Source organism: Ctenopharyngodon idella, chromosome 24 (genome assembly GCF_019924925.1).
Source record: "Ctenopharyngodon idella isolate HZGC_01 chromosome 24, HZGC01, whole genome shotgun sequence".
Lineage (NCBI taxonomy): Eukaryota > Metazoa > Chordata > Actinopteri > Cypriniformes > Xenocyprididae > Ctenopharyngodon > Ctenopharyngodon idella.
Genome location: NC_067243.1, coordinates 27,165,164 through 27,237,252, shown reverse-complemented (window position 1 = coordinate 27,237,252; position 72,089 = coordinate 27,165,164). Strand labels below are relative to the sequence as shown.

Genomic DNA, 72,089 nt, shown 5'->3' with positions numbered 1-72,089 from the left:
GTATATTTGTAGACAAAGGTCTCAGCTAATGAACCATGTAAGGGAAAAGTTTTTTATGAAAATGTTTTTTTTTTCTAAAAATGTACAATTATTCACTTCCGAACTTAATTTGTGTCAACTCCGTCAGACGCATTAAAAAGCATGCTATTTTAATTTGATCCATCCAACAACAGTGTAAAGTCTTCAGTTATGTAATAATTGTGTTCAGTAAAGGAGCTAAGTGAAAGAAGAAAAAGTTTTTTTTCTTGGGTTAGGGTTATGATGAACAATCCAGTTCCTAAATTCCTTAATTCTCTACCCTCCTTTTTAATATTAAACACATATAACCAATGTTCTTAGGTAAATCAGACATGATATCATGTAGTTCAGTTGATATTTTAATATTTTAACACATTGAATTGAAAAAATTAACAGAAACTTTCACCTGACGGTGAAATACTGATGGAGCTTCTGCACCATTCATTTCAGAGACATACAGACATGCAGGATTCATATTTAAATAGTCTTTTGTGGTTTAATATTCACAGACACTAGTCTATATCACGATCTAATTTAAGTATACTGATCTACTTTTTATTCATTCATCAAAAAATTGACAGTAAATTCCGTTTTTATGACTGGATTCCGCAATTCCGTCTACGTTTTCTGTATTATGGAAATCATTAGACCCTATACAAATAATCAGAACACACTTATCCCTACTCATCCCAAATTATCCCACAAAACTAGGGTAAAGGGGAAAAAAAAATTTTTTTACAGGTGTAGAAAGGACATTAAGTCCTTCAACCAAGAAAAGTTAGGAGGGGGACATGAGGATTTCCAATGTAACAATATTTGTCTTCTGGCTACCTATGAAGCAAAAGCAATAATATCAGCATGACGCTTGTTGACGAATACTGACAGAGTTGACAAAAACTGACGGAGTTGACAAATACTGACGGAGTTGACAGTAATGACGGAGTTGACAAATACTGACGGAGTTGACAAATAACTGACATGTTGACAAATACTGACGGAATTGACAATAATGATGGAGTTAACAAATACTGACGGAGTTGACAAAAACTGACGGAGTTGACAAATAACTGACAGTGTTGACAAATACTGATGGAGTTGACAACAATGATGGAGTTGATAAATACTGACGGAGTTGACAAAGGTCCAGCTGGGGCCAAATATACAGTGTATGTAAATAGAGTCATGAAACAACATTAGAAGAATTCTCCATATGCAAAAAATAACATTATATAGACTTTTTGAGAGCACTTGTCAACCATCAGACATAAAACCTAACGGAGTTGACATCTGATGGAGTTGACAAAATTGAATTTTTTTCCACCGTAACCACATGTTGTACTGTGGATACATTTTGTTTTCTTCCTCAGTTGTAGCTGCCTTAATAAACACATCAAAAATGGCAAGATTTATCCCACAAGTTTTTACAGAAACTATTTCACCGGGATGACGGAGTTGACATGTTAAAGGGTTAGTTCACCCAAAAATGAAAATTCTGTCATTAATTACTCACCCTCGTGCTGTTTTACACCCATAAGACCTTCATTGATCTTCGGAACACAAATTAAGATATTTTTGTTTAGATCCGATGGCTCCGTGAGGCCTACATAGGGAGCAATGACATTTCCTCACGGCATTTTAAATCCGATGGCCTCATGGAGCCATCGGATTTAAACAAAAATATCTCAATTTGCGTTCTGAAGATTAACAAAGGTCTTACGGGTGTGGAACGGCATGAGCGTGAGTAATAAATGACAGAATTTTCATTTTTGGGTGAACTAACCCTTTAAAGCTGTGCCCGCAAAAACTTCAACATTGTTTGTATAAAATATAAAAAAATATAAAACTTCCAGGACTATGTGTCCTACTGTGAGAACCACAATGAGCAGGGCAAAGGAATGGGGTCCTCAGAGTTAAAGATGACCATGACACAGCCTGATTTATTCAGAATTATAAAAAATCCTGACGGAGTTGACGCAAAGTGAGGAAACAAGGCATTTTTTATGGAAAATATAATTCAAGATACTTACTTTTTGTATTGTCTGATATATTACAGATCTCTGCTTTTAATTTAAATGTATATTTTTGAATTTGTTGCATTTTTAAACACTTTGTTTGGCAATTTTGACATTGTGACCTCATGCTGAGGACTGGCTAAATTACATGTATTTTACATGTAAGTATAGAGCATGTATTTAAATAATGCTAACAAAATGATTTAAAAATAAAAGCAATGAATGTCCTGAATATCCAGATTTCCTTTAGATGTAACTTTTATACTTTTACTATTTAAGTATTTTTATTTTGATGAATTTATTTATTTTTAACATAAAGAAGGCTTTTGTGTATAGGACATGTTTTGTCCCTTTTCTCAAGAATCAGTGTACTGTCAAAATTTATAAAATAAGTTAAATTAAACATTCTGAAGATTGTGAAGTTTCTTACAATTACTGAAGGAGATTTTGTATTCATTTGTTATGATTTAACAGTAGTTGATTCTTACAAAACCTGTCAGGAACATGTCGATTTAACCCTAAAATCAAAAGAAAAAACTATTTATAAAGATAAAAAAGCATATTTTAGGAGCATTAAGAATTATAAAATTAATTTTAATTATTATTATTATTATTTATTACATTGTGACATTTTCACGATGGATATGTATGTACTTTTATTTTCTTATTCTCATTACTGTAACTGTAAGAGTTTTTTTATTTAAATCAGCATAAATTAAAGGTAGTACAAAAACAGTCTTGAGACTAGGTGAGTCTTAAGAAACCTGTCAAGAACATTTCATTTAAAAATCATAAGAATAATATACCGTAATGCAAATAAAGCCTTGTTCTCATTAAAATAATGTGTGTGGGGGGGGGTTAAGTGTTTTTGATTTATTTATTTATTTATTTATTTTTAATCAGTTTAACCTGTATCCATGCGTGTGTTTGCTAGGTCAGTGACAATGAACCAGATTTGTTCTACATGTAAACACAGATTTCAGGTAAGCTTGTTTTAAATTTGTTTTAAATAAACTGTTTGAAACTGATGTTTTTTCTAAGTGTTCTGTTGCTCTTTCTCACAGACTCCAAATTCAGATGCCAAGATCTTCGGGAAAAGCCACAGGATGGTGTAAAGAAAAGGACCATGAAATACAAGGAGAGATGCTCAGATCATTTCCACCGATCCACCAATACGGTCATCTTGTAATCTCAATGATATCAGCTCGTTTCATTATGAGTTCAGTAGCTCAGTTACGACTGATGCTGTAACTCAATTCACGATCATTGATTTCTGCTTGAAGTCTTTGAATCTGGTTTGAATCCAGTTCAGGAGCAGCTGTCTAAACTAATATATTTGTTATCAAATGCTGCAGATGATTTTATGACTTATTTGACCATATGATGTTTTTTTCAATCAGTAAAGTACTGATATGATGGTCCTGAAGGTGATGGAAACACAGACACACACCATGTTATTGCAAATATCCTACATACATAATTTTATGGTTGAACGCAATAGTTATGGGTTACTGATATGGGTTATTAAATGGCTGATGCCAATAACGATATCTAAATATATCTATATCAACTGATAACCCCATACATGACCCCGATATATTAAAAGTAATTAAATTATCTATATTTATTAGACATATGTGAGATTTAAGATTTAAAACGAGATGTACATTAAAGACTTATTTTACCCAAATGTCATGTATTATCTGCTCATTAATCAGTCTGGCTAATTTAGTTTTATGACCTTATGATCAGCATATGACATTTTTTGTGCGTAAAAGTCTAGCAACATCCATGCTCTTACCAAAACCTTTCTTTAAAATAAGGCATAATATGGTAAAGCGGTTTCCCGCTGCATGCGTGTGTATCTTTCGAAATATGTATCTGTGATTACGTAAAATATTATGGAATGCCACATTTGTTTGTATCACACAATTCTGAATGTATTCACCAACAGAAATAAAAATACATTCATGTACAGTATGCTGTCTAAAAGGCTCAAACTGTTTTTGCCTGAATATAATTTTAATGAGTAAAATGTTTTAATTATTTTTGAAGTTTTAAAAGCCATTATCTGTACAATTATAAGGGTTTTGAACCTGAAGGCACTCTAAGAGATGATATAACTCCAATCTTCATGACATTTTAACTACTTGTTAACTTTTTAGCTAATGATCTGTTGAGCACTCTGTAGTGTAATAATGTTAGTTAATGTTCTTACTGGAATAAAATGTAACTCTGGGTCTGTAAAGACTGAAACCATTGATTCAAGCTGTTTTGTCATTGTGACTAGCGTTAACCTTCTTGTTTTTCCACTCATATAAAGAACCAAATCAAACAAGTTACTAAAGGTCAAAGTCCATCTGCCCTCTAACAGGATTTCAGCTCGGTTCTTCCACCTTTTCTTGTACATGTAAAAGACTTCAAGGTAGGATTGTAGATTCTGATATATAGTCTTTGTTTTGTGGTACTTTATAATACAAAGGTTTGTGATACTGAAACTTTTTTCAAGACCCTTTCGCTTAAATATTAACCCTGCATGTGTGCTTACGCTCGTTTGTTTTGTTGATTAACTCATTGAAACTAATCAAACAGTGGTGAGTTCAGATCATCCTCATATAAACGGAGACACACAGCCAGATGACACTGACTTCATAACAGGTAAGATCTTACTATCTTCTGTGATTCTGTTAGAAAAGACTGATGTAGAAAGCAGTGAGTTGTGTCATTTTAACTGTGCTTTATGTTTAACATCTCCAAAGTAAAGATGTGGAAGTTGCCAGTACATGGTCTCATTTTTTAAATAACTTTATAGTAAATGTATAATTTTTTATTTAAATGAATCAAATGGGCCATTGTCCTGTGTGTTGTAGGGTTCACAGCGATGGGTTCAGTGAAAGGCAGCGGTCCCCTCACTACACATGTGTTGAACACCGGGGACGGGGTCCCAGCAGCACGAATGGCCCTCAGTCTACACCGCCTGGACTCCCGCATGACCATCTGGAGCCTCGTAACCGTCGGGTGAGTCGACGCGTGTCAGTTTTGGATGTTTTTGAATGTCTGAACATCTCGACCAGCCTGACGTAGTTACACTGGCTCAACCAATGATGTGAGTCTGGGGCGGGACTAGCTGGTTGGTCAAACAATTGCAGAAGGGGAGGATTTTCATGTTTGGAAAACCTGTTCGAAAACAGTCGTTATTTTTGGTGATTCTGTTTGGTGGTATTATGGCGTCAAAATTACACGTCACCTTTAAAACAGCCACTGAACATTCATACAATTAATACAACTTTGTTGTGGCTCCCAATGTCAAAACTGCTACAAATCTCTAATACTTTTGGCCAAATAAAATAAATAAAAAATAAACCAATAATAAAAAAGCATTGCCTGTATCCTACACAGAGAAAGTGTTGGGGGTAACAAATTACAAGTAACGCGAGTTACATAATCAGATTACTTTTTTCAAGTAACTAGTAAAATAACGCATTACTCTTACAACAAAATACCTGAGTTACTTTTTCATATAAGTAACGCAAGTTACTTTGTTTTCCCATGTACTGACTGACAGCTCTCTTGTTCTCATGTTGAGAGAATCGAGAGTAAGTGCAGAGGTGTTGTGTGTGAACGTGATGGTTATTGTAGTTCTATCTAGACTAAATGTGAACAGGCATTTACTCATCTCACTTACACAAAAACACAGTATTCCTCAAAATGAATAAAAACAGTGAAATGCAAACTCAGAATATTACGCAAACCTGCAATAGTTATACATGTTAAATGCAGAAATATACTTTATGTATTTAACCTCACTTTATTAACCAATGTCTTTACTGCTGACATTTGATGGTCCAATTCAACCATATGGATTAGCAAAAATGACTTCAGATAAAAATCACATATGTGTTACTTTTTTTGTTTTTATTGCTGAAGTAAGAGTGTTGAACTTTCTTCACCTGCATCCTATTCTTCTGTGGTCCAGGTTTGTTTGAGCTGCACCCTCTAATGTACAGCCATGAATTTATATCTCCTTCAGCCTGAAGGCCAAAGTATACTTCATTTTTTACGCGTATGCGAGAGTCAGTGCGCATGACACGAATTTCGTCATCAGAAGAGTATGCGCATACTGAACACACCGCCGGATTTTTGTATCTTTGGATGTGCAGTTATTGGTAATGCACATGTGCATTTGATTTTTTTGTGTGTGTGTGTGTGAAGTAATTAGTTTATCCACAAGGTGGCAACCGTGCCCTGGGGGTATCAATTCACAAGGTAGTTGAAGAACCGTAAGTCTTAGACCGTAACGCATGCAAGCTACAGCGACAATGGAGGCCTATATAGACGAGAGATTGTGCGAAGAGGTTAGAAAGTACCCTCATTTGTACAACATTTCTAGCATGAAGGAATACAAAGATGTTTACATGGATTGTAACTCGTGGCGAGAGATTGAAACTGCGCATGCGTCGAACGCCTGTGTATATACAAGTCAAGTATATTTTGCAAGGCTGTGCGTTCGTACATGTAAAAAAATGAAGTGTACTTTCTGTTTGAGGCTTATTTATTTCACTTTTAGTGTGAAAGGGATGTTATATTTGCCAAAAATAGAATGTATTTATTTATTTATTTATTTATTTAAAAAAAAAAACAGATCAAGCAAGCCCAGCCCAAAAGTAACATAACACATTACTGTCCATAAAAAAGTAACGCAATTAGTTACTTTTTCAGGGAGTAACGCAATATTGTAATGCATTACAATAACTTTCCCCAACACTGCAGAGAAAGCAATATCAGAATGTGTTGCAACAAAAAATTATCCAAAAAGAATAACAGAGTCAATAAATATACTCGAAGTATCAGTATTATTGTCTCCTTAAAAATGGACTGTTGTACCCAATATTTAGTAAATTTTTATGTTTATTAGAGTCGTGTACAGGCTAACGTTCTAGCATGCTGAGGCGACCAGATTTCACCAAAATTACTCTATAAAAAAATAGCAAATAATAACCACTGCTAAAAGCAAACAGCAAACTGCAAACAGATCAAAACAGTATATTCAGTATATTCAAAAACATGCTGCAGAAATAAACCATAATAACATGATAAATAATAACGCATTTAACAAATTTTCTTATTGTATTTAACATTTTAATTTTCACAAAATTTGAAAATATTGTATACAGTAATTACAATTTTTATTCATTTTTCAAAAGTTTTTGCGGGGTATTTTGAACGTGCTATAAAACAAGGATGTTTCCAGGGACAGGTACGTGCTCAGTTGGGACAGGACACCAAAAACCAGAACTGTCCGTAGAAAACAGGGGCATCTGGTCACCCTAGCTAGCATGCTAATGCTAACACTCTGTTGAAATAAATTGTGAGTCAAGTCTTCTCTCTATCGAAAAAAAATGTTTACATTTGTTTACAAATGTTTACATGTAACACAGTGATTTAAAATCTGTTACCATCGAAACAGTTGTTTGGGTCAAATATTGAGAGGTTTAAAATCAAAACCCTGCAAGTATGTCATTATGTTAAATACTGAGTCATTGGTTATTTCAGAAACACAAATGAGGACGGCCGCTGTCCAGGACTAATAACCAGCGATGCCTTCACTCCAGGAATGTACAAGATTCGCTTCGAGACGGGCCAGTACTGGGAGAGTTTGGGACAGTCCAGCTTTTACCCATATGTTGAGGTTTGTAGGAAAGACTAATAGTGAACTGATTGTATTTACACAGTCTAAATGTAAGACATGGCGAAGAAATGTCTTTATTTCTTCTTCATTTAGATTGTCTTCACTGTGAGCGATGCTGATCAGAGCTTTCATGTGCCGCTGCTGGTGAGCAGATACTCATACAGCACCTACAGAGGGAGCTAGAGAGCAGCTGACGATAAACACTTACACTGCACTCACCAAACTGTGCTGGAGTTTCAAGCATGTGAATGGATTCAAGAAATCACCTCAAGCAGCAGCCCTCAACTTAAACACCCCAGCGCAATTATTTGAAATTCAACCTGTTGTTGTTTGTTCAACATTCTTTTGAATGACCAAAAATAAATATTTTTATTATTGTCACATAGTGCTTTAAAAAAAAAAAAAAGAAAGAAAACTGAAATAAAAACAAAATAAAATTCCATTCATATAATTGTGTGTGTCTCAAGGTTTAAATATATATTCAAAGTAATCTTTTAATGACTAGGTCACAACAAGTCTTAAAGCAGGGATGTAATTTTTCCATGTTTATGGATTTTTGTATTTTCCGACCTGAGAAGACAAACTGCTGCCTTTTCAAATTCAGATGATAATATAATATATACAACTAAATATGATAAAAGCTAACAAGGACACATAACACAAGACTAGTACTAAAATATATGACAAAATTATCAAAACATTGTGTTAAAGGTCACATTATTTGTTGTTTGTCACATAGTAGTATACCATTTTTATCACGTCTGTCAAGTTTTTGTTCTTGGTTCATGTTTTTAGTTCTTATTTTCATGACTTTTATTTTGAAATTCGTCCCAAATCAAGTTAGTCTTCATGTCGATGTTTAGTTAGCCGGAAAATTCTGTCAATGGCAGGGAAGCGTCATCTCATAAATGACGGAAAATTCTGTCATTGGTGGGGGAAGAGTTAAAAAAAAAGCCACCCCATTCTCACTTCAAGGCATCCGATAATAATAATAAAAATCATGACCCAAAATACACTATATTGCCACAAGTTTTGGGACGCCTGCCTTTACGTGCACATGAACTTTAATGACATCCCATTCTTAATCCGTAGGGTTTAATATGGAGTTGGCCCACCCTTTGCAGCTATAACAGCTTCAACTCTTCTGGGAAGGCTTTCCACAAGGTTTAGGAGTGTGTTTATGGGAATTTTTGACCATTCTTCTAGAAGTGCATTTGTGAGGTCAGACAGTGATGTTGGCAAGAAGGCCTCCGCTCTAATTCATCCCAAAGGTGTTCTATCGGGTTGAGGTCAGGACTCTGTGCAGGCCAGTCAAGTTCCTCCACACCAAACTCGCTCATCCATGGGCCTCATTTATAAAATGTTGCACAGAAACCGTCCTAAATTTGATTATGATAATTTCTCCGATGTGCGTACGTGTGATTCATAGAATGAACGTACACACAGAAAACGAGTGTACGCCTCTCTTTCAGATGTGAAATCTATAAATCGCAAATGATCTTGAACTTGCGGACAGCTGAATGGTTTCAGTTCTCCTCGTTGTAAACGACACCTAATTTAATGTCATTTACAAACAAAAGATCAACAGTCATCATCCAAATCCTTGGCGAGCTGCAAGAATAGCTTAGATTTCCAAAATCCTGTAGTAATCTGACAATGAAAAGTGCGTACGTCCGCTCAGACCCTGAACGTGGCTCTAAGCACTTTTCCATGTCAAAGACCGTTTTTATAAATATGAGCGCTGGCGTGGATTTAAGTGTACGCACACACTAAGATCAAATCTGTCCGTTTGCACTCTTAAATGAGGCCCCATGTCTTTATGGACCTTGATTTGTGCACTGGTGTGCAGTCATGTTGGAACAGGAAGGGGCCATCCCCAAACTGTTCCCACAAAGTTGGGAGCATGAAATTGTCCAAAATGTCTTGGTATGCAGAAGCATTAAGAGTTCCTTTCACTGGAACTAAGGGGCCAAGACCAACCCCTGAAAAACAACCCCACACCATAATCCCCCCTCCACCAAACTTTACACTTGACACAATGCAGTCAGGCAAGTACCGTTCTCCTGACAACCGCCAAACCCAGACTCGTCCATTGGATTGCCAGACAGAGCAGCGTGATTCCCAAAACTAAAGGTTTATTTCCCCCAAATTTACAATTCATGAATACTAAATTTAGCTAAAAGAAGCAGCAGATTAATTAAATAGTATTCCTTATGATAATATTTGTCATAGGAGAAAAAACAGTTGAAAGCTGGGCATGATGTGAGCCTTAATAAAAGAACAGAAATCGGATCAAAAATAAACTGAATGAGGAAAGCTCCAAAATAAATTATAAAAAATAAATGATGTTTCAACATGTAAACCACAAAATGTACAAAATATCTAGGGTAAGGGTAATATTTATAAATGAGTTTAAAAGAAATTTCTTTGAATTTCTTTATGTAGTGGGTTTTATTTTTCCATTAAAAATTAAAAAGCATATTATTTTACAAGTATTATTTTTAACTGCTAAGGAGAGTGCTACATATGTAAGTCTGGAGATGCCTTCTGCCTTTGTGATCAATACCCTCCCCCTCAAAATAGGTCTCTCAGTAACCACTGATTTAATTTGTTCTTTGTTCTATCAATGATTGGGGAAAAATTAAGCTCACACCGTTCCTCTTCATTCTTTGAAATCTTAATACCTAAGTATTCACACATTAATATTCAGGTACAGCTCTGAAGCTTTGGAGAATGTATGGATAATCTTAAGGGCTAAAGGAATTTCTTCTGCATCTTTTAAAAAAAGAGTCTGATAATTAACTAATGATAAATTTCACTACCTGCAACAGTAATACCTCTTAAAGGGCTCTGTTTAATATGATCTGCAAGAAGTTGTGAACAGAGTAAGAATAAATATGCGGAAATAGGGCATCCCTGTCTGATTGAATCTGGGTGAGGTGCCATTACGCAGCTTGATTTAACAAATTGAACATGTTTTAATAGAATTAAGTAAGTTGAATATGGAAGGCGTAGGACATAGTGTAAGAGGTTTAACTGCGAGAGGCATTACACTTTCTTCGTAAGTTGAATACAGAAGGCGTTCTGGCGGAAGCTATATTTTAGCTATAACTTGTTGGATATTTTGGATGGATATTTTTCTTACACAAATGCATCACTTCACTTCAGAAGGCCTTTATTAACCCCCGGAGCCATGTGGAGTACACGTTTATGATGAATGGATGCACTTCATGAGCTTCATACTAGTTGGTCCCGTTCACTGCCATTATAAAGCTTGGATGTATCAGGATATTTATTAATATAACTCTGATTGTGTCCATCAGAAAGAAGAAAGTCATATACACCTGGCTTGAGGGTGAGCAAAGCTTGAGGTTATTTTCATTTTAAAGTGAACTAATCCTTTAAAGTGTTTTTTTTTTTTTTTTTTGGTTTGGGAATTGAGATAATTAGGCCTTGTTTCAGGGTACACAACAAAACATCCCGTGTTAAATTAACACTTCCAGTGTCACCCGCTGTTTATATAATCCGGTGTGGATTATATAAACACTGGGAATGTTAATTTAACATTAACAGTGTTGATTTAACACTGGAGGTTCTACTGTGTAGGTGGGAGTTTACCATATTCAATACATTGTAAGAATTCAGAAGTTAAACCATCTACACCAGGGGATTTATTTAACTTAAGCTCTGGGATAGCTTGAAGGACTTCCTCTATACATATAGGACTATCATACTGTTCTTTTAGGTCTTCATTTATAGATTTCAAATTAGTACTATCTATAAAAACAGAGGAATCATTTTCATTAAATCTTGATTCATAAAAAGTGCTATAAAAGGTTGAACAGTAATCTGCAATGTCCTTTGAATTTTGTGTTATCGTACCATTGATATTCAAATGCAAAATTGTATTTGTTTTTGCATGGAATTTTGAAAATATGCCAAATCATCTCTGTCTAGATCTAATGAAGGCCCGTTCTGCCTTCCTTTTATAAATATCATCTAATTGGCTTTGAAGTGTAAATAACAAGATATTCACTATCTGAAAAAAAATAGGAGGAGATTTCTGAGTGAATGCTGTAATTTTAGAAATTATCATTTCCTCTTCAAGTCTTTTAGCTTTAGATAATAAACTTCCAAATTTTCTAAGAAATTTACTAACTTCAAATTTAAATAATTCCCAATTATTGCAATAGTTATTACTAATTTGGGCTATATTCCAATATTGTGCAATCAAACTGTGAATGGTCATCTTCCAATAAGATTTATGGTAGTTGGAGGAAAGAGAGGAATGTAAAGAAATATTGATAGACACCGCCTTATGATCTGTTAATGTCGTGGGAAGAATATTAACAGAAATATCTTCTTTTTGTAAACTGCATGGAGTTAAAGGTTTAGTTCACCCAAAAATGAAAATAATGTCTTTAATTACTCACCCTCATGTTGTTCTACACCTGTAAGACCTTCGTTCATCTTCAGAACACAAATTAAGATATTTTTGATTAAATCTGATGGCTCAGTGAGGCCTGCATTGTTAGCAATGTCACTAAACCTCTCAAGATCCAGAAAGGTACTAAAGATATATTTAAAACAGTTCATGTGACTACAGTGGTTCCACCTAAATGTTATAAAGCGACGAGAATACTTTTTGTGTGCCAAAAAACAAAAAAAACAATGACTTTTCAACAATATCTAGTGATGGGCAATTTCAAAACATTGCTTCGAAGCTTTACGAATCTTTTGTTTTGAATCAGTGGTTCGGAGCGCCAAAGTCACGTGATTTCAGAAAACGAGGCTCGAGACTAGATATTGTTGAAAAGTCGTTTTTGTTTTTTGGCGCACAAAAAGTATTCTTGTCACTTTATAATATTAAGGTAGAACCACTGTACTCACATGAACTGTTTTAAATATGTCTTTAGTACCTTTCTGGATCTTGAGAGGTTCAGTGACATTGTATTTCCTCAGAATGTTCAGGAATTCTGTACAGACGGAGGTTCCATCTCCGCTGGTAGCATTCAGCATCGTTAAGTCTTTGCGCAAGGTCATGGATTTTGGTGCTGTTTAGGTTCACAGTAGTTTTACAGCTTTTTATGTCTGTTTTCAATGTGTTTACTTCTGCAAACACAAAGTCAGTTGATTTCTTAAGGCCCTCAAAGCTCACAGTGTTTCTGGTAATCATTTTTCAAAGGTCGTCTGCACTTTCCTTAATTTTGGATATCAATGCTGCAATGACATTATCTTGCAATTCCATCTGGAAATTTCACCTCAAGATTTCTTTTGTTGAGGTTTGACAGGCGTATCTAGATCAGAGTTATGTACGATCTTGAGACTGGGGCTGTCAGACAGGGTGACATCGGGATATTTTTGGCAATATTGATGGTCTACCTTGATATGTGAAGCAGAACCATTATCAGCAGTGATAGGAACATCAAATTCCATCACTTCTGTAATCAACTTGGAGGTAGAGTTCTTATTTTTCCATTTGCGCTTCATCATGTTATTCTTAGTTTTCATGTATGCCAGAGGGTTCAGTTAACAATCGCCAACTTAAGAAGAGATTAAACTAACTTAAATAAGTTACTTCGCAGAAACAAGACATAAAGATGGCCTAATGCATATTTGAACGTTATTATGCGTCTGGTTTTATAGTTAAAATGTAGGGAATGGAATGTAAATTTTGTTTAACTGCATGAAACTGTGACGGTACCAGCTGCCACCTTGGTAAATATGAACAAAGAAGCCTGTAAAAATTAATCTGCATTGTTACTCCTTTTGATCTTTTATTAAAAAAAAATTCACAAAAATCTAACTTTTTATTGAAGTAAAAGAAGTGAAAATGCCATGGCGGCACAGGCTGAAGACCGCCTTAGTGATGCTGGAGACCACCACGGCAGCAAAGAAGGGCCTAAAGACCCCCACGGCGCAGCAGACAACCACCACAGCAGTGCAGATGGGCTTGAAGACCCCCACGGTGGAGCAGACGACCACCAAGGTGGAGCAGGTGGAGCTGATGTCAACCACGGTGTAGCCGAAGACCCCCAGGGTAGAACTGGAGACCACCACAGCTGATCAGGCAAGACTGAAACACAAAGCATAGAGGTGCAAGCTTGGCCACAGGGGCCGTGTCAAAGCAGGCAGGTTGCTTGGCAGTGTCCTCCATGAAAATAATGGGTCCAGCATGGTGTCCCAGGTTGACCAGAAGTTCATGTTCAACCTCTGCAGTCACATCAAGGCAGACAGGAAGTTCATGTACGACCTCTGCAGTCCCATCAGGGCAACAGGAAGATCATATACGACCTCTGCGGTCACGTTGAGGCAGACAGGAAGTTTACAGGTCATGAGGCTGGGCTCTGGGACAGGAGCAATCTCTGGAGTGGACTCATGGACTGAAGCTGGTTCTGGAGTGGACTTATGGGCTGGAGCAGCTCTGGAGCAGACTCAAGGGCTGGAGCGGACTCTTGAACTGCAATGCAGTGCACAGCCCAAACCGTTATGTGGAGTGCAATTGCTAGTGGGACCACCTCTGCGACTACCAGATTTGATGCCACTGCAGAGATACCAGCTCCTCGCACCGACATCAGCGGTATGTCCTGCAAACTCTAAGCCAGTCTCAAAAGCCTAGGAGCTGCCTTAAAAGCTTCATGTGCAACGTTCATGATGACCGGGAGAACTGACGTGGAGTCCATGATGGCTAAAGACTCTGTCGGGGCACCCGTGAAGGCTGGAGACTAGTGTGGTGGCCATGGTGGCTGGAGGCTTTGACATGGCGGCCATGACAGCTGGAAGTTCTGGCATGGCAGCCATAATAGTTGGAGGCCCTGGTGTGGCGGTCATCTTGGCTGATGACTCTGGCATGGTGGCCATCTTAGCTAATGATTCTGGCATGGCGGCTATCTTGGTTGATGACTTTGGCATGGCGGCCATCTTGGCTGATGACTCAGGTGGGGCGGCCATGTTGTGAATAGGTTCTGGTGCAGCGGCCATGTTGTGAGCAAGCTTTGGTAGGGAAACCACAGAATGGGAAATACAGGGCGTGTGACCATCAGAACAGGACATGGCAATCATGCTGAGCCAAGCTCCGTGGCCACTGGAGCTTGGTGTTTGTGTGTGTGTGTGTTGTGGTGCTGGTGGTGGTGTTGTGGTGGTGATGGTGGTGTTGTGGTGGTGGTGGGAGTGGTAGTGGTAGTGGTGGTGCACGTACAAGACTTCACAGAGAATGACTGAGTGAACAGGGTTTACATAGGCTGGGCTAAACAAGGTATAAAAATCAAAATGGGCCTATATACAGCAATTTGCGACTTTCTCTTCTTTAACTCAACTTCAGAAGCCAGATGCAAACTGCACGTGAGAGCACCGAAATGTCAAAGCCTAAGGCACTTTGCCCACACTCAGAGGTTAAAGTCTGCTGCCTGAGGATATTTAGGGAAATTAAGAACCCAGGAGGCAAGACACCATTTTATCCAGTTTGTAAATGGTGTCAAAAAAACATTATGCACCAAGTCCGTAAGAACCAAAAAAATTTGTGGAATGAAAGTAGCCTAATTAAAAATACAGTCAATCGCCAGCTAATAAATTATAGACCTCAAATAAAATGGCATTAACAGATGTAATAGGCTACGTTTTTACAAGAAATTTAATGACTTATTATATAATGAGTTATATTTTTGCCTCATTTGTTTAAGTCAGTATTCTGAAGAAATTAATAAACTTTTATATAACTAATATATGTCTCTGTGTTTATCAGATGTAATAAATTAATTCAATTAGGCAAAGATAAACTTAACAACAATGCATCTTTGGTAAACCTGTCTTTTCATTTGTAATGTAATTTTTAATTACTGAAAATGTTTGCTATATTAGACTAATATAAAATCAAATACAAACCCGATTCCAAAAAAGTTGGGACACTGTACAAATTGTGAATAAAAAAGGAATGCAATGATGTGGAAGTTTCAAATTTCAATATTTTATTCAGAATACAACATAGATGACATATCAAATGTTTAAACTGAGAAAATGTATCATTTTAAGGGAAAAATAAGGCATGGCATCAACACATCTCAAAAAAGTTGGGACAAGGCCATGTTTACCACTGTGTGGCATCCCCTCTTCTTTTTATAACAGTCTGCAAACGTCTGGGGACTGAGGAGACAAGTTGCTCAAGTTTAGGAATAGGAATGTTGTCCCATTCTTGTCTAATACAGGCTTCTAGTTGCTCAACTGTCTTAGGTCTTCTTTGTCGCATCTTCCTCTTTATGATGCGCCAAATGTTTTCTATGGGTGAAAGATCTGGACTGCATGATGTTGTAATTGATGCAGTATGTGATCTGGCATTGTCATGTTGGAAAATGCAAGGTCTTCCCAGAAAGAGACGACGTCTGGATGGGAGCACATGTTGTTCTAGAACTTGGATATACCTTTCAGCATTGATGGTGCCTTTCCAGATGTGTAAGCTGCCCATGCCACACGCACTCATGCAACCCCATACCATCAGAGATGCAGGCTTCTGAACTGAGCACTGATAACAACTTGGGTTGTTACCTTGTCCTTCTTTTCCAAAAAAGAACTTCAAATTTTGATTCGTCTGACCACAGAACAGTTTTCCACTTTGCCACAATCCATTTTAAATGAGCCTTGGCCCAGAGAAAACGCCTGCGCTTCTGGATCATGTTTAGATATGGCTTCTTTTTTGACCTATAGAGTTTTAGCCGGCAACGGCGAATGGCACGGTGGATTGTGTTCACCGACAATGTTTTCTGGAAGTATTCCTGAGCCCATGTTGTGATTTCCATTACAGTAGCATTCCTGTATGTGATGCAGTGCCGTCTAAGGGCCCGAAGATCACGGGCATCCAGTATGGTTTTCCGGCCTTGACCCTTATGCACAGAGATTGTTCCAGATTCTCTGAATCTTTGGATGATATTATGCACTGTAGATGATGATAACTTCAAACTCTTTGCAATTTTTCTCTGAGAAACTCCTTTCTGATATTGCTCCACTATTTTTCGCCACAGCATTGGGGGAATTGGTGATCCTCTGCCCATCTTGACTTCTGAGAGACACTGCCACTCTGAGAGGCTCTTTTTATACCCAATCATGTTGCCAATTGACCTAATAAGTTGCAAATTGGTCCTCCAGCTGTTCCTTATATGTACATTTAACTTTTCTGGCCTCTTATTGCTACCTGTCCCAACTTTTTTGGAATGTGTAGCTCTCATGAAATCCAAAATGAGCCATGACATTTCAAAATGTCTCACTTTCAACATTTGATATGTTATCTATATTCTATTGTGAATAAAATATAAGTTTATGAGATTTGTAAATTATTGCATTCCTTTTTTATTCACAATTTGTACAGTGTCCCAACTTTTTTGGAATCGGGTTTGTATGCAATGTAGAAACCATTCAACATTTCTGTGTGGACAAACATGATAAATATATTTCCTATATATGGAGGTTTCAGTTTCTCTTTTATTGGTTTGCCTTGAGGTCTGTGCAGACCACCCTTTCTTGTAAACCAGGTCTGTTCCTGTAATTCAGACCACTGTATACTTTCTGTTTGGCTTTAAAAGAAAAATAACATTGCATGGTTATCACATGCACAACAACCAGAGAAATTATAGAGGTTATAGACAAACCTTATTTTCTTGTGGTACGACAGAACTAAACCTACAACTGACAAAAGATAAGTTCTTGCTGTTTGTTTGTTTGTTTTTTTCACAAATGGCTGACGAGAACCTGATTAGATATAGAAATAATAAAACTTAAAATGAAATACCTAATGATGCAATGAGATCCAGGCAGTCCAGCAATGATTATGTCAGAGATCAAATTTGATTAAGGAATAATTTATTTTATTAAGTAAAAATTTAATAATATAGAGACAAACAAATGAATCAAGAGAACAATAGTTTAAAATAATATTATATATTAGTATTGTATCTAACAGATGAAGATTGTGAAGATCAGAGTATAGAGAAAGAAAGAACAAAAGAAGTGACTGGTCAAATGTCAAAAATAGATGAAAATAGGTGTTGCTTTGACACCTTTAAGAGAATATTGCAGATCTTGCATTATCTCATGTCTGCAGAAATGGAAACAGACATATTTTGATAAGAAGGTACGTTAAGTTCAAATGAGCAACAAATTCTGAGAGCATTATCACTTCTCTGCAGTACTTGGCAGGCGTCTAATATTAAGCACAAACATGTTAACATAACTTGTCACATTGGAACACTTGAACTACTAGCAAGCATTCTCTCAAACAATAATACCTTGAGAAGATGAAAATTTAATGAAAAATAATCATAAATGCGTAACAATAAGGAGTAAATACTTGAATATATGATAATGATTAATATATGAAGTAGGATTACATGAATATATTAAATCAAAGATAATATTGATCAATCATAAGCCATAAATGATTAATATGAATAAAATGCATAAATATGAATATTGACCCTTTTGGATCCACCACCTAAGTGACCTAAATTTGATGTTGAAATTCTAACATTATTAACATGATTTTGTTTATAATAATCTAGAGATGATGTGTAATAATTAGTAAACCTACTTAATTTTTCAAAGACTAAATACTGTAGCTGCAACAAGTCTTGTATTACACACCTGAATTTTTTGGAAGAAATGCAGCAAGCGAGAAATCAATTGTAAAGTGTCTCACTTGGAGAAATAATAATAATAGACTTAAGGTTTTGGTTTTGGTAATCCAATAGCTGGAAATATATACCTACATTTATGTTGTGGATATGTTCAGACTTAAACTAAAAGAATAAAACAATAACAAAAACTAACAGGAATAACTAATTCATTTTCTCTCTGGTTTGTTTAATTTTTTTCACAGCACGTTTCACACCCATTCCTGCAAGAGCAGAAGCAACAGCAGTACCAGTTACAAGTAAAACTGCAGGTAAAAACACGGCCTCCGTTACTCCCAGGACAACACCTCCTGCTACTGCTAATCCTGTTCCTACAGCTGATCCAACTCCCAATGCAACATCTATTGCTTTTTTTTTCATCTCTTCTGCTTTTATTTTTTTTTGAGCTTCTTCAAACATTTCATTAGTGTAATGGTCTCCTCCATTTTCCGCTACCATTTTGTCAATCTTCTTCATCAGTTCAGTGACCTGAATGCGGTTCATCATGTCTTGATTGTTGAATGCATGATATCTGCCACCACAGCTGTTGGCAAGTTTCTTTAGATGCTGACTTTCTCCTACATACTGTAGCAAAGTTTTGCGTTTCAGCTGATCGGCGCGAGTGAACAGAACGATGGTGTAACGTGTAGCATTTTCTCCAAAGTTCTCCTGAATCAGTTTTACTGTGTTCACGTCCTCCTCCGTGTATCTCACACCCAGACTGATCACCAGCAGAAACACATGAGGACCAGGAACAGACAGGTCAACACACTGCTTTGTCTGTTTCTTCATGTCTTCTTTAGTCAATGATCCACAGAAACCTGGCATGTCAATTACAGAGATCATTCTTCCTCCTTGTTTTGCTAATTGTTTGCTGGGCTTGGTTGTAACTTGTTCAGGTGAAGCCTCTGCCAGAAACACGTCCCGTCCCAGGATGGTGTTTCCTGTCGCACTCTTCCCTGTTCCAGTCTTACCCATCAAAATAATCCTTACCTCAGACACTGCAAATCAAGAATATCATATATTTCAAATAGGATTTGTTCCTAACAACAGGTGGAAAGTTGACACAGAAGTGTTGAACTGAACTGTAGGCTTTATTTGGATAGTTTGGAAAATGACAAAAATGCATCAAAGCAATTAATAATACGGTGCTTTATTTAAAATCCAAAAAGGCTGTTTTTTAATATAATTCAGGATCTTAATAATTATGGTTACCATATGTTTTTCTGTGTGAACAGTTTTTCATTTAGCCAAAGCTACTTACAAACGAGAAAAGCAGTTTTTCATAATCATAAAAAATCGATTTCTGAAGAATATCTGCTCTTATACAACACGCGTATAAAGTCAATTCTTAATATGCGTGTTGTTTAAGAGTAGATATTCTTCAGAAATTGATTTTTTCTGAAATTGAAATTTTGACTGATAACCAGACTTACCAGAATACCACCTTCTAAAGAAATTTGTAGTTTTGTGAAGTCAGTTTATATCTTGTTGTACACAATATTGCACAATGAAAGTCTGACAAAACTGAAACATGTTAGAAGCTTTAAGACTAGCTAATATCACTTTCAGAAACAAAATGTGGGGGAAAGTACTTACTGGATGGAAAATTTGAGTAATATGTCATTCTGGAATTGTCATTTGACAGTAATGCCTCTGTGAGAAAAAAAAAAAAACATTGTTTAAAGTTTTTTATTATTATTATTATTATTATTGCATTTTCATGTTACTTAAGAATAATTTAAAATATTTACCTGTATCACTCATTTTGGAATTGTTCTTGAGATTTTTCAGTTGATCAGTCAATCAAATATGTTATATATCTTGTAAACGTTCACCGATGATCTGCCCTAGCTTACTGTCAAAAAGTCTGGTTTCATTATATCAACAGGAAGTACAGTAGCAGATGTGTCCGGTGCGGGTGCAGAGAGAGTGAGGAAATGCGGAATGTATAATGGGCTCTATTTTATTCAAAATAAAAAATAAATAAATACATAAAACAAAAATGGTAACAAAAACCACCACGTAGGGGAAAACAGGACAGGGGCAAAGTCAGGGCTGAATGTTAACTTTTTTTCCTGTTTTTAACCCAAATAGTATGGTGGCACAATGTTCTGCAACTGAAGAAAACACGTGCAAATAGAACAAACACCAGCAAGTTAAGAAAATATCTTCATCATTTTGACTAGTGGTTGACCAGTATTGTTTTTTTGATGGCCGATGGCAGATATAAAGCCGATATACATACTTTATATTTATTTGAATTAATATTTAATAAATTAGAAAAAAAAAATTGAAATTAAAATGAATTAAAAACTAATTGCTAAATTAAACAGACTTACTTTAGATGGCAACTTCTTGATTCTGTAATCGTATTTACAGTTTTTTTTTTTTTTTTTTTTTTAAATATGAATAAAAAGTAAGTAAACACTATATCCAACAGGTTAACTTAAATGTTTACTGGATCCATTAAAGGATTAGTTCACTTTAAAATGAAAATTACCCCATGATTTACTCACCCTCAAGCCATCCTAGGTGTATATGACTTTCTTCTTTCAGACGAATACAATCTGAGTTATATTAATAATCACCCTTATCCTCCAAAGCTTTATAATGGCAGTGAATGGAAACCACCTGTTTGAAGCACAAAAAAGTGCATCCATCCATCATAAACATACTCCACACGGCTCCAGGGGGTTAATATAGGCCTTCTGAAGCGAAGCGATGCGTTTGTAAAAAAAAATCTATATTTAACAAGTTATGAATTGAAATATCTAGCTTCCGCCAGACCGCCTTCCGAATTCAACTTAAGAAGAACGTCTCTGTTTACAACTGTAACCATAGTTCCCTGTGAAGAGAACGAGACACTGCGTCAATGATGCTTTGGGAACGCATCTGCGTGTGATGCGTTTTTTTTTTTGCACTTGTGTCAACTAGTCCAATGGCGAGATGGAACGTCACTGGCAGGTGACGTCACAACCAGAAAAGCATAAAAGCATATCCGGAATGACCTGCGTTAGCTTCAATTAGCCGAAGCAAGTCGATAACAGAGATGAAGGAAGTATGGCAGGGTGATGCAGCATCTCGTTCCCTTCTCAGGGAACTATGGTTACAGTCGTAACCTGAGACATTCCCTTCTGAGGGAACTCACGCTGTGTCAATGCCGCTTTGGGAATGATAATGAATGTCCAAATGCAAGGTTCACAAGTGCCTGTCTGTGTGAATACTGAGAGCACAACAAAGACATAAGCACCTGTGAACCTGGGACAGCACCTTACAAATACCTTACAAATGTGAGCTTAGAGGACCAGCCTGCCGCATACCACATCCTTTATGGATACCTCCTTATATATAGTTCTTATACAAAGTTCTTTAAAAAAATAAATAAAAACTTAATAATAATAATAATGAGTAAATTATCAGGAAATTTTTATTTGAAAGTGAACTAATCCTTTAAAGCAAGAATGACATTTCCGTGTTTATACAGATTTCCGTATTTTCCGACCTGAGAAGTAAGAAAAAATTGCTGCTTTTTCAAAAAAATTAAAAATACATTTGTAAAAACAAATAGAGACTAAGATGTACTAAATATCACAAAAACTAACAAGGAAATTTGACACAAGACTAAAGGCCACTTTAAAGTCACCATAAAATTAAAATTGACAATTCTTGTTTTTTATGGAATATTGCAGTGTTTATTAGAAATGATTTATATGTGCACATCATTATTGTGTTAAATTCATGTACCTCATAATCTTGAATCAGAATAACTTACAGTGACATCTCGGCTGCATTCCACTCCAAATTTTTATGCCCTTCACTTGCTAACTTCCCTCCTTCTCGTGGACTCGGATGTGTGTCATTGCATTAAAGGTATTCAATTTTCAGTAAGAAAGAAAGGTGTCATTTAAGTGGCCCCTAAAGTAATAATTAACAATTTTTACTATGTAAGTGATTCAATCAAAAACCAACTTTAGCTCGATAATAATTTTCCTATTGTCACTGTGAAGCTGCTTTGAAAAGATGTGTATTGTGAAAAGCGCTATATAAATGAAGATGACTTGACTTGACTTACGTTTCACAAGTGCCCACTACTGGCGGAACTCGTGCATAAGGTTTAAATGAAACGCACAAAACGCTCATTCACTTGGAATTAGAGATGCACCGATACTAAATTTCTCTGCCGATACCGATAGCCGATTATTCAGAATGATATCGGCCAATACCGATAGTTTGGTTTTTCTTAAGGAAAAAAAAAAAACTCTCATTTGGTACACTACAATATTAGAGGTTACAATTAACAGCAGAGGTATTATATTCAGCTGCTGTTTATTTTCAGATATAATAATTACACTCAAATAAAAACTAAAATGTTTGTATGAAACTTAGAATCACATAAGGTAGTTTTCATAAGCACTTGTCTTCATGGCAAATTTACACAAACATATAATTAACAGTAAATAAGCTCCTCTCTAGTGTTTTTATATACAGATAGCTAAGGAACTGTGAACACTGGAAAACATTCCTGAGGTAAAAGTGACATGATGTTACATATTGTTCACAAGCTGTTTTATTGACGTCTTTCCACGGTTGAAACACAAATAAAGTGATTACATGAGACATGATACATTCCGGTAAGTTGTACTATATCTTTCAACATACCTTTGATGTTCATGCATGTTTTTTGAGATATAACTTGTATTGAAGAGGAAGAAAAGACTCGAGCTTTGCGCAGCCGCCTGAACTAAGCATTACAGCGATCTGACACGTCACATTTAAGAGCATCAAAATTGTTTGAATTTCATGATAAAATGGACAGAACTTGAAAACTGAAACTTTTATTCTTATCAGAAGTAACAAAGCACAAAGCTTTTTGTGATTATTGGATGGGAGGCGCTACAAATGATATCTGATGTAGGGAAAAAACGCAGACCTGGCAACCCTGGCTTGAACTACGGGTGATTCATAGGGTCAAAAAGAGCCTGCTTTAACATCACTATTTTTAAACTGTTCATGCGTTAAAATTCAACACAAGAGTGATTTTCTTCACACACAGTATGGATGAGTTGCAATCTGGACACATTTTTCTGCACACTTTTGATTGACAGGATATAATCGGCCCTGACCATCGGCAGTTTTTAAACAATCGGCCGATAGTGATAATAATAGCTTTTATTGGCCGATACCGATTGTTGGCCGATACATCGGTGCATCTCTACTTGGAGCCGATTTATTATTTAAACCCCTTTTGTACTTATGAATTTGTTTTATGCACCATTCTAAATGCTTACAAGTTGTTTGAAAAAATATATAAAATCCTATTGATGTAAGAGCTGTTAGAGAAAAATAAAATTACAAAAACGAAAAGAAAAAAAAATTAATAGTATAAATTTTGACAGTGAACATTAGGCAGCTACAAGTATTATGCGATTAAATTTCCACATAATTAATATATTATACACTATTATGCGATTTATTCTCCAAATAATTAATATATCATAATCTTCAGTTAAGCACGATGTGCTGTGACATCACAATCCAGTTGAATTGTGGGTAACGCTTTAGATTACAGCCCGGAAAGTACTGCATAATTACAATAATTTACAGCATAATTCCGGTAATTATAGTGTACCTATAAAATAATTATGTGTAAGTATAGGGGAACAATATGTAAATATCTTGGGAATAAAGGGGTAACAACCAGGAAAATAACAAATTATTTATACTGTAAGTATTTTAGAAATAAGAGGTACTTATACTATTATAGACAACAGTCTTACGTTTGGGAGCAAGTTAGCGAGAACATACACTGCGTACCTTTTTGTAATAGTGTACAAATATATAAAGGCTTTTTTAAAATTTACAGGGTAGGCTACATATCAGTGCATTTACAAAGTATTGTTTTTATTGCAAAAGTGCACTGATTAAGTTGTTTCAAGGCAATTAAAACTACAACTATAGCATTTTTTTTAATATGGGGAAATATACTTTTGTTTCATGTAGTTACAGGGTAAGTATGACATTACAGGCTGTAAATTGAAGTGGTGCTTGTTACACTCTTGCTTCATGTAGTTACAGGGTAAGTACAATAAAAACACATGTATACACACAATCTGATAAACCTTGGAAACATTTATTTGGAAAAACAACTTATTTCAAAACAGATTTAATGTTAAAACACTTCTTATTCGTTTCTCTTGCTTGGCTTCCTTCTGCTCTTGTTCCTCTTCTTTTTCTTTCTTTAAATTCTGTATGTATTAAAAGAAAATGCAGTACACCCAGAAATATCCTCACCATTTACTCATCTTTTAACCTCATGCCATCCGAGATGTATACAACCTTCCTTTTTTGGATAACAACAAACAAAGGTTTTTAGAAAAATAAATAATCTCTGGGAATGCATCAAACAGCACATAGGGGGCTACAGCAATAACTACAGTAATCCATACGACCCCAATGGATGAATCAATGTCTTCTGAAGTGAAACGATAAGTGTTTGTAAGAAAAATACCAAATATTTTACATTTTTAAACTGTAGACTTTAAAGCTTCCGACCAACTGTCACCAGCGCGTGCATGAGAAGGTTGAGAGTTCATGCTTGACGTAACTTGAGACTTAACGTACGCGCCAAAAAACTCACACGAAAAGTCATGCGGATGTTGGATGGCGTCCGTTTTTTTATTTTTTTATTTTTTAATTAATGCTCAAAACAAAATACACAGAATAATAATAATGAGAAACAAACAAGACAGAGGAACTGAGAGAGGAGTTCATGTGAAACTCGCTTCCTCGGTCAAAATCGAGGGGAAGAGGGTCTGTCCATATAAACTTCCCTCGTCCACTTCACGAAGTAGAATGCACTTCAAAATGGCAGCGGGGATTCCTTTGAGTGGAAGTGCTTAGGGAAGTTTATGAGCGCCTGTCTAAAAGTGGAGTGGAACGCAGCCCTCTTCTCTGATGACGAGGGCGGGGCAACCTGTCACTCACATGAGATCCACCAATAGCAAAACACAACCATCCAATCAATTCTCCATGGACAAAATCAAGCCCCTCCCTACATTTGATCCTGTTCCAGAAGCTGTTTCACTCTGATATATGGCACAATAGGAAAGAAAATACTAGTGTTTCATGAGAAGTACGAAAAAATTACTGTTTTCAAATACATTTGAAGTTAGTTCACCCAAAAATGAAAAGAGTGTAATTTATTACTCACCCTCATGTCGTTCCACATCCGTAAGACCTTTGTTCATCTTCAGAACACAAATTAAGATATTTTTGATCAAATCCGATGTCTCAGTGAGGCCTCCATTGAGAGAACGCAAGTCACCGTCTCCTCTCTACATATTTAAAACAGATCATGTGAGTACAGTGGTTGAACCTTAATATTATAAAGCAACAAGAATACTTTTTGTGCACCAAATAAATAAATAAATAAATAAAATAATGACTTTTCAGCAATATCCGATTTCAAAACACTGCACTGAAGCTTCACGAATGGTTTGTTTCAAATCAAAAGATTCGTGAAGCTTCAATGCAGTGTTTTGAAATCGCCCATCACTAGATTTTATTGAAAAGTCGTTATTTTGTTTTATTCTCGTCACTTCATAATATTAAGGTTGAACCATTGAACTCACATGAACTGTTTTAAATTAGGGCTGGGAGTGTTAATTACATTAATTAATTACGGAAAAAAATAACACGTTAAAATTTTGAACGCATTTAACGCACTTGCCCCGCCCCTAGACCAACATAGGTCATCTGACATTTCATGCAGCTGACCGATGATGAATATAATGCAGGGCAACATCTCACTGCGTGATATAGCCTATAGAATGCAAAATGTCCATAAAAATAAAGGCGAACCCTTTGAAGTGTAAGACAACACCGGTAAGATCAGAACATTCACTGCTAAATTCAAACATGCTTTCGCTGCGGTGGCAGCACCCATCGCGTGTTATAGATTAACTGACGTGATTAAACGACAAATCACATTCCAATATTAGGAGCCGTTTCTGTCGGTTGGTGTCCACACCGATGTCTACGATAGCGATCAAAATAGAGCAAACTACCTTTTGAAACGAACTTGGCACGTCAAATAGTTGTATCAATTACATCTAATTCCACTAGGTGGCGACAACTGACTGTTAAAAAATGTATGTGTCATTGAATCGTTCATTCAAAAGATTCGTTCAAAAACACTGATTCATCCAGCAATGAAACAAGTATTTATTAATGAGTCACTGAATTCATTCAAAACCATTTTTTAAATAATTCATTCAGACATTTTCCAGCAATTAAAGTCAGCAATTTATATTTTGTCAGAACCTCTAGTAAATTACATGTTATTTTGTTTAGTTGTATATTCAGAACCGTGGGAGAATCGTGATCTCTATTTGAAACCAAAAAATTGTGATTCTCATTTTATCCAGAATCGTGCAGCTCTACAAGTGATACATCTGTCATACATCGCTATTGTGCCACCCACATTAATAATAAATGTGCACATTGTGAATTAATTTAATAAACTTAGTAACCTACTTTCTTGGTAGCCTTCAGTAAATTAACTTCTCTAAGAAAATGATTCATAAAACATCAGTTCACCATGTTTACTTTCAGTTTCATATTTCCATATTGATTAAAAAAACAAAACAAGATATTTCACCCCAAAATTAAAATTCAGTCATTTACTCATTCTCGTGGTCCAAAAGTTTGTGTAATAAATTCTGTGTTGAATCAAATGAAATATTTTTCTGAATCTACTTTTTGAAATGTCTATTTGATGCTTTACACAATGACTTCAAATTATCTTTTGGGGATAATTTATCAGCCAAATTTGATGTACGATAAATTTGCGATTAATTAATCGCCGCATCATGTAATTAATTAGATTAAAAATTTAATGGGTTCCCAGCCCTAATATAAAAAAAGTTTTAGTACCTTTATGGATCTTGAGAGAGGAAGTACCATTGCTGGCAATAGAGGCCCCACTGAGCCATCGAATTTCATCAAAAATATCTTAATTTGTGTTCTGAAGATGAACGAAGGTCTTACGGGTGTGAAGTGACATGAGGGTGAGTAATTAATGACAGAATTTTCATTTTTGGGCGAACAAACCCTTTAAGTTCATTTGACAAAAAACAACAACAACAACAAAAAGACTAAAATGTACTTTCAAAACTAAATGTGATAAAAACTAACAAGGACATTTGACACAAGACTAAAATGACAAAATTAATTAATTAATAAAATTATTAATAAATCAAAATATTGTTTCACACATTATGTTGTTTGTCACGTTATTAATGCCAGCTTCTTCCACTGGCTTTAAGTAGCAAGTAACCCCATCGCAGCAGCGTTACTTAGTCACTTAATGCCAGGGTAATGTAATGCAAAGTATGATGATACAATATCCCACAGAAGTGAGTACACCCCTCACATTTTTGTAAATATTTTATTATATCTTTTCATGTGACAACACTGAAGAAATGACACTTTGCTACAATGTAAAGTAGTGAGTGTACAGCTTGTATAACAGTGTAAATTTGCTGTCCCCTCAAAATAACTCAACACACAGCCATTAATGTCTAAACCGCTGGCCACAAAAGTGAGTGCAGCCCTAGGTAAAAATGTCCAAATTGGGCCCAAAGTGTCAATATTTTGTGTGGCCACCATTATTTTCCAGCACTGCCTTAACCCTCTTGGGCATGGAGTTCACCAGAGCTTCACAGGTTGCCACTGGAGTCCTCTTCCACTCCTCCATGACGACATCACGGAGCTGGTGGATGTTAGAGACCTTGCGCTCCTCCACCTTCCCTTTGAGGATGCCCTACAGATGCTCAGTAGGGTTTAGGTACACTCAGCTTCTTTAGCAAGGCAGTAGTCGTCTTGGAGGTGTGTTTGGGGTCGTTATCATGTTGGAATACTGCCCTGCGGCCCAGTCTCCAAAGGGAGGGGATCATGCTCTGTTGGCATTCATGGTTCCCTCAATGAACTGTAGCTCCCCAGTGCCGGCAGCACTCATGCAGCCCCAGACCATGACACTCCCACCACCATGCTTGACTGTAGGCAAGACACACTTGTCTTTGTACTCCTTACCTGGTTGCCGCCACACACGCTTGACACCATCTGAACCAAATAAGTTTATCTTGGTCTCATCAGACCACAGGACATGGTTCCAGTAATCCATGTCCTTAGTCTGCTTGTCTTCAGCAAACTGTTTGCGGGCTTTCTTGTGCATCATCTTTAGAAGAGGCTTCATTCTGGGACGACAGCCATGCAGACCAATTTGATGCAGTGTGAGCGTATGGTCTGAGCACTGACAGGCTGACCCCCCACCCCTTCAACCTCTGCAGCAATGCTGGCAGTACTCATACGTCTATTTCCCAAACACAACCTCTGGATATGACGCTGAGCTCGTGCACTCAACTTCTTTGGTCGACCATGGCGAGGCCTGTTCTGAGTGGAACCTGTCCTGTTAAATCACTGTATGGTCTTGGCCACCGTGCTGCAGCTCAGTTTCAGGGTCTTGGCAATCTTCTTATAGCCTACGCCATCTTTATGTAGAGCAACAAATCTTTTTTTCAGATCCTCAGAGAGTTCTTTGCCATAAGGTGCCATGTTGAACTTCCAGTGACCAGTATGAGAGAGTGAGAGCGATAACACCAAATTTAACACACCTGCTTCCCATTCACACCTGAGACCTTGTAACACTAGTCACATGACACTGGGGAGAGAAAATGGTTAATTGGGCCCAATTTGGACATTTTTACTTACGGATGTACTCACTTTTGTGGCCAGCGGTTTAGACATTAATGGCTGTGTGTTGAGTTATTTTGAGGGGACAGCAAATTTACACTGTTATACAAGCTGTACACTCACTATGTTACATTGTAGCAAAGTGTCATTTCTTCAGTGTTGTCACATGAAAAGATACAAAAATGTAAGGGGTGTACTCACTTCTGTGAGATACTGTAAATATACTATTCATTCATTCATTCATTTTAAATGACAATATATACTTTGCGGTAACTCTGTCTGACATAACACTTAAAAAAAAATATTTAGTAACAGAATCATGACACATTAATTTCCGGGTGAACTGTTCCTTTAAGTAAATGCTTTCAGTAGTGCTGTCAGTCTTTTGAAAATTTGATGTAGGCTACAAACAGAGTAAATGAGAAGGACATATCAACTAATACCTCAACTGCTATGTTTTCGCGTTGCCTATGTCATATGGTAATTTTCCTGGAATTCATAAGATTTGTGTGCACACAAAAACATTAGGATATTTTATGGGTCCTATGACTTGATAAACTGAATCTCGGATGTAGTTTTAGCCTCAATGCAACATTATGTCTCTAGTTGAGTTTTTGATTCTTTGTTCATTTTCCCATCACACTGTAGATGCAACTGTGGATTTTTATCTATTGTAATTGATATGCTGCAAAATATAGTCGCCTTTATAAGCAAATTCTGCATGATGCTTGCCAATTACATTAAAATGAAAACATTTGATGATAAGAAAGTGTTTGATGTTAAACACATACTGCCTCCGGCTAGCAGCGGCTTTTTCTGAATTTTTGGGGTGATCGTGCATGTAAGAGGACTTGAATTAATTCAAGAAAATGTCACAAGAATTCTCAGGGGTACAATGAAATGTTTTTAATCATCATCATCTTAAATATCAAGTGTATTGTTTGTTCATCACTTAACATTTTGAGAGAATAGTTCACCCAAAAGTTATGCCTTTCTTCTATGGAGCACAAAAATGTTTTAAATAAAATGAAAGCATTTGACTAGAGAGCATTTTATTGGACAACAATTTGGTATATGCAAAGATGATGTCATCAATATTCAGGTCTGTTTACCTGAAGAAAAGATTTTACATTTTAAATCCATATATCTGTTTTTTTTTTTTTTTTTGGAGTACACTAGCATTACCATTAGATTAGCTTTAAAGCTAATAAACATAAAAGCCACTGGATGTTTAAAATACAAAAATATCTATTTTTGTATAATTATATATGAGTAAATATGACATCCGTCCATCAGAACACACAAGGACATTTTGATTTGCATAATTAAAATAATATCCGAATATTACACATTTATTCTTCGAAAACTAGCCACGTCAATATACTGGGTAAAGCACTTTTACAGATAATAATAAATAGTAATAATAAATATTTTAACGCAAATCTGCTGCGTTCACACCATGTCGTAATTGACCCTCCGCCCCCTTACTGTTGCGACGTCCAACAGGCCACGCATGTACAGATCACTGTAGCGCCTCAGTTCAAGCGGCTCGTGAACCGATCATCTCTTCCTACTAGTTAATTTATAGCATCAAATAAACATGAATGAACATCAGAAGGAATGTTGTTTCAACCGTGGAAAGACGTCAGTGCACACCATTTTTCAAGTCCAACTGATGTTAATCTACTAACTCTCCTGTCTGCTTTGTCTGATGAAACGGCGGATTCGGCGTTATGATTGGTTAGACTGGCTGTCAATCAATGCACACACATCATTTTTGTCATGCTGAATAACAATTAATTACTGTATTTGCATTATTGTAAGGGTATGTTTAGCGTTGGATTAGGTGTATACATTAATAAAACAATCTGATAAGTAGCCCCTGCCCCTTTGATCGCGAAAGTGAAAGTGCCCTTTGCGGTCGCATCGCTGTACCCCCGCGTTCCCATTTCCCCCAGTCTTTACAGATTTCATCATTGACAGTCTTTACAGTTCTTGCAGGAACTTATAGGATCCTTTAAGCACTTTTCATTACCATGAGACCTTGAAGTGCTTTGGGGGAAGTTCGAGGAACTCAAATTCTATAAAAGCGTTCTTGTAAGACCTGTAAACATTTACGGGGTTCCTGGAAGATCTCTTTTTTACAAGCCAGCATCTGGAGGAACCCGAAAGTTCTGCGAGGCCACAATAAGATGTAGAGCCTTTAACATGTATTATTATTATTGCTATTATTATTAAAATAATAGTAATAGGCTAATATAATAAATGTTCAAATTTACATCTTATTGTGGCCTCACAGATATTATACTTAAGCTTGATTAAGTATACATAGGTCTACATTTATTCGGTATATCTTATAGATTCATTTAAACCTTTAATATAATAATAATAATAAGTAGGGGAGAGTGGGGTAAGATGAGCCAGTGGGTAAGTTGACCCACCCCCTGTATCTTGGCAATCGTACCATTTTATTGTCATGTGACCATATATTTTAGAATCACCCGTTATTTCTGCCAGTCTCTGAAAAGGAGAAGCACATGGGAGGAGTGGAAGTCGCTTATTTACTTTAAAAACTGTTTCTGGCTTGTCAAAGTAAAATTTTAACATAACAGATGTAATGGCTGTTTCATCAAAGCACATTTGTCCAGGTCTAAAACTATTTATGATGCATATTGGTGATTTAGCAACGTATAAAACCATCCAAGTCATTTAGCTAAATGTTATTCTAAATTGGTAAGCTAGCTAGCTTTTCCTAAAATGGCAGCTATGGGGCAAAGTGAGCCAAATGCCGTGGGGTAAATTGAGCCAGCGTTTTAACTTACCCCACCATAAGGCAATGAATTTAAGTTAAATCTGAAGTATAAACTGGTGTCATTTCAATGTAATATAACGCAACTGGTTTAGTTTATCTTTATTTTCGAGTTTATTTTATAGGAACAGTGTACAAGTACACCAAATCCTTCTCTGATACGAACCAGAGGATGTTTAATCATATACATCTTTCCACTGTAGTCTCTAATGGCCTAACATAGTCGACATTGCAGAAAAACTACCATGTCAAGAACCTTTTGACTATTAACCTTTTGAATGTTTATCAGTTTCAGTGACATTTATTCATTCTTATTTCGATTTTATGTAATTTTACTCAACAAACTCTCTGTTTGTCTGTTTATGGGAAGGTTACAACTTGGATGTTCAACATTTTGTTTCAGAAATGCAAACAATTAAAGATACTGAAATTTCAACTTCATTTGGTTGGTTTTATGTTGTTTAATTTAGCTTTAAAAAAAGAAATATTTGTAAAATATTATTACAAAGAATATTTGTAAAAGGAAATTTGATTATTAAATTAGTTTTTAAAATAGGCACATTATCTTTAAAATTTCACATGGGTTTGATTCAGATTCAGTTAGATGGTCAGTTTACACCCACCTACTGACTCGGCTCAACTTACCCCTAACCTGGGGTAATTTGAGCCAGAGGAACACTTTTTTATAAGAAGCCATATTTTTAGAACTCTTTGTCATAAATGTATTCTGATCATTTAAAATGATAGGAAACATCCTGAAATTACTTTAAATACTTTCATTGTACTTGTGCCTCATTTTCCCTTATCTTGAGGACCACATAAGTAAAAAATGGCTCATCTTACCCCACTCTCCCCTATTATTATTGTATGAAGAAGAAACAGGAGGAGGAGAAAAGTTTTATGCTGTCACGGAACTGCTGCTATTCCTCTGCTGTCATCGCTTCAGTGATCCTCGCGCTGCTCGCGTGCAAATAAACTCACCTCATCATTATCATCGGATTTGAAAGTAACGGCTCCTCTCATCAAAGCCTGCCGCCGCTTCCGCGGTTTGTTCGGCTATCCGTTATAAGGTTTGTAAACTCGCCAAAAAAAATATAAACACGCAGTCTACTCACTATATGTGCAAACATACATATTATCTTAATTTATTATATAATACTACGTTTTTACAGTATTTACCACTCAGTATGTCGTTAAGAATGATTTAGCCATTTTAGCTGCGATGCTAACGTATCTAATGAACTTACGCTACAAATGGAGTTCATTAACCTATTGTCTTAGATTTTTTTAGTCATTCAACGTAACTGTGTTTTCAAATTGCCAACATTACTATTTTAGCTGATACCTGTCGTCATTGACTTTTGTTATTAGACATACAGAATAACACAAGTGGTTAGTTTGGTCTCTTTTTGTTTACTACAGATTCTCTCAAATACCCTTTTAAAGTCTTACTGGCCAATACATTTTTATCTTTTAATGTTGTGCATGGATATAATCAGCTTTGTTCTTTTGTTCCCCCAGAACAACCATTTCTGAAATAATCTCGAATTTTTTTCTCAAGATGACAACATGTGATGTTATATTCTGAGCTGCTCATGTCTTCAGACTGGGAATTATGCATTTCTATGGCACCACTATCAACGCATAAATTAAACTGCAGCGGTCACGTGGTACAGCGGTCACATGGTACAAGTAGGAGGGATCAGACAATTCCCATTTTACAAGCTGTAATTGTGAGCTCTACGAGGATGTGAACGCTTTTTACAAGTTTAAATCATGTAATTGTGGTGTGGCGACATGGCGTGAACACACCTTTATTCCAGAATCCATTTCACTTGGATATGTGTCATAACAGGGAAGAAAAGACGATTGCAATTTTCATGATAAGATAATGATAAGATTTATCATTGTGTTTATTTGGATTTCTGTATCTAAGAAATATGGAAACAAAAAAATGCTTCATTTTCAAAAACATTTAAGTATATTTAACAAAAAAAGAAACATGACTACTTTAAAAAGTAGTACTTTAAAAACTAATCCATAAAAATGTTCAGTTAATCAAAATATTGTTAAATGTCATACAATATTTGTTGTTTGTCGCATAGTAGACCATTTTTGTGCTGGCAGGTAATGTTAGCTTTTTTTCCCTAAAAAAGGCTAACCGCCATAAGCAGGCCAATATTTCAGACCTGGGGGTATGGAAGCCCGTTTCCGCCACTAAATAAAAAAATAAAAAGAGTAATTGCGACTTTTTATCTCAGAATTCTGACTTTTTATCTCACAATTGTGAGTTTATATCTCAGAATTCTGACTTTTTTTCTCGCAATTCTGACTTTTTTTCTCGCAATTGCGAGTTTTTATCTCAGAATTCTGACTTTTTTTCTCGCAATTCTGACTTTTTTTCTCGCAATTAACTGACGGACAGTTTCTCTGTCTGTAACAATTCCGGACATCCAACATTTCTGGTACATCCAACGATAGCCATGCTGCCGTCCTGATGTCTGAAGCTGTTGGTGTGTAAAATGTGCCACTTCAGCTTCGTCTGTTTTATTGCGCCTCCGCCACAGCTGATTCTTATTATTATTACTATTATATTATTATTATTGTGTCAAATTCATTAGTGTATCCATTCTGTTAAAAACAACTTTTATTCACCAAATACTTACACTGTATTTGCAGAATTGCATGATTCTACCCTTGAATGCCCCTTTTTATGGAGCCACCAGACTTGAGTTGCAAAGTTACAAAGTTGATGAAACATGATAGGTATTGGTGTTTTAGTATTAAGCCCAATAGATGGCAGTAAAAGCTGTTTTTCTCCTTGAAACGCTGTACTCATGTACAAGGTTACCGTGGAAACATGCTATATGCATATTCCTGCATAATGCATATGTCCGGAGACTAATCTTTATGTCTCCTCCAGTAAAATCAAAATTTCAAAAATGTAGAATAATAACGAAGCAGCAATTCTGATGGTCAGTCGCAATGAAAGGAAACGCAAGCAAAGTAAGAACTGTGAGAAATAAAGTTTCACACAATTGTGAGAAAAAAAGTCAGAATTGTGACTTTATATCACGCAATTGCGAGATACAAACTTGCAATTGCGAGATAAAAAGTCAGAATTCTGAGATAAAAAGTCGCAATTGCTCTTTTTATTTTTTTATTTAATGGCGGAAACTGGCTTCCATTTAGGGGAAACACTGACGCCAACACAGCAGCTTTACTTTTTCGTAACTTATGCTGTATTCACAGCTTGTCCTAATAACTGTAATTATGAGATGACAACACGTGACTTATGCATTTCTCTGGCAACACTGTCAACGCCAATATGAATCTGCAGCAGACAGGTGGTAAAAGTGATATCTCTCAGAAGATTTTTCCCCCGATTTACAGTCTGAACAAGTTGATGCTAGTTGCCAAAAGTCAGAGTCAGTCTGCAGATTTGAGCTGACAGATTCCATGGAAAATCAGTCACAGACACCGATTTTTTAGCTTCATACTTAGATTCCATCCAGTCTGAGGATTTCAAACCATGTTTAATATTTTGAGCTGATTTTAGAACACATAATCAGTGTATGATATGTGTTGCTGATAAATACAGTAGGCGGTACAGTCATACGCTGTGACAATGGAAATCAAGGATAAGAAGTCACAAAAATTGAGAAAAAATGGAGACTACTGTACAAGATCGGGTAAAAGGAGAAAAACTTACCATCATCCAGCTCACGAATCACAAGCTTGGCGCTTGACAAATGATCATGTTGAGACACTATAATATACAACCGCTAGATGGAGCCGCGAGCTCGCGCATGACATGCATGAAATAAATGTATGAGAAAACGCAGAATCTGACATTTGTTTAGTAATTATTTGCGGCAATTTCGTCTCACAGTCTGGTTAATACAGCTCATGTCGCTCCCAGGTTGAAAAATAGGGAAATTCTTTCTCATAAATACAGAAAAATCACTGAAGAATACTAAGTGGTGCTCCACCATGAAGGAAAAATTGCTTCGGTAAGTACTGTTCTGTTAGCTTTGTCTTGAGTTGACCACATTCTGAGGTAAATCCGGATTCATTCATTATTAGCTATGTTATCATCATTATCCAGGGCTCCACATTTACACTTAAGTAAGGATAAGTAGCTGGATTAAAATGTCAATAGCTGCGAATGATTGATAATATTACATTAAATGTAAGCAGCAACTGATAATGGATTATATTAAAGGTAACAACATAGATAAAACCACACCATTTACCTCTAACTCCTGTTGTAATCTGTTGAGTCCGTATACATGTCTACCCACCCCTTGTCCATCTCCAAACGCACTTAGCTCGCATCTTCCTCTACTGCGGATCATCTCATCTCCTGCATTTGTTTCGGCTGTCATGCGTCTCCTGGCAACGAGGCTCATGTATCTGTTTGTGTTCGGAAAGATTTTAAAGTCTGGTAGTGTGTGATCCTCAGTCGTGTAGTGTATGATGCCAAAGTCCCTTTAAGACAAGTCATTTCACTCGGCGGCCATCTTTGAAACGCCTCTCGGGCATCCTGGGCATCATGCAGCTCCTATCTTTTTGAATGGGGAAACATCAAATTCTCCAAAGCTGTTTGCCAAGCTTTCGATTAAATTTCATATTTGAAATCACCAATGAAATCTGACATAAGTCTCATAATTTTTTTTTCCAAACGCTCAAATCATGACAAAAAAACAGTATTTAGGCTGGATCAAGCTAATGCGCATGCGCAGACCTAAATGCGCGTCTCTTGTGCCTCTTTCTGAGGAGCGCGTCTGACTGTTTCTATAGAAACCGGTGCTTCTAACGGCCGCTGCAGTGACGCGATGACTTTACAGGTCGGCGATTGGCTCTTATTTAGAAGGCGGGACTTATTCCGCAATATTGTGCGTTACACTTTCTCCCATTCAAAACAATACGAGTGACATGTCTTGTGTTATTCTATAGTCTTTGATGATGCCCAGCTTTTCTCTGTAACCATTTACAAAGTCGGCAAGTGTATGATGCCTGCTGTTTAAAAATCTGTTCAGATTTTAAAAGTCGTGTAGTGTATTACAGCCTTGAGGTGAATGCCGAGTCAACACACTGAGACGGCGCGTGAGCGGTGAGCCTTGCATCTTCACTAAACTTTGTCAGCTGTATGTGTTTTACGGTTTGCCAGTTTGGACATTCAAGCGATTAGACGAATGGATGTGTATTATTATATCGAGCTACTGTGCTCGCGCAGCTGCACTGTGGCACGAACACTCATACGAACAGTAGCTGCGCAAAACATGAAGATCGCGCGCAGAGAGGAATGCAGAAACTAGATGTCAGCGCTGTCCTGTGATTTATCGCTTAAGTAGCTTAGAAACTCAAAAGTTATTATAACATATATTTTTCTACTTTTGAAGGAACTATTTACAACCCACATATTCACAATTAATAGAGAGACGGTATGACTAATTCACACACGCATTCGCTCTCATTACTTAACCTACTGGTGCTGTGCTAATTTATCTTTATCTGATTTAGAACGAGCAGAAATTTGTAAGAAATGTTACGAGCCATAGATAAAATAACTGCTGAAAGTGAGCTGTTATGTCAGATCACTCTTTCAAAAGGAAAAAATATCCCACCTTTAATAGTCAAGCATATTTACAGTACAAACCTTGTAAGTGAACTATGAGGGCAAAAAATAAAAATAAATAATAATAATAATAATAATAATAATAATCATTCATTAAACGTAATCGAGGTAAAATGTTTAACTGAGGTTTTGATTTTAGGTCATAATCGTCCAGCCCTACAGCAGGTGGCGCTATGACTAACTGAATATTGGCATGTAGATGTCTTCAGGCCAGGACTCTAATGTGAAGTTTGGAGCAGATCGGATATTGTATGCCCGGATTACAGCAAATTCCTGTTTCATGGCGAAACATCGAAATTTGTCAGGCCGCCACGGACACGCCCTTCAGCAAAAACTCTGGATCTTCACAATTTAATGTTGCCAAGGCCTTTAGATTAGACTGACCAAATATGATGTTGATCTGATTAAATCTGAGGAGTTCATTAAAGTACAGCATCTGGAAATGGCAAAAACTGCGAAAATTTTGCAGAATGGTCCAGTCTCGTGATGTCTCGTGATGGTCCAGCCGGTCTGCCAGTGCCGCTGTTTTATACAAATGTTATTTACTTTGCAAATAACATTTGTATAAAACAAATAAGGCAATTACATGTGTTTTGCTCAGATATTTTTATGGAAACGTATAAACTAAAACGTAGCTTTATATCTTGCAAATAACATCAGAATAAAACATATAAAGTGAAAATAAAGAAAAGTTAACCTACTCTTGTGGGCTTTCATCTTCATGATGAGTCTGTCATGCGTGAGGAGGTGTGTGGTTGTTTTTCGCGGTCATTTAGTACTGTATTTAGATATACAGTAGGCTAATATTTTCCCAGAATGCATTGACAATCTACAGTAATATGTTGTACTCAGATTCTACAGTAGAGAACTGTTGAGAACACAGTATAATACTGTGAAAACAACAGAAATCATTTACAGTGTAGGGTATAAAAAAATTATAAACTCGGGTTAAGCAAAGCATACAGAGCTACAGTATATAAAATATAATTTCTAATAACATCAGATTTACTGCAGAAATCTTAATTTAAAGTGCCCCATTATGTCTTTTTTAAGGTTCCTAATATTGTTTTGGGAGTCTCCTACAACAGTTTTACATACACGCAAGGTCAAAAAACACTTTCGTTTTCTCATAATATGCATTTAATTTCACCTCAGTTCTCAATGATTTGTTAGAAGCAGTTCAAAGAATCAGTCTCTCTAAACCCCTCCTTTCCATGAGCTTACACTGCTCTGATTGGTCAGATGGCCCAATCCTTTGTGATTGGTCTACTGCGTTTTTCAACGGCTCTGCACGCTCCCATTGCCATAACTGAATGACAGCTATCAATTCGAAAGACATTGTATACAATGTATGGACAGAAGAGATAGCATTGATTGACAATTCGAGCCCGAGTCCGAAGATGAAACGTCTTAAGTTTCTGATTCGCATTCACGACTGGAGTAGGACGTGTGTCTATGGTAAGTGTCACTTTAGTTTGTATTATTTATAAGACGTGATAGCAGCGTCACTGTTATACTTTATGTAGGTGCACCTGTGGGAACTGGATCAGAATGCCAAGCGAAGCTGAAAACCTCTAACATAAGATAAACATTTAGGCCAAGTGTGTACACAGAGTTTTTCGTCATAACTATTAACAAAGTAAAAAATGGCGACATTGTTTGACATTACAACGAGTGTTTACTGTTTACAGAGAGAATACTTCACCTAGTTAGCGCGGACTAGCATCTTAACATCCTATTACAATACAGATAGAGCTCCACTCTACTGTAATAATAAAAACGCAGAGGAAAAAACAGTTTGTTTTACAGTTATGTAAGCGAACCGAGCCCACAGCTAAAAGTTGTGCTCCATCTTTGATCATTACTCCAAGTAATAAGACAGACAAGCTGCATTAATCGACACATTTTTAGACAATATTGAACCCACATCTGAATAGCAGAACTACAGAAACGTGAGTTAGCCAGTTAGCAGAAGACGTGTATGTTACACAACATAGCATACAAAACTATGAATTTTGAACGATCGCTAGAAAATATAAACATTAATTATTAATCATACTTACAGGTTGAGACTCAGAGGAGCAAGCTGGTCCAAATAAACTGGGCATTGATCCATATTTTAAGACCAAGAGTTTTGTGAATCCTGCGTTAAACTCTCCGAGGTTTGAGAAGCAGTCGTCAGTAATATGACGGGAACACAACAAAAGTACTGCTGTGGGATTGTTGAAGAAAATGTATTTTCCCTGGCGTCTGCGCACACAATAAGTGGGCGGGCAATATGCTAATGTTTCGTTGTGACTTGGGATTCGTTTTACAAATGACTCGTTTAATTGACTCAGAGTCACTTAGAGCTACGTTACACACTACATGAAAGGTAATTTTCAAAAATCCATAACGGGCACTTTAAATCAGTACACGTTTAACTCATTTAGTTAGTTTCATTGTTAAATTATCTCTTTCCCAGCCAGCATTTTCTAAATAAAAAAAAAAGAAAAAAAGCAGCCAGCCATTTTTGATCATATTCACAAAACTTTCATGGCACCTAGAATATTTTGTTGTATGAAAATGTAAACAGTGAATATATTAAAAAGAAAGAACAGGGCCTCTACTTTTAAACAACAACAAAATTTTATTCTATCTTCATGAATTCTGTTTTTATCAAACTTGAATGTGGGTAAGTTTCATTAAAACAAAAAACAAAAAAAACAAACAAAGAGCTGAGTAAATCTTTTTTTTTTTTTTTTTTCATCATCAACACCTCCAAAAATTTCTTTTCCTCTTCACTGGTTCAACATTAATTCGGTAACATTAAGCAGTTTTGATTTATATGCTGTTGAATGTTTCATGATCATGTTAGCTTACTTGTGTGCAAGTAACTTCTATCTGCTCCTTCTAATTTATACAGATCTGTTTTTGGATCCAGAGGTTCTGTGCTATTTCAGAAGATGCATAAAATGCAAAATATCCATATGCAAAATGTGATTTCACCAAGTGCAACATGTTCCTGGATCAGCATCTTTGTTGATCCTGGATCAACATTCCAGTCAACCAGTCAGATCTGAGGGACAAGTTTACAGTTTAGACTTACAACCAGGGTTAGGTGCTTCTACATCAGTGTTATTCACCTATCATTTCCCTCTGATTTTAGGGATAAGTTATGGGTTGGGTTAGGTTTAAGTGTTAGGATATGGTTAACATTAAATTTTTGGACAGGAATGTTGTTCCAGGATCAACAGAATATGTTGACCCTGGAACGCGTCTAACTCTACAAAATCAGGATGTGCCTACCGTATTGCAATAGAATCAGTCAATGGTGGGGTAAGAGTTAAATGTATTTATCCAAACTCTCAAAAGCTTCCTGTTTTGTGTATTTTCTCCATTCATCTGGAATCTCACCCTGTCCCCCAAAGGTTTTATTGTAGTACCTTTCAAGATCTTTCTGGAATCTACACACAAACCACTTCCAGTAGGGCAGTTCAGAAAGGTCAGGGATGATGCTCCACTTTGCATAATCTCCTCCTGCTTTTCTATATTCTCTCCAGGGGACTTTATCATCTGATCCAACAGGATAAAAATATATATTGCTGTTTGCTACTGCTGATGTACAGATATGAGTACACAAGTTAGATGTATTGCTATAATGAATGCCACTCAGTCCAATACTACGATGGAAAGGAACACTGTGATATCCATCATGGTTTTCTATGGTGTTGGTGCAGGTGGCACCACAGAATGGACACTTGACCCAACAGCACTGACTGAAGTGATCATTCAAAGCCTCATGTGGTCTGTCTTTACAGTCCAGATTTACAAGAAAAGTCTTTGTGTTGAATCTACTGCTGATGTCAGACATTATAGCAGCCAGTTCTTTCCTTATAATGTCTTCTAGGAGTTTGAAATCATCAACATCTTCAAGTTTCACTCCACTGAGGTCTTTTTCAGAGAAGATCAGCACATCTGAGAGCTGCTGTGTGAAATTCTTCAACCACAAACCAACATCTCCACTGGTCACTTGGACATGTTCAGTAGATTCATGTGCTACTTTCATTATCTTCTGGTGCAGGAGATTAATATGCCTATTCATCTTTGGCAAAACGCGAGCACTGAAATTATCAGTGATGTACTGACTGACTGCATTTCTAATGAAACTCTTGAAGTGATGTCTGGGATAATTAATGTAGTCAGTGTAACTGACAAAATCCTCCTCTTCTGCCAGTGTCTTCAGGATGTGTTTCTCCAGATTTGATCTGTTTCCATTCAGTGATTCACAGTTTGTTCTCATTTCATCTGTCAGATCTCTGGCAGTCTTCTTGTAGACACTATGCTCAATGGGCTCTTTCAGTTTCTGACAGATGATCTCACCAAAAATAGCAGCTGATGCCGCTCCATGACAGTATTTCTGGAAAATACTAAAGTACTCATCTCTCTTCTTCTCCAAATAGAGAACAGGATCATTGGCTTCCTTAAACATTCTGTGTTGGTCAGTGATCATCTCGTTTGCTTTCTTACAGATTGAAAGAACCAAGTCCATGAAGAATTTTTTCTTGAACACATATTTCACTTGTTCTTTCTGATGTTCTGTTACTCTCCTATTGATGTAATCTGTGAGTTGTTGAATGCAGCTGATATTGTAGCCAATCTTTGAAATGTTGAATGACTGAATAATTTTCTCTGTCTGCTGAACAACATCTGTGACTAATGATCTAATTTGGACTTCATCCTCAACAGCCAGAGTTTGAACTTGTCCAAATGTATCATTAACTTTTCTGTAAGCCTCTCTAAAACCACTTTGCTTATTGATATTAACATACTCACAATAACTCCACTCAGTGAAAATCTTGTAGGCATTGCCCTCTTGCCAGGGGTCTACAGGGATACTTTCATAGATGTCACTGAGGAGTCTTCTCACATCTCTAAATATGTCAATGTCTTTGATTGCAGGAGAGTCTCTGATGATCTTCTTCACACACTCTTCCCAAAACAAATCAAACACTTCCTTCAGTGTTTTTTTATCTTCTGCTTTGTCTTTGAGTTTTAATGCAAGTTCTTTGCTCTTTTCATATAGAGTATTTTCATGATGTGTCCTCTGAGCATCAATCTGTTTCTTTAGGTCTCGCTGCTGAAGAATCTCATTTAATTTCCTCTTTGTTTCTCTCACCATTGTTTCCTGAAGCTCTTTGATTTTGATTTCAAATGATGTTTTCCAGTGAATTAGTAAAGTAGCATCCTTGTCTTTTTCAAAGAATTCTGACATTGACTTTTTCACTTCTTCACTTGTGTCCTTCAGTTCCCCTTGAAGATCATTTTCCTCAACCTCATGAATTGCTTCATTTTCTATTTTGTTGTGTAGTTTGTTCTCAGTTTCCATCATGGCACTACGAAGTCTCCAGGACCACTTGCTGTATTCTTTCTCCAGTTTCCTGTATGCTGAAATCTCCAGAGAATTTCTGAAGCTGAAGATGAATTGTTCCTTCAGTAGAGCATCCCAGAGATCTTTAATACAATCTTTTAAGTCTATCAGCATTATTCCTTGTGATTTTGAGGCATGAGAAATAATAGAATCCTTTAGTTCTTGAATATTCTCACAATAGTTTGGGTTTGGTGGAGCCATGGGTGGGCTGCCCTCCCAGAGCTGAGCAAAATACTTCACATTATTCTGAACATCAAATTTAATTACATCGTTAAAACATTTTTCATCGCAGTCTTCCTCTTCAGCAGTAAGTTTTGTCATCTCATCCAGTTTCTCCTGCAGTCGTCTCCTTCCGTCCATGTTTTTTTCTTCAGCTGTGAGATCTGAAACATTCTGATGCACAAACATGCAGCTGGGATTCAGTCTGACCTTCTTCATCCTCAAGAAGGCCTGAACAACAATTTGAAGAATGTCCTGCATCTCAGCTGGATTTTCTCCAAAGATGTTGATCAATGTCAGATTTGCAAGACCAACAACAAATGTGGCCAATTCATTGTCATGGTGTCTTGTTGATCTTCCAGCCAGTTCTAGAGCACGAAGACCCTCAGTATCAACAACCAGAATATAGTCAAAGTTCATCTGTGTTTTCATCTCGTCTGACACTCTGACCAGCTGCATGAAAGCTCCTCTGGTGCACCTGCCAGCACTGACGGCAAACTGCAGTCCAAACATGGCATTCAGCATGGTGGATTTCCCAGAGCTCTGAATCCCTAAAACTGAGAGCACAAAGACTCTCAGGTCTCCCAGTTTCTGGATGAGTTCATCTAGAACAGCAGAGATCCAGATCACAGGAACATGAGCAGCATCTCCATCCATCAGCTCCAGTGGAAATCCAGAGATCATCATTTCTGCTGCAAGACTCGGGAGGGAAGAGAAGTCAAACTGCAGGTCTTTCTTGTTCTTCTTAACACGTTGACATGATTCATAGATCTGACCAATCTCCCTCATGATGTGCTCCAGACCAAATGCTGCTGCTTGAAGTTTTTTTGACATTTTCTCCAATTTTGCTTGTTCATCTGACATTTGCTTAGATTGATCATGTTTCTCTTTCAGTTTTAAAACTGCTGACCACTTCTCATCATATTTGTGATGAAGATAAGAAATGTCTTTTGATGTATATTCATCTAGGAGGATTCCAAGCCATTTAAGAAAATACTTCTTGTTTGTAGACTGTGAGTTCATTTGTTTAAGAAAGAGCTTCATAAACTCACTGATGACAGATTCATACTGCAGTTCACGGATTTCCTTCATACGTGTTTTTTTTTCATTTAGTTCTTTTTCTACACTTTCAGCTCGAGGTCGATGTAGGTCTTTGTTTTTCTGACACCATTTATGCCACAGATTCCCCTGACAGGGTAGAAATGATTCTTTGATTTCTGACAGATCTTTATTGCTCAGTAAACTCATCATCTGGTGTGCTGCTTCTTTTCCTTTTCTGCAATCATCATCATCTTCCTCATCTACTCTGATGTCTGAGTGTTTGGACACATGTTCAAGTTTGAAAGTGAAAGATGATCCAGAAGATAAGAGACAATACTTTATTGCTCTTCTGAGTTCTTCAGATACAGCTGACTGATTTCTGTCTTTCAACCCAATTTTATATTTTCCTTGCCGTGTCTCAATGAGAGCTGAAACTTCCTCAGTAAAAAGACAAATGAGTGGCTTTCTGTTCCTGTACAGGTTTTGGATTATTGTTGTGCTTTTGCCAGTCTTGTGAAGTTGTGGTAGAAGAACAACATTGACTGAGGCCATTTCAGTGAGGATCTGCAGCTGTTTGTCATGGACTCCTGCATCACCATGTAGATTACAGAATGCAACACAGTCATTGAATTTATCTGTGGTTTTTCCAGATGGGCAGAACCAGGCGATCTCCACCACTCCATCCATCAGTACTCTGGTTTCGCTGCTGCCTGGGCAGTTCCTGTGGAAGAACGTGTCGTGTTTCTCATTGATCAGACTGTTCATCAGCTGAGACTTGGATGAGGACACAGAGCCAAACCTGACAAAAGACACCATTGGCGTTTGTGCCTTGTACACTGGCTGGATTTGACTGATGATCTCATTGTTGCTGTTTTTAATCTTCCAGCTCTTGTTGATTTGTCTAACTGTCCAGAGAGGAAACTTGATCTGTTGCGTGAATGGATCAGGAACAAGCAGAGGTACAGCATACTGACACTTTGACAATTTAGTCACAATCATCTGCTTCAGGAAAGCATCAGCACAATAAAACACAGCCATCTGAACATCCATTGGATGAACAGGGTCAGTTTGACTTATTTCATTACAAAAAGACATATCTTTGAAAAAATCACCATCATCTTCATATGAGTCATTGTCTGTTTGTTGTGTGTGATCCTGTACAATGGTGTCATTAATGTATCTTGCTCTGTAATCCATCATCAGTAGTTTTTGTAGGAAAGTCTGAATCAGCTCCTCTTCAGCACAAGACTCATGGGACTGTAATGAATGTTTAGTTAACTGAAGAACATCTGCAGCTCTCAGTGTATTCTGTTGTCTGCCTTCAAGATGAAGTCTGTGAAGTAGATGCTGTATTGTTTTGCTTTCACTCATTCCCCGGTTCAGGAATTGATCTGACCTGCTTATTCTAAAGTCTTTGTTTACCTCCTGTAAAATAAATAAATAAATAATAATAAATATATATATATATACTGTATACACACAATTCAGTAATTTACAGGAGTGACAACTGCATTGTATAATCATATTAACCAACCATACTTATTAAAATCGGGAAAAATTCTACACTGTGTGTATGGAACCAAACTGATTAACTAGTTGTTGTGTCAGGGCTCAGTTTTGTTGTTTTTCTCCTGCTCTATTTTTCTTTTCTTTTTCCATGTGGTGGCTGCTCACACCTTGATTTATCTGCTATATATTCCTGCTCTCTGCTTCAGTTTTTTGCCCTTTCCTCTCTTGATCATTGTCCTGGATCATTGTCCTGGTTGTTTACGGATATCCCATTGACTTTGGTGTGGACTGCAGCTCTTGATTCAACCCTTAGTCACCCCTGAACACTGCACAATATTGTCCTCATTGTCATTGCCGCTTGCCTGGTTTCGGATTCTTCCTTTGACTTTGACCTGGTTTTGTCACTGGACTATGTAATTTGGACTGCCTTTCCGGTTTCAGACCCTTGCCTGGCAATTGGACTTTGTTTCAGCCCGCTGACTTCAGGTCACTGAGTTCAGGACTCAGTGACCTGGCCACATAATTATTTTCTTGATTATTGTTAATTTTCTTTTTTTCTGCTCCTGGGTCCTCTTTTTCATAGAAAGCCTGATATAATTACATATTTAGCCTAAGCTAAATCAGATATGTGCCACTCTTTTTTATGTTTGGTGCAAGAAAATGACAGGGAAAGAGAAATGAGTCTTTACTTGTTCATAGATTTTGACACAGGTCTGTCTCTTTCCACAGCTGCTCTCATCAGCCCTCAGCCCTGTGGTCTAGGATCTAAAGAGACAACATTGCCAGATATTGCTAGAAAAATAAAAACAAGTCTAAAATAAACCCTAATATATCCAAATTATTTACAGTGGAAATTGGACTTTGTTTCAGCCCGCTATCTGATCTCTGTCACTTACTTTTATTGAAGTAAGTGACAAAAGCCAAACTACTGTGACCTGCAACTGCCCACTTTATGAGCTCCATAACATGGGTCACTTTATGAACCTTCATAGAATTAATGATAAAATAAACAATATATAAAATGATGCATGTGTCAATGCCGAACATAATGATTCATTGGTCACTGTAATATTGCTATGGACAAAAATAGCAGATACCAAAAACAAGATGCAAAAACATTACAGTTATCACTGTGTCAATCATAGCAATTCTGGGAGTGAGTAGTGTTCCATGTTTACACAGAAATAATTTAGGACATTCACTCCTGTATTTAAATGTGTTTATCACTCCTGAATCTCCACATTGTGTACAGTATTTTGCCAATATCAAACAAGTACTGTCTTTTGAAAATCAGCATACTAATGACAACACATTTTAGACTTTCAAAGAATTTTCTAGTTTATCTGTCTCTACTGCAACACAAGTTTCAAAATTAGGACTATTAAGTATAAACAAAATAAACAATTAAAAAAAAAATGATTTAAATATTGTATGGCATATCTAAGATGCATTGTTAAATATAAATATTTTACATGACGTCCCAAACATTATTATTTAGATGTGGAAGCACGTGTGAAATCATGTCAATCTGTGAACTGTGATAAGTTCACAGTGATGAAGTTCTGCTCCCACTTGGCTCTCTCCACGAGAGATGGGAGCCAAGTGTCTGTGCCTTATGGGTCTGGCCCCATGTCTGCTGAGACAGTGAGGTCGCTATATTCATGGAGATCACAGATGGAGCTCGCATAGGAGCTCAAGGGGGGTTCTCTTTCACAGGCTTCTCTTGCTAGCTCCGTGGCTTTCATGCCAGATCCGGAAGCTCACTCTGTGGCCTCTTCCAACTTGGCTGAGAGCGTGCTATTGGTGCGGACAGTAGAAGCAAGTTCCCTTCTTCCTCTGCTAGCCCCGCATATGAAGTGTTGGTAGAGCTTATGACTGGCACTATGGCCAGACTGAGTCAAAACTGGTCTGGTGTAAAGCAGGAAGTGGCCATTTAGATGAGCAATTCTGGATAGGTCATAAGGGTTAGCTAGGGTGAAGGCTCCCTCCGGTGAGCCTCCCATTTTTTCCAGACCTGCACACTGATGTGTCTGGCTCATGGAGAAATACATATTTCATTTGTGTAGTCACCTCTGTTCATTTAAATTATTCAAATGTGGAGGGACTGTGCTAGCAAGGATACATGATGATGCCCTGAGTAGAAGAGAACCTTGCTGACTATCTCTTCCCTGGGTCAATATCCTCACTGAAGGCTCCTGTCTTGCCCTCCAAGAAATGGCAGATAAAACTCTGCCTTGTAGGCAAGGCATATGCGGTGGCAGGTCAGGCTGTTGAGGCCCTGCAAACCATGGCAGTGTTGCAGGCCTATCAAGCCAATCTACTAAAAGACCTGGACCAGAGCAAGGGGAAATTGTGATGATGGAGAGGCATCTGTGGCTGAAAATGTTAGGCATTAAGCAGTGTGATAAATCCTTCCTCTAAGGAAGGACAGGGCAGATACGATCCCTTTTCCTAGTTCCTGTCAACTATCTGGCTGCCGAGTTCTGAATTATCTTTAACCGAGACAGTGTAGATTGAGGTAGGCCAACATACAGAGAGTTACAGTAGTCTAATCCAGAATAAATTAGTGCAATTTCAAGGTCTTTACTAGAAAGAAAGTTTTTTTTACTTTTGCTATGGATCTGAGTTGAAAAAAGCTACTCTTTACAACTGCATTTATGTGCTTGTCAAATTGGAAAAGAGGGTCAAAACAGACACCAAGATTTTTTTACATGATTCTGCAGGTTGTTGTGTATGGAACCTAACTGTATTTTAAAGGAGTTGTTGGTAGCAGCAGGACCCAGTAGAAGCACTTCGTTTTATTTTCTTTCAGTTGCAATGAGTTATTTGTCATTCAGGTCTTGACTTCATTGAGGCATGAGAAGAGATGATCTAATGAAAAGTCATTTCCTTGTTTGATTGGAAGATATAGTTGGAAGTTGTCAGCGTAACAATGATAATTTACTGTATGTTATATTTCTGGAATATCGAGCCTAAAGGGAGTATGTAGGGAGAATAAAAGAGGGCCGAAAATGGATCCCTGTGGAACACCACAATAGATAGACACGGAGGGTGAAGTGAATGACCCGATATTTACAGACAAAGGCCTCCCCTTTAAGTATGAGGCAAACCACTGTAAAGCTAGGCCCTGGACTCCAACAACACACTCAAGACGCTTCAGAACAATGTCATGGTCGATAGTGTCAAATGCGGCACTCAAATCTAAAAGAATAAGGATAGCAAAAGACCCAGAATTTTGATAGAATTGACCCAGAATTGATAGACAGCAAAATGTCATTCGTGACTTTCAGCAATGCTTTCAGTGCTATGAAATGCTCTAAAACCAGACTGAATGGGTCTAAAATATTAAAAGTATCCAGGTACGAAGTAAACTGTAAGAGTGCAACTTTTTCCAAAACCTTTGAAATGAATGGGAGCTTAGAGATAGGCCGGTAGTTGTTATGCACGGTGTGGTCAAGATAAGGTCCTTTCAATAGGGGCTGTACGATAGAATGTTTAAAACTTTCTGGAAATACCCTGTTTATTAAGGAGCTGTTTATTATAATTAAGAGGCTGGGGCTGATTGTGTCTAAAACCTCTCTAAACAGACGACCTGGCAATACATCTGATTGACAGAATGTAGGTTTCATCTGAGAAATTATTTTGAGTAATTGAGGTGAGGTCACTGGTTGAAAGTTTGTAAAGCTATTGGATGGAAGGGACATTTGAGAGTGGTCTATGTCAGGTGGAGAGAGGTATGATCTAATATCCTGTATTTTTTTTAACAAAAAATTCAGAAAATTGTGTGCATGTCTCAAGATTTACAACAGGAACTGAACAAACAACAGGGATAAGAGCCGAATTTATGGTTTTCGAGAGTACTTTTGGCCTATGTTTGAGCCATGTTTGAGAAATATTTTGATTTTGCCTCATAGACAGATATTTGATAGGCAACTAAGCAGTCTTTAAAAAATTTACAAGGTTACATGGGCCAAACAATGAAAACAATAGCTTTTTTGTGCATTTTAGCTGGGCAGGTAAAAATCTTGAACCGCCTGGGCCAGTAAAAAAAAAACCTTAGCATTGAGCCCTGATATATTAAAGTCCCTGTGAACCGGAAGTTGCAAACAACTTTTCTCCAGTGTTGTGACATACTGTATTTCCAAGTGAAATGAAATATTGAATTACTTTAGTGTTCCTCCTCTCCATCTCTGGCTCATAGCAGACTAACGGTTGGAGGGGAGTGGTTTAAGCGTTTTCAAACCAAGCCGTCAAACTGACTTCATCAGAGAAGGAACGCCATTCCAGACGGAAGTAACTTTTCAGATTTTGATTAAAGATTACCACGACACAATTTTTTTTTTCTGTGTATTAACTTGCGCAGATTAATTGTTCAACACAAGACTAGTAATATGCACTAACAAAGTAAATAGTGTCAATTTTGATTTCATGATGACTTTAAAGGCACAGCTAAATTTCACATTTATTACAGTGGGTTTATGTGAAGATTGTTTTAAGTTCACTTAAATTAAAAGATGTTGTATTTTTTTTAAAAGCCTATTAAATATTAAAACTGATAGTTTTCAATTATAATTTAATCTTGAATGGTTATAATTAATGGCTCCCTTTAATACTATCCATGTGTGAGTCACAAGCAAAAAGGTAAATCATGTGGCCTTTGTAATTTTGGTAATAATCATATAAATTCATAAAAAATCTTGTGAATTAAATTAAAAAAATATATTTTTTTGAAAAGTACCCGTATTTTATTAGAAGCTACTGTTTATCAAGCCTTTAAAAGGATTAAAACCTACATTTGTTTTTTGTCTTCCTCAGAACACTCACCTTTAATGAAGATTTCGTTTTAGGCCAGATTAACTTTTTTTCTTCTTTATATTCATCATGACACTTTACTTGTCTTATCTCACGATCACCTTTGCTCATTTGCTTAGTGAGTTTGAGATGGTTCCCAAATGTGGTGTTTCCGGTTCCAATCGTCCCAACTCCCATTTGTCCTAGCACCACAAAACTTTCATCATCTGCATTTTCTCTTAAACCTGAAAAAGAAAGCTGTTTTAGTCTTACATGATAGTCCTAATGATACTGATTTTGTTTAAGGGGTCTGTGTAGTCAGTAGTGTGCAAACTCATAACATGTAAGAACAATGGAGTCATGAGGATGCAGGTTTAAATCTGTCCCAACCCTGTTTCCTCTATACTGTTTTATACAATAAAAACAACAAAACAATTTGTAAAACAAATTGTAAAAACAATAAAAAACTTTAGCTTGCTAAAACTCATCAATAGAGCCACAATAAGACACACATCATGCAAAAAAAGTTAACTTTGGTTTTTACGTTAACAAATTTTGTCATCAGGTTGCGTGCAAACAATCAGATCCCAACTGTAACGTTAGCAAGTCTGTTTTTAAAATCTGTAATATCTGGGCTTTTTGTTGTTTTAATCTTGTAAACCCTGACATATTAAATAATCTTTATTTTGATTGTATGTATGAAATGTATATAAGAATGTATATCCTCCCCTGGTTTCTACCATGAAGAGAACTAGATCGAGGCAGAGGCGAGGGGATTCCACCACTTTTGAGGTATTGGAGTCTCAAATGCAACTCCGAGATGGTCATCTTCCTGCAGTGGGTACAAGACTCATCCACGAAAGCCACCTCAGCATGCTTGATGCCCAGACACGAGGCAGCGATTGTGCATCCAGAAACACGCGGGTGTCATCTTTAAAAAGACGCAATGTTACACCCGTGTAATGGTCTTTTAGGGAAATTAATTTTCTTTATTAGTACTGAAGCGCACGGGAAATGGCTACGGCAACATTGGCAGGGATTTAGTGAAGCCTGCAGTGTGCACACACTTTTATTGAAGACGCACTCTCTGTTGAAGGCTCTCTTAGAGATCGCGACCACTGCTGAAGCACCATCACACCAACACTGAGGTCAGTGGTGGACGAAGTACACAAATCATGTACTTCAGTAAAAGTATAGATACGTATAATAAAATAGTACTCCAGTAAAGATATGAAGTACTCCTTTTCAATTTTACTCGAGTGAAAGTAAAAAAGTACTTGACTTGAATGTACTTAGGTAAAAAGTACTGATTTATTTTGTGATTTTTAAATAGGCTACTTAAATAATTTAATTTTATATTATATATTTTATATAATCCAACTGCTCAAAATACCTGTTTTTTCGGGTTTTTCCCAAAATAACCACTATATAGAGTCAAGGTACATTTTTGTTCACTTCCCGGCGCAGGATATAGCTCGTTTAAAGTTCAGCCTGCCTTTATCGTAATCTATTAAATTACTGATATATTTTAATCTAAAACTTAAAGGGGTGGTTCAGTGTTTTTTTTTTTTTTTTTTTTTTTTTATAGGCTTGATTGTGTTTATGGGGCGCAGTTTAACATGTCTTAATACTTCGTTTTTAAAAAAAAAATGCTGTATTTTTCATATATTTTACCTTTATTCTACACCACTGTTTCCATTGTCATTAGAACGGGTGGTTTGACTTCCTGGTTCTATGATACCACTCCCTCCGAAATACACAATGGGCTCAGATTGGTTAGCTGGCCCAGTGTATTGTGATTTGCTGAAGTGTCCAGAAATGCCACGCCCCTTACCATTAGTTGTTACATGTGCTTCAGTGGAAATGTAAATAATGGCGTCTATATTGCCGTATCAAATTGAGCCCGACTCAGACCCATATAGCAGTAATGATGAAGAGGGTCAAGCAGAACCTCTGTAAGCACGGTTTTTAAAGGAAGGTTATGACTGGTAAGTATTTCCTTTTTGTACTTGTGTCAAACTGTTAAGATATGCTGTCACTTGTAAATGTTACTGCTGTTTGTTAACTTTCAATATAAGGTTTTATCCTGATTAAATCTTTACTGTAGCTGAAAACATGACTGAGTAGTAGCATTTTTTAAAGGTATCGTTTAATTTATAGCATGAACAACTGTTTGTCTATGAACATAGAAGTTTGTTGCCATTTGTTGTTGAAGTATGCAATAGAATTTAGCTAACTGGCTAGTGAAACAAAAACACGTTGGTCTTTGTTTACGTCCTTGATGCAACCAAAAAATAGAAACATAATACATTTAAAAGACATGTACAAACAATAAAACGTGCTTACAGTTAGGGGCCCATGAACAGCAGCTTCTGCTTTTAAAGTGGGAACTGCTTCATCTTTCAGTAATAGCCTTTGTGCAAATCCAGCATTGAACATGTGTAGATTCTGGAAGCTGTCTTCCGCGCCGCATCCAGTGTAGACAGTATCACTGATTATAATGGGTTCTATTATCTTTTGACGCGTCGCGTTGCGCCGTGCGCATCCGGTGTAGACAACTCTTCCGCTTCCATAATGCCGCGCGACATGGCCTCGCCTACTTTGTTGCATCTTCCCGTGGGCAGGGTTTATGTTAATTGCAGGGTTTATGATGTCACCAACCCGGGAAGAAGCTTGTTGTAGTCCAAACCGGTCGTTTTTGTAGGCATTAAACTGCCATAACTTTAAAAGACAGTATCTCCGTTTGCATTGAACTTTCAGTGCTGTAACTTTGCAGATACTGTTTATGCTCAAGCAGTAACATTACAGACTAAAGTTAAAAAAGTGAAATCGCAGTGAACCACCCCTTTAAGCTCCAGTGAACCACTGCGTAAGCAATGTTCCTCTCACGATGCATGTACAGGCCTATTATTGTGATTATCTAAATCACACAGAAAATGTTAGTGGTAGTTCGATTTACTACTTCAATGTGAAAATGTTAATTTTAGATGGGATATGTTAAATGCTACAGCGTCATTTAAGTTCATGTCAGCCTATCGTTTTGAATGTTCATTGAGCTGTCGTGGTAATGAGAGAGAAAAATTCCTGTTCCAAATTTCAGAAGCATACAGGTCCTCTCTTTACGGATTTCTATTGTTTCTGAATTTCATTTCAGCAATATCATCAAAGGGCCTATCATCAAAGACACAGCTGCAATCTTCACCATTCTCACGTCATCACTACATCAGCCATTTCATCTCAGTGATATTATTTTCATCGTTTTATGCACTTTGATGTTGATTGGGTGTAGAATCGTACTCTTTTGCTCTCTCTTTTCTCATGTATAATAAGCAGAACTGTATAGAGCAGTCGCACGCACTTGTTTGAGACAGAGCACTCGGTGTTCAACGTGAGCGCTTGTCGTGCTTGTTCACATTGTAACATATAGCACGTCGTTAATGATCCACATGACACAGTGTACCAGAGATGTTCACAAGTCCCTGCGGTCAAGTCCAAGTCAAGTCTCAAGTCTTTGAGGACCAAGTCAAGTCAAGTCCAAGTCAAGTCTCATGTCTTTGAGGACCAAGTCAAGTCAAGTCCAAGTCAAGTCTCATGTCTTTGAGGTCCAAGTCAAGTCAAGTCTCAAGTCTTTAGTGGTCCAAGTGAAGTCTCAAGTCAAGTCTTTGTTCTATTTTATTTTTTTCAGCTAGTTGTTATTGTAATTAACAGTATTTAAATATCAAAACAGATTAATTTTACTTTAAAATTGTCTAATAAAGCACACAAAATACTACTTAAATCATTTGAGCTATATGAGTTGCCGTAGTTTGCTGGAATGCTGGAAAATGTAGTCTTCCAGTGAGCGCCGGCGGTAAAAAAACCTATGTATAGACAAGCGTTACAGTAAACAACACAACAAACAACATTTCCATCTGTGTGTCTCGTTTGTGATAAGGCGATATAATAAGGCACTGCGACTTAACAAACCGATCTTTGGAAATGAGTCGGACGGACAGGGTTATAAAATGCACATGGAAGTGCTTGTTCAATCCAAATACAATTTAACATGGTAAATCTGGATATTATATGCATTATCAAATACTTGGGCAAAAATAAATAAAAAAAATGAAAAGGACATGTACTTCTTGAAAATGGACCACAAGCAAGCCTCTGCAGCTGTGCAACACCGCAGCTTCCCTTCGGATTAATTGATTGCTTTTCAAATGAAATTACAAAGTTTATCGCAAGGTAAGGCTTGGCTATATTGTTATTATTTGTTGCTAATTTAACAAGTTTTCTAATGGGTGATAAATTGCGTGCCTTCAGATGCGTCATGCGCTCGATGGCTTGGTGTGTTTAGAGATGATTTGTGATATTCGCTGCTGCAGCACATATTTGGGAATGAATAGATAGTAAAATGTGGTGTTTCGTACCATCGTGTGGGGTAGTAAATAGAGAACGTAATCGGGAATGTCACACCAAAAGACTTGTATTTTTCACAACAAGTCTCTGTCTTCAAGTCCAAGTCAAGTCTTGAGTCAAGTCTCGGGTATTTGTTCACGAGTCCAAGTCAAGGCTCGAGTTAGTAGTTCACAAGTCCAAGTCAAGTCGCACGTCATTTATTTTTGCGACTTAAGTGTGACTCGAGTCCAAGTCGCAGACTTGAGTTTCCATCTCTGCAGTGTACTGTTCATTTTAGAAAAGCACAAAACAAAGAATGGCGTACCATATTCGGCTCTATTGTTGCAAGATCGGGGAAACCCCAAACATGGTTTAAACTTTAAAACAACATACACCCAGATCATTACATCGTAATCGGAGGCTGCATGATTAACAGAGGTTAAGCTGGAAAGCGAATTAGCTAAGTGAATTCACTACGTTCTACTTAAATGTTGTGTATCGCAGCAGGTTTGCGAAGAATTGCACCGACATCAGTGCATCGATCTGTCAAAGAACTTTATCATTCCATCTATTTGATATTATTTGCATACAAACTGTTTAAATAAAAGTTATTCAAATGTTTTCTTGCCTCTTGAGTCTTTCTGGTAGAACTTCCTTTTTTCCGCCGGTTCTGTCGGACTTGTGAATCAGTTCACTGGAGACTCCCTCTGAATGAATCATTTGAATCAAACTCGAGAACAGCTGCAATTGGACCAGTCCAATTTGCGAATAAATTGTTTGGTGTGATTTGCGAACCGATTTAACAGGTTAAGTAAAAAGTATGATCCTATGCTTTGGAAGTAATGAAGTAAATGTAAGTTACTCAAAATAAAACTACTCCAGTAAAGTACAGATACTTGAAAAATGTACTTAAGTACAGTAACAAAGTAAAAATACTTCATAACTGTCCACCTCTGACCGAGGCAAAGTGGCTTCTTCCCTGAAGAACTAGGCTCTTTAAACACACTATTTTAGATCAGAAGGAGCAGAACAAAAGAACTGCTTGGCTCCAAAGTGAAAAGCTAAATATGCATTGCACCTGCTGCCTATTTATACCCACGCTGCAGGGCGTGGTAGTCAGATGTAAATATTGCATGCCAATGTGCATTGGCTCGTTTAGTTAACACTCGAAGTAGATTGGTCTCTCTGGTGAGATTCCCAAATCGCCGGTCACCAACGTGTCGTCAAATGTGACCGACTAAAAGGGAACCCAAGTTTTATTACAATATTGTTCTCTTTATAATTTATAAATATGTGTATTATTAGTTGTGAATTGCTCTTTGAGCTGCTTCTGAAGCTGAAGATGATCACCGGCAAGCTTTATACCATGTTAATTCTTAACAAAATGCATCCTATATGAGATAAATCAGATATATAGGCCTATACAAAATAAACAATATTACAGTTTATAGTTGCACAAAACAATAGGCTGCGAATGCACGCACAAGCTTATAGTCATGAAGGTATAACTCTAGCCTTTTAATGTAAAATGGTCTCAAACATAACTCCGGCACGCTCGCTTAATTTTTCCTAGTTTTTGCTTTACGTGTTTCGCAGTTGAGCAGCATGTATGCGCATGACCAAAAGGTATGTCCGTTTCACTTCTCTCTGTTGTTTTATCTGGCCAACAACACAAACCGATCGTTGCTTAAATATGAGTTAGGTTCAAAGGTTCACCATGCGGTCATATTACAATTATTAAACTATCTTGCATCCTCCACATAGTAGTTTAGGTTTCATCTGTGCCAGAGAACGTCTCTTACTATATTCAGCTTCAGCAAGCCCACAAATGAAATGGTGAAGAAAGCTCTGAAGTGACTGAAGATCATGTAACACAGTAAGCGTCACATGTGTTTGAGTTTGTGTAGTAGATAAAACAACACCATTCATTCACAGACACGCAGAACTTGCAGACTTATAAGTGACATGCTTTGGCTGTTTTTCTACTATTTGAAAGCCTTAAAATCTCCGCTGTGGGTGAAACTCACGCAATAGTTTGTGACATGAAACATATCGTCTATCCTCCATCCTTAGGTTGCCAGTTATTCATTACAAGGATAATACATATTAGTAAAAGCATCCTTTTTCATTTTCTTTGTCTACAGATTTCTTTGTCTCGTTTTGGCGTCCGCAGTACATTATAAAATTAGCCCCTTTTGGTAGGCATGTGTATGTTGCGTGAAGTCTTTGGAGTTTAACAGTGACTTGCTTGTTGTTAGCAAATGACATGTTACACAACACAATCTATCAGCACCTGTCCCAGCATAGTGTCTACATGAAACTCTATGCTATGCACATAAGGCATTTAATATAAAGCACTTCAGTAACACTTTAGTATGGGGAACAATTCTCACTTTTAACTAGTTGCTTATTAGCTTGCATATTGGCTGTTTATTAGTACTCATAAAGCACATATTAATGCTTTATTCTGCATGACCATATTCTACACCCCTTAATCCTACCCAATACCAAAACTTCAAAGATACAACTACCTTACTAACTATTAATAATCAGTAAATTAGGAGCTTATTGAGGCAAAAGTGGTAGTTAATTGTGAATGTGTTCCCCATACTAAAGTGTTACCAGCACTTACACAGCAAAATCCCCAGAGTTAAATCAACTCTGCTCAGAGAACATATGGTCCCTCTCTACATAGAGTTAAAATAACACTGAAGCAGAGTTAAAGTTAATGTGATAATATACTTTTTGTGGAGTTGTATATTCAGATCTTGAGAGATTTAATGTCTTTTATCTTCAGTTGATTTCATTTAAGGCTGTGGCTGGAAGTCATTTGTAGTTATTGTGTTTCTCTTCAGTGATTCTGCTTGTTAACAGCAGGTGTTCATCACTGATGCTCAATCATAACTTAATTAATCACTTAATTATCTCATTAACTTTAATTTTGCTTCAGTGTTACTTTAACACTATATAGAGAGGGACCATATGTAATCTGAGCAGAGTTGATTTAACTCTGGGGATTTTGCTGTGTATATGCTTTGGACAACTCTTTTTTACAAATATATTTTTGCTATATCATACAAATAGGTTTCCCATGCCACAATGCACCTATACAACTTATTGATAATGCAGTTTGTTTTTCATTTCTTAGTAGTTAGTCATTACATCTCTACTAAAGATGATATTATATTATGAATATGAGGTATATCAGTATAACAGAGCTATATGAAATATATATTTTCCTCATGTCACTGCATTCAGTAACTGTGACAAAACATAGGTTTGCTTGCTGGGACATAATCTAAATTTGTACTAGTTGTTTTAACTTAAAGTGAGTGGACATTTAATCATTACCTTGTGACTGAATTTTCTCAAATCTGGATTCTAGAAATTCTTCCACTTGAACTTCCAAAAATATGTCTGTGCAGAAGTAGCCAGCTCTACTTTCTCCAGCCATCTGCTCAAATCTTCCCACCAATGTGGACACCTTTTCCGTGTGTCTACGAGAGTTATGTTGTCTTTGAAAACTCTCCAAGGACCAATTGGTTGCATTATGCAATTCTGCTTTTCTGTTCTCTGAATTATGGGAAATGAGGACAACAATATGTTTGTTGATTCTTGAGCTGAGTATCCTCTGGATCGCCTCCATTTTTGCTTTGTCTCCATCAGTAAGTTTATAAGTAAGTGTATCGTCAAGAATAATGAAGAGGATTGCATGTACTCCAGGATCACAAAGAGACACACAGCAGAGAAATTTACACACTTCCTCCTCTGAGAGCTGAGTGTTGAAATTGGCTGGAAGCATCAAACGTCCACACACCTCAGAATTCCTCCTCAAACGCACTGATCTGAACTCTGATCTTCGTTCCCTCCTTGCACACTCTGTTCTGGACTCTGATATTCTCTCATTTGGGTCCAGGATGAGTTTTGATATGTGGCCAGTTAAAGTTTCAGCATTCCTACAAAGAACCAGTTTTGGCTTTGACACCGAACTGAAACTTACTGACACTTTTGGAAGAAAAATAGACATAAGAAATGTAAGAAATATTTGCAATAATAATTCATATCAACATCAGTAACTTTTTTTATCATTATAAGCAAGAAAGTTACAAGTAGAAATGAAAAACATTTTACAATTAATATTAATTAGTATATATGCCACAGTTTAACAAATCATTTTTAATAAAAAAAAAATAGTTTGTGTCTTTTAATGACAGTTGCTAATTTAATTCAAAACAGACCAACCATATAAATTTGTTGTTGTTGTTTTTTCTGGATTTTCAAAGGGTTCAGAGAAAAAGAAAATGTCTCAGGTTACGACTGACTTTTTCCTGAGGAATGAAACACTGCATCTGGATCAACGCTATGGGGACGCCTTCAGCTTCAGCTTCAGCCATTAGCATCAATTTTGCTTGTGTTCGCTGATAGATGTTTACATGCGAGTAAAAGCCTAAATGAAATCTGTTCGTCATAACAAGTGATCGATTCTCTTCAGAAAATCTGGACTAAACTGCTCGATTTATATGGATTAGTTTTCCGATCTCTTTATGGAGTTTTTTAAAAGTGATAGTTGCAAAGGCAGTCAATGGAAGGAAATCTGACAGCATTCTGTCATCAAAAATATCCTAATTTGTCTTCCGAAGAAGAACGAAAGTCTTACAGGTGTGGAACGACATGAGGGTGAGTAATTAATGACAGAATTTTCATTTTGGGGTGAACTAACCCTTTAAATGGACTCTACGGACTTACTTAGCCAGAGTCAGATGCGTCAATCACTCAGGGCACATCCTAAGACTCATAGCTGTCCTTCGGCTATTACCCAAGCTCTTATGCTCAGAGACAAGGAAAGTCCTTCCTTCCTTCCTTGCCCACACCCACAGAGAGTGCACACTATTCAAAGGCAAATTCTGAGGCGATTCATGCAACAGAGTCAACGCCCACATCAAGTCAACAAAACGCATCAAGCTTAGTCAGATTCATGTACATCGTTTTGAGACATGGTGAGGAATAATTCTGGAAGAATTTACCTCAGAGGAAGAGCGTGACATTCAATTTAATTTCGAGAATCAACTTGATCAAGCCATGATTGTGAATGGTAAGTTTTTTATTCTTAAGTTCTTTATTATAATCATGATATAGTGTCTGTGAATATTAAACCACAAAAAGACTGTTTAAATATGAATCCTGCATGTTCTGTGTGTCTCTGTGTGTGTGACTGGCACAGACGTGCAGTTTCGCTTAGGCTACTACACATAACTTACATAAGTAAACATGCCATATTTTCCCAAACTATATTGCTATACTGAGATGAGTGAAATCGACTGAAATGCGTAATAAATACTGAACAAAATGTGTTAGCAATGTATTAAACTGCACATTAACATTTATAGGCTCTATAATATAACAAATATGATACATAAAATGTCATAGAGGTAATATGAATGTTTAGACAAGATTTCTTTGGCCTGTTTTGGACAGATTATGAAGTTTTTACTGTGAAATAGGCTAGTGCCACATCAATGAAGCTTTTGTTCACATATATTAAAATAGAAAACCATTATTTTAAATTGTAATAATATTTCACAATATTGCTGTTTTTTTCTGTATTTTTGATCAAATAAATGCAGGCTTGATAAGTATGAGACTTCTTTCAAAAACATTAAAAATAGAAATGTGTCCAATCTTTTGACCGGTACTTTATATAATTTAAAATATAATAGGCTTATATAAAATTTTCTTCACATGATATGCAATAATACATGCATGCATGAGATCACAAAAACATGTTTTCTGTTAAGAGTGGACATTATTTTAATGTTAATACAATAGTTGATATGATCCTGTTTTCAGCATGCTGAAAGTTTTTTTTTTTTTTTTTCTTTAATCAGATTTGAAAATCATAGTGACCAGATATGGGCACACATTGAACATTTTGCATGAATATAATGTGAGATCACTGACTGGAAGCAGGAAAGTTTTTTTGTTTGTTTGTTTGTTTTGTCTTCAGTGCATAGAAACACCAAACACCTTGGAAGGCCAGTTAAGTGATGTTCACTTATATATTTGAACAGGATTTATTTCCAGGTATAACTGTGTACTCAAAATGTGCCTTTGATTCTTATTTATATTGTTAACAATATTCTAAATAAACTACTTTGTCCACACATTCTTTCACACTAATTCTTCACTCACATACCTGACTGAAAGGCTCATTATGCGGCTCATTATGCAGCTCATTGTCTTCCCAGGTGTGAATCACAGCATTATTCAAGATTATTCACACATTAGTCTCTCCATGTAAGCATTAGTATACCTGTAACACTTTAATAAGGTTGTGTAGCCATTAACACTATCCTGCACTATAGTTAACATGAACTAACAATACTTTTAAAGCCTTTCAAAATTTTGGCTTATGTAAATTTCTACAAATGCCAATTTTTAGGCTATTAAAATAAAGTTATGGAGCTTCATTAAGAACTAACCTGAACTTACATTAACAATGGACAAAAGGTTGTTTCTTGCCCTTACTCTCTGACCTCCTGAAGGCCGCTGTGTAATTCTCATCCTGAGTAAGACACATTGGGGAAAGCATTTTAATAGCCCTAATGAATGCATATAAATGCAGAATCTAATTGAATTAATCGAATTGCATCGAATTTTAATGTGAATCGTCTTGAATCAAATCGTTCTGAATTTGCAAAAATTGTTCTTGAATCGAATCAAACTCCTGTGAATCGTGAATCAAATCGATTCGCTGTCTACCCAAAGATTCACAGCCCTAGTTTTAAGGGATCAGTTGGGGCTCCATCGGGGAGTGGAGGACCTTACTTTAAAACCCCAACTGTTCTTTTATATATAAAAATGTCCAAAAGGTTTCGATATTTTTCCTATTTAAAACTTGACTCTTCTGTAGTTACATCGTTTACTAAGACCGACGGATTATGAAAAGTTGTGATTTTCTAGGCTGATATGGCTACTCTTTGGTCATTTTCGAGCGAGATGCTAACGGCCTAATCAGATTCAATGAACTATGCTAAGCTATGCTAAAAGTGGTACCGCCAGACCCGGAGATTGGCTGAATGGATTCGAAAACGGTAAAACTCAACTGTTTAACTCTAGGGGAGTTGGAAAATGAGCCTATTTTCAAAAAAAGTGGAGTATTCCTTTAAAGACTTAATAGCTATTTATTTTCAAACTGGACTTCAACACGCCCTATAATGATTGAAAATGTTCTGATTATTTGTTATTGTTCAGTAAAACTTAGTGACATAAGGCTTCATTAGTTAACATGGTAATTCATTATTACCAAACTGACAATGAAAAGTACTTATAAAGCATTTATTAATCTTAGTTAATGTTAATTTCTTAGTTAATGTTTAATAACATAACATCAAAAGTTGTAACTATTATTTAATGGACCTGAGCTAAAACTTACAATGATCAGTTGTATTTTTTAATTAACATTAACAAAAAATTATAACTTTATAACAAAAGTAGCTATTTCTCATTTTTAATCTTAGTTAATGCATTAACTAATGTTTAATAATAAGACTTTATTGTAAACTGTTACCTGCTGTTCTGTATAATTCTTTTGCACTTTTTTATACTGTTTTATAATTTTTTTGTGCATTGTGTCATTGTATTTAAATGTTCAGAGTTCTTTTAGTTATAAGAAAATGAGTTCTTAAATACTATGACAACACTTCTTTTGCAAATTATTTCAATATCGTGATAATACTGTATACCGTGATAAAAGATTCAGCAAATATCACTACATGAAAATTTGATACCATCACATGCCTAACTAATTTCTACCCAATAAAATATATTTTAGAGCTTGGCAAGATTTACAAATTTATATGACTTTTCCACGTCTAGAAACATTGTTAAAATTAGGTTTCCTCATGTATCCTAGTTTTTCAGGACTGTGGGAACTCTGGTTTTTGTAATAAAGTAATAAGTATCTTGATTTTTAGCTGATTTTATTGCTTGTTTTGTATTGTTTTAAATAATTTTAAGTAATCTTGAGGCCCCCTTGGAAGTTTTACGAGGCCCCCTAAAGGGCCCTGACTCACTGGTTGAGAACCACTGATCTAGATAATCCTTATTGGTGCAACCCACCCATACAGTTTTGGAATGACATGAGGGTGAGCAAAAAAAAAACAAAAAAAAAACTTTTTGTGCAAACTAGCAGGGATGAGAGATGGGGAGTGATGCCTGTGAGGCAACAACTCTTTATGTCTGGAGCATGTGCACAGCCAATTCAGTTCTCCAAATGTACCATTAGTACATGTCCTCTTCAAGACACCCTGCACAGTCTTGCAAGACTATTGGGATGAACTTCTTTTTAGCAGCTTCTTTTTTAATGCTGTACTGTGCCTTATAATTGAACACTTACTTTCTGGTTGAAAATCTCTGCTTCGCCTTTTCTCTTGATACCGTGTTAATGAATCTGGAGAAATTAAAAAAGTACAGTTAAGATTTAGTTTAATCTACTATACAAAAAGTGTGCTACTGTTTCTTTTTACCATAATTAAAAAACTATTAGCTTAAATCAGGCTACGGACTAGGTGCAAAAGATGCTGTCGATGAGCTGCGGCGATGTAAGTCTGCGCATGGTTACTTCCACTCATGCCCTTCCAGTCTTAGCGAAGCTTGCATTTGGTGCAAGAAGAAACTTAAATATGAAACTTGGCTAGATATAATACTTTTTTTTTTTTTTTGTTTGTTTGTTTGTTTTATTTAATTAAAGAGAAGATGGTGGTCTATCAGAGATGAAAGAAAACATCCCTATATTATTATGTACCTCTGTGTGGTAATTCAATGAGATATGCAGAGATACGTAATCTTTCAGTCTTTTTCATGTTAATTCTGCAGTTGAGGCTCAGCTGTGATCCACAGGGATCTCTTTATCCATACAAAACACTCAAGTGTGTAATATACATTTCCCGATTTTGTTCTGACAGCTGGGTGACTAAATGGCTCAAAAATGTCTCATATTACGCATGTAACCATGGTTCCCTTAGAACAGGGAACAAGACACTGTGTCAAGCACTATGGGAAACGCCTCCATGTGAACCAGTGTCTGAAACGCTTATCAAATCACGGCAATTGTATTGCCCCGCGACAGCCTATGACGTCACTACTAGTGCGACCCGAAAGCACATAAGGGGCACTTAGAGAACAGGTCATCCACTTATCGTCTGAAGGGACTGTCCAGCAGGCGGCCCCGAGGCATGGCAGGGAGATGCAGAGTCTCGTTCCCTGTTTTTAGGGAACCATGGTTACATGCATAACCTGAGACGTTCCCTTTCGATGGTACTCGCACTGCGTCAAACGCTGGGGAACGATATACCTAGGGTCCCCAATGAGAGGTGTACCTCCAGCTCCATCAGGAGCTGATTAACCAAGGGAGTTCTTTCTACAAGAATCTCTTAAACCTTTCAGACCAACTCAGGGAGCGAGGTCCTCTATAGGACGACACACTCAAGAAAGGGGAGTACCTACACCCTAAAATACTGATCTACCAGGGAGGTCTCACGAGAGTCCTTCGATTTTCCAACAAGACCCCGGGAGCACTGTACTCTATAAAACAACCCTTAATGCTAGGGGAATACTAACTAGGCTCAACTGAGACGAGTATTGACCAAGCTCTACGCATATACCAGGTAGGCTCCAGTGGACCCTGCGAAATGATGCAGCCCTAGGGAGCCAGGATGCTCACTTAGCTGTAAGTGCTAAGGACCTAGCTCGACCTGGAGGATCGCGTTCAAGGTGGCCCGATCGAGGGCCAACTACCTAGAAGTGGATCCGATCTAGGGCCAGTATCAGGGAGGCTCCAGTAGAGCCTACAACCTGATGTAACTCTAGTGAGTTAGGTAGAGTTGGGGTACTCGAACTCGGACTCGAGTCCAATTTTCAATGAACTCGGACTTGTCACGCACTCAGGTGAATTTGTACTCAGACTTGACACGGACTTGGACAGTTTGGACTCGGAAAATTTCCCAGAGTATAGTCGAGTCTGGGCACTGAAGGACACAATATAGTATTATTCAAAAACGAAATGAAACTACTTACATTGTATTGTAGCAGCGTTGAGCATTGTAGCCAATCGCAGACATGTACGTTGAGTGAATCCGCTAAATTTTTGTTCTTTGTGAGTCATGAAATTGCGACGATTGACATAGTAACCATAGCAACATTTTTGCATCTCATGGCTGTTAACAAGAAACATGAAGGAAACAGTTTGGATGTGTAATCTACAAAAATAATGACATGCATTAGGTTAATGTAAATGTAATGAAATGTTTTGTTTAAAGGTCCCATGACATGCTGCTTTTTGGATGCTTTTATATAGGCCTAAGTGGTCCCTAGTACTGTATCTGAAGTCTCTTTCCCGAAATTCAGCCTTGGTGCAGAATTTCAGCCACTACGAGCCAGCCCCACAATGAGCTTTCCTTAGGACGTGCCATTTCTGTGTCTGTAGCTTTAAATGCTAACGAGGAGGAGAGAGGCAGGGCAAGGTGGAGGGTGGGTGTGTGGCCTTAACCAGCTTGCCGCCACAGTACCATGCGCTAATGTTGACAGTGGATGTATCACAATGGCTTGCAGACACGCAGTCGTTCAAGCTTTTCAGTTTGACCCAGAATCTGATCCGGATGAAGAAGCACCGGAGGAAGAAGTTGCAACTCAGTGGCTACAGCAGGACGTCTCCGAATGGTTAGTTTAAAATATTGTGTCTGGATACGGTACTTTAGTTGGTTTGTTTATGTATGCTGTTACAGTTATTATCATGTAGCTAATGCTAGCCTACGTTGTTGGCTTTTCATGTTGCTCTGATTTGCTATCGTATATATATATATATATATATATATAAAATGCTTCGGTGTTCATTTGTACATACAAACACTGAGCAACTGCCATGCTTCGCTCGTTTGCAAGCCATGATGTCTCTCGAGGAAAAAAAAATATTGCGCTCGCCTCGCACGGTAGTAGCTCATTTTCTCATGGGCAGGCAAAGCAGAGAAAGCGGAGGTAACCTTTCCCCGTCTGACAACATATAGGGAAGATTCCAGATTGGGCCATCTGAGCTTTCATTTTCTCAAAGGCGAAGCAGGATACCCAGGGCTCGGTTTACACCTATCGCCTTTTCTAGCCACTGGGGGACCATAGGAAGGCTAGGGGAACTCATATTATTGTTAAAAAACCTCATAAAGTGAAATTTTCATGCCATGGGACCTTTAAAATGTTCATTCATTCATTTAGTACTACCTTAAGTCTAAGAAAGATTAACATGTAAAAAAAGAAAGAAAAATGTACACCACCATCATCATGTTCAAAAGTTTACCCCTGGCTCTGAAAGGGTTAGTTCACCCAAAAATAAAAATTCTGTCATTAATTACTCACCTTTGTGTCGTTCCAAACCCGTAAGATCATTCTTAATTCAAATGAAGTTATTTTTAATGAAATCCGAGAGGTTTCTGTCCCTCCATGGAGATCCAACGCAACTACCACTTTCAAGGTCCAGAAAAGTACATCATTAAAGTATGCCATGTGACTCCAGTGGTTTAACCTCTGTTATTATTTTATGAAGTGACACGAGTGCTTTGTTTGCGCAAAAAACAAACAAACATAATTTACCACTTTATTTACAAAAAATATTGATCTACAACGTGTATTCACAAGAGCATCATGACACACGTGTTTTTTGTTCATGCAAGAGCTGACATTGTTGCATGAACACGCTTTGGATAATATTATTTTGTAAATAAAGTGGTAAATTAAGTTTTCTGTGCAAACAAAGCATGCTTCATAAAATTGAGGTTAAACCACTGGAGTCACATGGATTACTTTAATGATGTCTTTACTACCTTTTGGGGCTTGAAAGTGGTAGTTGCATTGGATCTCAGATTTCATTAAAAATATCTTCATTTGATTTCCGTAAATGAATGAAGGTCTTACAGGTTTGGAACAACACAAGGGTGAGTAATTAATGACAGAAATTTAATTTCTGGGTGAACTAACCAGACATTGTTTTGCCTTCTTGAGCATTACCGTGCAGATTCTGCAAAGTGTACAGTAGGTAAACTTACATTGCAACTGTACATTGCAATTGTTTTGGTTAAAATATTAATTTAAGAGCTCAGTGTTGAGTTTACAATTGACCTTTCACTGGAGTTTGATTGACAGGCGAACTGACCAGTCACAATGCAGATATCCTCCATTTTGTCTGACAAACAAACCAAACCAGTTAGTAGATTAACGTCAGTTTTTGCAGAATGTTCATTCATGTTAAATTCGTGCTATAACTAGAAGAGATGAATAGTTCACATGCTGCTTGAACTGAGATGCTACACATTAAATTGCCACAAAAAAGCATTTATTGTTTGAATTTCTTAAAAATGACAACATTTGAAAGCTAAGATTATTTCATATCAAAAGTAACCTGCTCTGTCTTGTCTGTTTGTGCGTTGTCAGTGTTTTCTTTGCTTTGCAAAGTATTTTTCACTGTGTGAGAACATGATGTGTGGCGTGAGAGCAGCATGGCATGTCGGATGTAGCAAAAGAGGGAAAGGGTCTTTGCAAAAGGTCAATTGCAATTTCAAATAATTTTGGACTTGGCCGGACTCGACTCGGACTCAGATGTTAAGGACTCGGACTCAAGTCCAACTCGGCCCTTTTTGGACTCGGACTTGATTAGTTAAGGACTTGGACTCGACTCGGACTCGACAAAGGTGGACTCGGACCCAACACTAGAGTTAGGATACTCTCTTAGCTAGAAGTGCTAAGGGCCTACTCGACCCAGAGGATCATCTTCAAGGTGGCCCACTCAAGGGTCAACTACTTGGTAGCAGATCTAGAACTCTAGGGCTAGGGAGATCAGGGACACTCTTATCCAAAGTGCTAAGAACCAAGCTCAACCCAGAGGATTGCTTTCAAGGAGAGCCAAGGAGGGCCAACTACTTGGTAGCAAATGTAACCCTAGCAGAGATAGCCACTAGACGTATTGCAGTCTTGGAATACTCCTTCGCATTGCCATCACGAGCAGTGTACTCGGCATATCTCTTTCTACTCTTAAAACAAGGGGAGTACAAATCTTTGCAACCGGGTTGACGAGGAGGCCTCAATTAGGGCCTACTACTCCAGCATAACATGACCACAGGCCCAAGGCTAATGCTTGCGCTCTAAGGGAGCGTGTCCAACCCGCCATGGAATGAGGGAGTACTTGATGCGCTCGACCTGAGCATCACTGGTGTTGGGCAAACATGGGGCACAGAGCTCTGGGAGCAAAGTGAGCTAGACCCAAGAAAGGCTCAAAGGTGAAGGCCTGATCAAAAACTCTTGCTCCAAGACGAGCATTAACCATCTGAGCTCAGCTCTGGAGGAATGGAGGCCTCATCAGGAAGAAATTCCACAGGAGAGGCCTGCAACACTAGACCCCTTGACTTTATGGTAATCAAGGAGCTTTTGGTGGAGAGATTGCTCTAAACTCGAACCAGATAAAGCTACTACCAGAGCTCTAGAGAGCGGAGACTTCAGCATAGTGCTTTCCACTCTCTAAATGAGAGGAAGTCTAACAACACTCAAGTACAACCACAGGGGAGGCTTTCTACAAAAGCCTAGAACACCTGGCAATTTGTCTGTGCCTAACATCACTAGGGAACTGAAGCTCAGCATATCGCTTTTATTCTAGTATCAAGAGGAGTCTCAGCTCAACCTAGGCAGATCGAGGAGGCCATAAGGCCTGCTACTCGCATTTTTAGCCCAATGCAGAAGGCGGGCCCCTGCTGGGGACGACTCTCACAGTAAGAGGAGGCGAACTAGGATCACTAACTGCCAGTCTTATTCTGGACAGGCTCTCCTAGTAGTAGCCTATTCTGAGCTATTGCAGGCTAGGAGGCAGAAAAGCTACAGCAGAATCGCCTCTGTCTAGATTAATTCAATAAAATGGCAGTGGCACTGCAATTGTTACACTTGACAGTGATGTTACGAAACTGACAAAAGTCCATTTTAAGTTTGTCCATCTTTTTTTTTTTTTTTTTTTTTTTTTATGTTTTATCAGTTACAAGCAACAAGTAAGCTTCACATGCACTTTGCACTGTCATATAAATGATAGTGATGAACTATTACACCAATAAAAAGTAATGATGAATATAACTGAAGGAAAGAAATAGAGTATACAACAAAGTTTACTTTTTTTCATAAACAGTAGCAAACAAATATGTTGATGTGAAAATGTATTACTAAATGAATAAATGCTAGTCACGATTGAATATTAACAGTAAGTAACAACACTGCAGGATAATTTATTACCCCACTAAATTTTGTCCTAAGAGCTTTGTTTTTACTTCCTTAATGAACTTTCATTTCATTTGAACTGCAATTATAATGGATTAGTGGGATTTTTAAAAATATGTAACTATGTTTATGTTTAATAATATGAAATGTCCTTTTCTAATATATTTTATATATTAAAGCTTCAGAAAGAATTGCTGCTTTGTATCTCACCTGTGTTGTCTGTGGAAGACATGTTGATACTTTATTTTCTCTTCTTATTTTCTCTTTCTCGTCTTCTGATCACCTCTGATTCTGTTGATCTCTCCATTCATTTACTAAACAAAATTAGAGTGATATTTATTGTAAGAGCAGTGACAATGTTTACATTTTCACTGAAAAACTACATCCCTAGTTTCTTACTACCTATTTTTCATATTGTTAAATCAAGGAAAGCGCTGATTGTTGATTTTTACACAGCTTATTAGGTAACCATTTAAACACAATCTGGAAAAAATATAATTTGATCATCACAAAGAAAATAGTTAATATTTGTTACCTAGAGGGAAAATGTGTGTCTAAATTCTGAATGCATTATTTAGGTTTCACAACATTTCCTATTTATTATACACTGGTTACACTTAATAAATATAAAGAATCTGAAATACACAGAAATGGGTTGCAAATATTTATGCTTACCAATATAATACACAACCATAGATACAAAGTAATTACATGCACAATTAACTCATTATTTATATGTTTTGTTCAGTGTACTTCCATTGCATATAGCAAACTGTAAAATGGCTCGTAAATGTAAGAAAAATGATACAACCTTCACGATTCCTCCCATCGCCCAGTTTAAGAAAGAACAAAAATATCTGTGTGTAGAAATCAGATCAAGAGAAGATAATTTCAGAAACATGTTTCCGTGATTAATGTATAACTAGGGGTTAAAGATTATGTTCGTTCCATTTTACCCAGTATAACAGAGGCTCATTAACATTGCGCCAATTGCAACTTAGAAAATTTAATTCCATCAAATGTATTCACAGAAACCTCCTTTAACTGCACTGGTTTCACACAGGTTTGGCTCCATGACCGTGACTGCTGTCTCCTCAGTCAAAATGTTGTACTTGAACAATTTTTTCACATTTTAATATTTGAAACCTGATTGAAACCATTAACATGTGACTACACAATTAAATAAGTAAATTTATTAAATAAATAAATAGATAAAAAGTTATGTCAAGTTTGATTTTGTTAATGCCAACTAAAGCATTATTGCAGTGCTCATGTACTTATCTTGACAGACCTGAGTTATGGTTTGCACACCAAACTTCTGTGTGCTGCATCTTTTAGTACGGATGCCCAGATATCAAGGTAACATTGATAAAATGTTGAGTTGTGTAGTTTGAAAATGGCCATTGATTGGTAAACTCCCATTTTGGTTTTGCATGTGCACTTCTCAGTGGTCTAAGGGGCTGTTTACACAACACCTTTTTAACCCCCTGGAGTCGGCTGTCGCTCCAGCGATACCACCTCACTTTTTTTCCTATCAGTGTGAAAGAGACTCAAAATACTCAGTCGAATTTGGTCACACATACCAGTGTTATATATCATTCTAAACTGTTAAGTGTGTACTTTTATTTGTATACACAAAAAAAAGTGTCTCCCTCTCAGTGAAGTCAATTCTGAAATGCGTTTTAAAATGAACTGAAACTCAGCAAATACTTGCCACACAGACGAGAGACATGTCTACATAATGCTTAGAATGTCTACTTTTAAATGAAGTCAAATCAAAAACAAATATTCTCAGTTTATGTAATTCGTTTGAAACCAAGGACACCCCTGCACCATTCACATAGTAAATAGTTTGGGTGAACTGTATGCATCTCCCACGCCCCCCGGTCAATGCCACGAAAACACGAAGTTTCAGATACACTGAATTAGAGGTCGACCGATAGTGGATTTTACTGATACCGATAACTAGGTTGGGCCGTACTTGCCGATAACTGATTAATCAACCGATAGTTTTTAAAATGGATACTGGATAAAAACCAACATAACATTCCAAGTAAAACAATGCTGAACTGAAATGTGCAAAATGAAATAAATACATAAATATGAATATATTAAAGTGAGTTCTACAGAACAAATTATACAGAAAATAATTTAAACATTAAAATATTACAGGTCAAATGTGTTTCTTTAGCTATAACCTACAAACATGTACGTAAATTTCATAGGTAACTCTTTGCAGGTCCCATTTTTTAACCAGGATGTATTAGCTAGCTTACATGAACTATATGCATTATGCAATATACATTTTTTTTACAGTATGTATTAATATTTGAGCAATACAATTGTACCTTGACCATTTATGTTAGTTCATAGTGCATTAACTAAGGTTAACAGATCAAATAAATTGCATTAGTACATGCTGAAATTAACAAACTATGAACAATACTTCTACAGTACATTTATTCACATAAGTTAATGTTACAAATGAAACCTTATTGTAAAGTGTTTCCATTTCATATAAATCCAAACATGCTTAAAAATGGCCATCTTTAAATCTATGCAAAGGACAGAGCATTAAAACTACATAAATGTATATTACATGCATAGTCTCACACTTTATTTGCTTCTAACACTTGACGATTATCTAATCAAAATAACAAAATATGTATTGCAGTGATGACAATAAAAAAGAACTGAAATCGAACGTGTTTCTGATTTGTTTATGTTAACATATCAATGTTGAGAAAGCAATCACGTCACTAGCTTTAAATATGCAACTTAGCGGCAAATGAATGCATATATAAGTGATCAGCTGGATATTACGGAGCCCCTAAAGGGACGTGGTGGTGGAAAAAAATTGGGATG

General features: G+C 36.9%; 3 protein-coding genes across 12 annotated transcripts; 1 reads left to right on the top strand and 2 right to left on the bottom strand.

Annotated features, from left to right (window-relative positions):
• The first annotated feature begins 4,348 nt into the window (after positions 1–4,348).
• On the top strand, positions 4,349–8,170 carry urahb (urate (5-hydroxyiso-) hydrolase b). The gene is made up of 5 exons (XM_051883749.1): positions 4,349–4,455; positions 4,623–4,688; positions 4,901–5,048; positions 7,584–7,719; positions 7,813–8,170. Exons 3-5 carry the CDS (start codon positions 4,912–4,914, stop codon positions 7,900–7,902), a joined length of 363 nt encoding a protein of 120 aa, XP_051739709.1. The 5' UTR covers positions 4,349–4,455; positions 4,623–4,688; positions 4,901–4,911; the 3' UTR covers positions 7,903–8,170.
• A 9,378-nt stretch (positions 8,171–17,548) lies between these two features.
• LOC127506782 (GTPase IMAP family member 2-like) lies at positions 17,549–20,302 on the bottom strand. Its single transcript, XM_051883614.1, has 3 exons — positions 20,129–20,302; positions 19,974–20,030; positions 17,549–19,375 (listed from the first exon to the last, which is right to left on the bottom strand). Exons 1-3 carry the CDS (start codon positions 20,139–20,141, stop codon positions 18,540–18,542), a joined length of 906 nt encoding a protein of 301 aa, XP_051739574.1. The 5' UTR covers positions 20,142–20,302; the 3' UTR covers positions 17,549–18,539.
• A 470-nt stretch (positions 20,303–20,772) lies between these two features.
• Positions 20,773–70,151, bottom strand: LOC127506743 (interferon-induced very large GTPase 1-like). Of its 10 annotated transcripts, XM_051883523.1 has the most exons (9): positions 70,036–70,151; positions 69,435–69,538; positions 67,092–67,155; positions 65,004–65,143; positions 63,325–63,378; positions 58,281–58,934; positions 50,583–50,794; positions 25,588–25,711; positions 20,773–25,462 (listed from the first exon to the last, which is right to left on the bottom strand). In XM_051883523.1, exons 2-9 carry the CDS (start codon positions 69,454–69,456, stop codon positions 25,458–25,460), a joined length of 1,275 nt encoding a protein of 424 aa, XP_051739483.1. In that variant the 5' UTR covers positions 69,457–69,538; positions 70,036–70,151; the 3' UTR covers positions 20,773–25,457. The 10 variants fall into 10 exon arrangements, with proteins under 10 accessions (XP_051739483.1, XP_051739482.1, XP_051739480.1 ...); XM_051883522.1 differs by having other exon boundaries at positions 20,773–25,711; XM_051883524.1 differs by lacking the exons at positions 20,773–25,462; positions 25,588–25,711 and adding an exon at positions 46,447–46,523.
• Between the last annotated feature and the right edge of the window lie 1,938 nt (positions 70,152–72,089).

Bases quoted from the DNA above. Each gene is read 5' to 3' on its own strand.
- LOC127506782 (XM_051883614.1), bottom strand. The intron at 19,376-19,973 runs GTAAGTACTTTC...CTTGATTTGCAG, and splicing joins TTACTCAAATTTTCCATCCA to TGTCTGAGGTAAGGATTATT.
- urahb (XM_051883749.1), top strand. From the start codon at position 4,912: ATGGGTTCAGTGAAAGGCAGCGGTCCCCTCACTACACATGTGTTGAAC. The intron at 5,049-7,583 runs GTGAGTCGACGC...TGGTTATTTCAG, and splicing joins TGGAGCCTCGTAACCGTCGG to AAACACAAATGAGGACGGCC. The intron at 7,720-7,812 runs GTTTGTAGGAAA...TTCTTCATTTAG, and splicing joins GCTTTTACCCATATGTTGAG to ATTGTCTTCACTGTGAGCGA.
- LOC127506743 (XM_051883517.1), bottom strand. From the start codon at position 65,136: ATGCAAAAATGTTGCTATGGTTACTATGTCAATCGTCGCAATTTCATG. The intron at 63,379-65,003 runs GTAAGTAGTTTC...TAATTTCTCCAG, and splicing joins CAACGCTGCTACAATACAAT to ATTCATTAACACGGTATCAA. The intron at 50,795-58,280 runs GTAATGATTAAA...TTTCTTTTTCAG, and splicing joins TGAGAAAATTCAGTCACAAG to GTTTAAGAGAAAATGCAGAT.